We start from the raw sequence: 71,368 nt of genomic DNA, 5'->3' as shown, positions 1-71,368 counted from the left end.
GGTCAGGAAATTGAACAGAGGTGTGTAGCAGTGGGGGATGGGGGACTGGGAGTAGCCACCAGAAAGTCCCAGATACCAGGAAAGCAAGAGGCTCTAAACAAAGGAGAGCAAGAACCTGTAGAGACCTTATCCAGAAGTTAGGCATGGGCCTCAGTTAAAGGATGCCACCCATCTCAAAAATATTAACCCAGAATTTTCCTGTCTAAAGGAAATACAGGGACAAAGCGTGGAACAGAGACTGAAGGAAAGGTCATCCAGAGACTGTCCCACCTGGACATCCATCCCATATGCAGCCACCAAACCCAGACAGTATTGCTGTCACCAAGAAGTGTATGCTGACAGGAGCCTGACATGGATGTCTCCTGAGAGGCTCTGCCAGAGCCTGACCAATACAGATGTGGATGCTCATAGTCAACTATGGGACTGAACACTGGGATCCCAATGGAGGAGTTAGGGGAAGGACCGAAGGAGCTGAAGGGGTCTTCAACCCCATAGGAAGAACAACAAAATCAACCAACCAGAGCCCCCAGAGCTCCCAAGGACTAAACCACCATCCAAAGAATACACATGGAGGGACCCATGGCTCCTGTACATATGCAGCAGAGGATGGCCTTATCAATGGGAGGAAAGGCCCCTGGTCTTGTGAAGGCTCAAAGCCTCAGCATAGGGGAAGCTAGGGTGGTGAGGCAGGAGTGGGTGGGTGGGGGAGCACCCTCATAGAAGAAGGGGGGAAGAAGGATGGGATAGGCAGTTTGCAGAGGGGAAACCAGAAAGAAGTGTAACATTTGAAATGTAAATAAGTAAAATAACCAATTAAAAAAAAAAAAAACCCAGAGCAATAAGCCTTTACCTTGAGCACACAGACCCTACTAGGCTAGAGTGAAGACCCCTAACTCTCCAGACTCAGAACTGTAAGCCTCGGGATGTGCCAACCAAGTCTCTAGGTGCTGTAAGCCTCGGGATGTGCCAACCAAGTCGCTAGGTGCTGTAAGCCTCGGGATGTGCCAACCAAGTCTCTAGGTGCTGTAAGCCTCGGGATGTGCCAACCAAGTCTCTAGGTGCTGTAAGCCTCGGGATGTGCCAACCAAGTCGCTAGGTGCTAGGCACTGAGAACGGGAGCCGGCCGGCACCGCCGCGCATGCTTTACATTTAGGTGGAACTTGAGGACCTCACCTGGGTCGCTGGGAGTCTGAGCTGGAAGGCACAGCTGACTGAACTGTATAGACCTGGTGTTGATCTCCTTCATTTTGTGCACTCTCATTTTTTGTTTTGCAGGGACGAGGATTGAACCCAATACCTCTCATGTCTGTGCTTCTCCACTGAGCTGGAACCTAGTTCCAAGCACATACTCTTTTTTAGTGGAGATTATAGCGTGTTAAGGATGCTTGATTATGAGATTTCAAGCTCCTTCTCCAGCACCATGTCTGCCTGGATGCTGTCATGCTTCCCACCATGACCACAATGGACTAAACCTCTGAAACTGTAAGTCAGCCCCAATTAAGTGATGTCCTTTGTAAGAGTTACTGTGGTCATGGTGTCTTTTCACAGTGATGAAGCCCTAGCTAAGACATATCACATCACAGGTAAGGAAAAGAAGGCAGAGAAAAATCCAGGGACTTTCGTTCTACCATCCTGATGGTGGGAGGCATGATGGCAGGCAGGCAGACATAGTGCCGGAGAAGGAGCTGAGAGTTCTACATCTTCATCCGAAGGCAGCTTGAGCCTAAGAGACCTCAAAGCCCTCCCCAGCACTGGCACACTTCTTCCAACAAGGCCACAACTCTAATAGTGCCACTCCTGTGGGCCAGGCATTTAAATGCATGAGTCTATGGGGACCAGACTTATTCAAACCACCACAAGAGGTAATAACAGAGCCTGCTGTATGTGGTGGAGGCAAAGATCGTTCCTGGCATACAGTCCACATGACATTATAGTCAAATACCTTAAAGAGAGCTGTTCTGGTATGCTGTGTTTACATCTCTATCTGTGCTCAGTGATTATTTTTTAAAAATCCCTTTATTACGGAAAATATATATTCACACAGAACTGCAAATCTGTGTAATGAACCCAGTCTTCTTTCATTTCCTCCTCCCTCCTCCTTCTTTTTTCCCTGGAGGATGTTAAAACAAATTCCAGGTTAGAAACTATTTTCCACCCATCAGTATATTAATATTCACCTCTTTTTTTAACATTTGTGTATGCATGAGTATGTGTGTGAGTGTGTGTGTGTATATGAGTGTGTGTGTGTGTGTGTGAGTGCATGCGAGTCTGTGTGTGTTCGAGAGTGTGTGTATATGAGTGTGTATGTGTGTGTGTGACTGTGTGAGTGTGTGTGTGTGTGTGTGTGTGTGTGTGTGTGTGTGTATGTTAGGGTTTTATTGCTGTGAACAGACACCATGATCAAGGCAACTCTTATACAGGCAACATTTAACTGGCACTGACTCACAGGACCGAGGTTCTGCCCATTATTATCAAGGCGGGAGCATAGCAGCTTCCAGACAGACAGGGTACTGGAGAAGGAGCTGAGGGTTCTGCATCCTGATCCAACTGCAGCCAGGAGAGACTGTCTTAACAGGCAGCTAGGAAGAGGGTCTCAAAGCCCACCCCCACAGTGACACAATTCCTCCAACAAAGTCACACTTACTCCAACGAGGCCACACCTCCTAATAGTGCCACTTTCTAAGGCAAGCGTATCCAAACCATCACAGTGTGTGCTGCTCTCTGGCGGCATTCCAGCGATGCCACCCACACCCTGCCACCACTCCACTGTTCACCCTTCCCAGCAACTCCACATTCCCCTTGCAGTGCCATAGCTGTCTTCCTGTCCGTCACTGCTGTTGGCAGAGGAAGCACAGCAGAGCCACCGTCCGTGACGCCCTTTATCCCGTGTGTGGGCTTCCTGGGTTGTGCAGCCACCCAACACACAATGTTAAGTGACCAGTGGACTGAGCAGACATCAACACAAATACCAGGTCACCTTATTTGGCCCACATGCCTTCAACCACCCTGTGTTGTTCAGGGCCTGACAGCGTCACAGACCCTCTCTAGGACCTAAGCCTTTCCCTTCAGGGGGCTGACTGGAATGGGGTCACTTATTCAGATACCTCAGGAAGGCAGGCCACACACTGATTGATGTTGTCAGTGTGTGTCTCTTGAACTACTTCCGCAGAATTCTCATTGACCTTCCTACGTGAGCCTGGGTGTCTCTCTGCCCACTCCTGCCATCCCTGCTCGCAGCTCTCACACCAGAACTTTCTTGTAGCCTCATCCAGCAACATGTCTCATAAGGAAAAGGAGGCAGATGTGGCCCAGCAGGGTCTCCACCAGACTCAGTGTTCTGATGTTGAAGTCTCCATAACAGCTTGTGATCTTGTGGGTCTGGTCTCACAATCATTATAATTTGGTTGGAGCACTGAGCCCATCTATTTGGGGTTAAACACACCACAATGCTACCTCTCTGGTCTTCTTTTCAGTTCTGAACCCCTGGTGCAATACACCCTACTGATATCCTGGGACAGACTGTTCCGTCTCTAGGGTCTCCTGGGTCTGAGCTTGTGGTTTGCCAATGCCAATGTTGATAGCATGAGACCTGGTGTTCTCTGTGTGTGTTGTGCTGGTGACCATGTGTTCCTGGGGGGAAATTCCAGTAAAGCCTCCAGGAAGTCATTGTTCCTTACTCCAAAGTTCCTCTGGTGTTACCCTCCAGGGAACTTTAGAAAAAAATGCCTCCTCTCTCTCTCTCTCTCTCTCTCTCTCTCTCTCTCTCTCTCTCTCTCTCTCTCTTTCTCTCTCTCTCTTTCTCCCTCTTCCTTCCTTCCTTCCTCTCTTTCTTTCTTTATTCCTTCCTTCCCTCCTTTCTGTCTGTCTTTTTTTTTTAATTTCAAACAAGGTCTTATTCTAACCCCACTATGTAGCCCAGACTATCCTCAAACTCATGGCAGTCCTCCTGTCTCGCCTCATAAATGCTTAGAGAAAGCTTTTAAGCAAGGTTTCTCAAACCCTCCATGACAACCTCCAGACTGGTGACCCTGTGATCGTGGTTTGTGTCTGAAATTTTCCAATGACAGTAAGGTGCCTATGGTTGAAAGTGGGCCTGGCATCTGACTCTGGAACCATCTGGGGTAAAGGTCTCAGCCAGTCAGAAGAGAAGTCCACCAGGGTCCTCTTGAAGCAAGAACAAGTTCTTCACATCCGAGCTGATGGTACAGGGCTAGGAGGATATCCCCGGAATGCTGCCCAGCCTGGGGTAAGATGCTAGAGTGACTTCGGAATCTACTGGGGAGGAGGAGGTCTGGGCAGTCCTGACACATGAGCAAGGCCCTGGCAAATCAAAGTGAGCCCTCAAGGCTGTTGCAGTTTGCATCTGGAGTGTCTACAAAGCCCATGTATTGAGGCTGGTTCCCTGGAGTGGCTGTGAGAGAATGAAGCCTGTGAGAAACAGGGCCTCTCAGGAGTCCTTACATCATTGGGGAGCATCCATGAAGGGGTAAAAAGACCTCACTCCTTTCCTCTTTCATGTCAGCCATGAGGCAGGCGGCTTTGGTCTCTTGTGCCCTCCTTGCCGTGATATTCTGTCTCATCTTGGGCCCTAAACAGTAGGTCTGCAGGACCATGAACAGAAATGTTCAAAACAGAGACAAACAGACCTTTCCTCTCTATAAGTTGGCTGTCTCTGATGTTTTGTCACAAAGATAGAAAGCTGACGCTGGGTGGGAGGATATTTGAGGTTAGGGTCCCCAAGAGGAATTCACCCATTCATGGCCAGAAAAGCTGTTTCTCAATGGGCAAGAACAGAGCAAGAACCTCTGTAGCCATGACAGATTGGGTGCTGCTCTGAACAAACATCCATGTCTGCTGTCTTTGTGAGGCAGAGTCTGGAATGAGTGAGGACTGCTTTCATGCTGCTCTGCCTGTGGTACCTGAATCCTCAGCACAGTACCAGGAGTCTGCCTCCTCAGCACCTGCCCCCACTCTGCAGCCACAGCATTCCTGCAGGTTCCTGTGAATGTGCTGTGACATCACTGTGAATGTTGCATGACATCACTGTGAATATGTCATGACATCACTGTGAATGTTCCATGACATCATTGTAAATATGTCATGACATCACTGTGAATGATCCATGACATCACTGTGAATATGTCATGACATCACTGTAAATGTGCCATGACATCACTGTGAATATATTATGACATCACTGTGAATGTGTCATAACATCACTGTAAATGTGCCATGACATTGCTGCAGGTTCCTGTGAATATGTCATGATGTCACTGCAGGTATCTGTGAGTACCATGACATCACTGTGAATGCGCCATGACATCACTGTAAATGTGCCATGACATCACTGCAGGTTCCTGTGAATGTGTGATCCCTACTTATATATACCCACAGAGGCTCCACAGTGTCCACGGACAATTGGAGGACACCCTCTGACATTTTTCAGGAACACATCCTTTATTAGAATGCAAAGGGATCAGCAACACAAAAGCTCCGTGTTTCCGAAACTGCCCCTCTTCGTTTGCTCCTCTTGTCGTCACCCCCATGTGAGCACAAGAGTGGTGTGAAAGTTGACTCCTTGGCCTCCAGAAGCAAGTGCAGTGGCAGCAAGTCTGAGGTATCTGACAGCAGTGTGGTTGTGGGGCTCACAGGCTTAGAGCATCCTCTCATCTGTTCCTGGCATGCCTGCTCTCTGTATCAAAGGCAGCCTCCCTCCCACCTCAGCAATAAATTACAAGGGAATGTATATTGATCAAACCCACGAGCCTCAGGAATCACACAGTGGGAGAGGTGGTCTGTCTCACCTTCCCCTGAGGGCCTCTGTGTCAAGACCATCCGTCAGCCCAGAAATGACGGGAAACGGTACAAAGCCGACTCTCTCATCCCTGCCTGCATGGGTCCTCTGGAAACACTTTGCGGTCCAGATCTGAGTCCTGGGCTTGAGGGATCCTAAGGGATGACTACTGGAATCTGGGTTTAGACACAGTTGTCTGGGGCACACTCTGCCTCTTCTTCAAGCTCGGGACAGGGAGTCCCATTGTTAGCAGGCTGAACCCGGACATAGCGAGTTCTGCTCTTGGCTCCCAACTTTCCACATGGTCCTCCACACAGTCCCCAGGATGACCACAGGGAAACCTCGCAGTCCAGCGGTGTCTCTGGAACTAGACAAAGCATGGGGGAGACACAATGAGCGTAGTCTATAAGACACTTGGAAAAGGCGGAGCGGACCACCCCCACACGCACATTCATCCTAGGAACCAACTCTGCTCCAAAGTCTAAGAGAAACACTTGCTTTTCTCAGGAACACAGATCGTGACACACGATAGGTATCACCCGTACAGACTCAAATTACAGCCAAATGCCTGGCTGGAATTGTTTCTTTCTAGACATGAGCTTCGAGGGAACTTGTTAGCAGCATGAGCTCTGGAATCAGCTGTGGAGGAGGCGTTGCAGCCATGGGGACCTCTCTAAGGGGAAGTGGCTCTCTGGCCACTGTGACCTTCATAACTGACATTACTGAAATCTACAAATGCCAGGAAATGCTTTGGATTGTGGGACCTTACTTCCCAATGAGGTTCAAACCATTTTCAATAGCATTCCTTTGGATAATGTATCCTTTGCTTCCATAATATTCACAAATTTAAAGGCAATTGGTTTGGAGTTATAACCAAATGACATGATGATTTCCATTTTCTAGCTAAGAATGCAAATGATCCTATATTCAACACATGCTAAAACAACCAGCCAGCCAGCCAGCTAGGGGAGAGCAATCACATACGGGAGGCCAGCAGCCTGATCGCCACCACTGCAGTCATGGGACAGCGTAGCACTAGCAGCAGCCGGGCTAGCAGCTCCCTGGGAACGGGTCCATTTTTTATGAGTCCTGCACTATGCTGATATAATCAGTGCATGAGTCCTTCAGAAACAACTCAGATGTTGGAATTATTCAGAAAGAAATATAAAGAGGTTGGGGGTGCCAGATATAGTACCTGAAATATTCTAGTCGATGAGGTAGGTCACTACTGAAACACCCCTTTCCACAGGAGAAAGGGTGGGACAGGGCCCACAAAGACCCTTTAGAACAATGAACAGACCCACTCCTTGCCCAAGAGTGAGGGTTCCAGGCAGCCAGCCTAGATGAGACAGCTGAGTCCCCATCTGAAAGATGGGGCTAGTAGAGGCCTGAATCATTCCCATCTTCCTGACAATGAAGTAGCAACAGTGGCTGAGGCGTGTCTTGAGCTATAAATGTGTGGGTAGCCCTGGTCTGCAGGGAGAGAGTTCCAAATGGGGCTGATAGATTCTGCATATCCCTGTGAGGAGCAGATCTAGAATACTCCATGGATCGGAAGTGAGAGAGCTGCAGGCATGGGCCTGGTGGGTGCGTCCTAGGGACCATGGGCAAGGTCCCTAGCCTTTACTCTTGGGGACCAAGAGTAGCAAGAGAAGCTCATGGGGCCCTACCTGGTATTTTGCCCATACTCCACTAACAGTCTGGTAGTCGTGAGGACATGTGGGAACCAGGGAGAATACATCAGATGTGAGAAGCCCCAGCTATAGGCAATAGCTTTTCAGGACAGGGAACACCTTGGGACAAAGTATCATATTGTGTGCCTCAGATGTATTAGTGGCTCCTATGCCATCCAGTGACACTGTGGGTAGAATTCGTGAGAGTTCCCTGTCACTGGAGATGTGGTCCCCTGCATGTCTTGCATACTACCTTCCCAGACTGAATAGGTGGCTGGCTGCCCCAAGGGTGAGAGGCACACGGCACCTCTCCAGTGGCCTGTCAGCAAGTGGCTCTTCCCACAAGACTGTATGTGCCATGTCTGCCCAGGTGATTACAGGACTGTCCATCTAGAAAGTGGGTGGGAGAAGCACATATCAAATGCCCAGCGAGCTCATCTTCCTGCCTACTCCGACCTTGCCTATGAGTCAAGGCAGAGATCCTCCTAGGCAGTCAGGAAAATAAACTGACCGCTGAGCCCCCTTCAGTTCTTCCCAATGGGAGAAATGGCTCTGAAACTTGGCAGGTCTCAGCTGATTCTAGTTCCTTAAGAAAATGAGGTGTGGCTGATGGAAGGGGTTCTTGCCCATACTGAGTCCTGCCAACCAATGGGAGGCACACTCTACCCTTGCAGTAGTAAGGACTGGGAAAACAGCCTCAAATGGTCCATTTATTCTCTGCGCCCTCACGCAAGGGCTGCTGGGTATCTGACTGGCTGGAGACTGCAGTGAGGGAACGATGATTCCTATCCTCAGTGCTCAGCTCCCTCAGCTCCCTGAGGGACTAATGCCCATGGTACCCACTAACAGACTCTCAAATTGTTCATGGAAAGATAAGAACTCTGAACTGGCTATGGTGACTTGGGAACTTACACTGGGCACGGCCAGGCAGGACCCAAGGCCCCATGGGAGTGTAATGAGTGTGATGTTTCCATCCATAGCCTCTGCTCAGCCACTGGGGGCACAACTGGGACCTAACTCGGTGAATTTACACATCAGTCTCCATTGGCTGTGGCATGCATGTCACTGGTGCCTCTTACCTATACGTGGGGTCGTTTCCCCTGGTTCATGGTGCTTCAACAGCAGATATTGTCAAGGTTTTATCTAGAGTATTTGAACTCACCAAAACCCAAACCTTTAAAAAAAATTAGTACCATCTCCTAAGGAGTGATAAGAATTCCCCTTTGAAATTACTCAGGTTCAAGTTTCCTGTGATTTTAGAGGCCCAGGAAATTCTGTAGATTCTCAGGGACTACGGTTAGACAAGGGCTAGCACAGAAGGAACTCACATGCTGTCCCTTATACAGGCTGGGCTTGAGGACCTAGCATGTGGCCTTAGATGACATACACCCCACAGGATCCAGGGCACACACTCAGCTTAGCTTCTTTCCCGGTTCAGACAGTTGTCGACATGAAGCCATCGCACAGGGCTCCGGCACCTTTCCCCAGCCTGTGCTAGCATCCTGCTCCTCCTAGCCCGTCCACCCCGGGTTATGGATGGGAAACACGGGAATTACCTGAGACGCTGTCACCGATTTCATTGCCTCTGCTGGCCAGGTCCAGGGCAGGTGGGGCAAAGGCTCTGGGACTCTGCCGGAGCCGCACGAAAGTCACTTTGGCAATGGGAGGCAAGGACTTGAGGCGTGGGTAGTAGAAGGAGTTCGCAGGGTGGCTGGGTGATGAGGCTGTTATCTGGATGGAGGAGGGGGAGAGCTGGAGCCGGCACAGGGGATTGCCAGGAGTTGGGAGCTGGCACGGAGCTTTGGGAAGCCCACTTTCAAGTACATGTTTGGCCGTGTGACAACTTGGGTGTCCTCTGAGTGACCCTCAAGCCCAGCGGAGCTGGAGGTGCCCACATGGCCTTTCCCCAAGACTGAGGAATTCCTCCTGTCACTGCAGCTCAGCGGAGATACTTGTCTCTAGAACTCCTGCTTATACACAGGCAGGCCTACACATGCCTCCTCACTGGAAAGGAAGGGCCACGACAGGCCCCTGCGATTGCCAGATCCCAAGCAGGACAGCATTCCACCCTTAGCCTGAAGGCACCAGAAGCAGGACTATTCTCTGAAGAGCATCCATGGGCTGGAGTGTCCAGAGGTCCACCAAAGCCTTTGCCCTGTCCAGGCCAGCCACCTTCTCTGTCCCACCCACCTCAGAGACAAGAGCTCCCTGTGCAATGGGGAGTGGCTGCAGACCACTTACTTACCTCAGTCACTGTGTCTTGTGGGATGGTTGCAAAGTTGGGGGAGGAGAAGGTGAAACCACTGTCTGTTCCCGCATCGTGCGGGTAAAGATCGAGGACCACCTGCTCCTTCCAGCGGCCTCCCTCGCACAGGTCCAGACTGTCAATGCCCACAAACCAGTCGGGGCTGGGGACAATGCGTACCACGAAGGACACCTGCATGGGACCAGAAGACTTAGCAGCCGCAGCACGCAGGACATACCCTCTTCCCGGGCTAGCCACGGCTTACCAGCGAGTGCCTAGGGTGCACCTCCAACTCTGCAGAAGTCTGCCCGGTACCACTGGGGACGGCGGGGGCTGAGAATACCGCATGCACGCTCTGGAGCTTCTCTCCTGCTGCCTCAATCTCTTTCATCAGCGCCCAGGCCTCGCCGCGCTCAGCAAAGTCCCTCAGCCCATTGCTAACGTACTCATTCTTTCGCCACATGCTGTAGTCAGAGCTGTGCGCTGCCCCTGTACAAAGGCCTGACTGTGTGAGGAGCCAGCAGGATGGATAGCGCCCTGGCTATAGATTTTAATCCCACGTGGCTGTCCCCAGTGGACACATGTCCCTTTCCCCCCAAATATCAGCTCCCTGACTGAATGATAAAGAGCCACATCCACTCCTAACGCAGAGAGACTGTAACATCCTTTAGACTTATGTTGCTAAGACACCCGGTGGGGTGGCTGGTGCCCCATGTCACTCTGCCCTCCAACAGCCAATAGGTATTTAGCAAGTGTCGTGTGTGTTGAAAGTCTCTTAGATGAGAATGAGTTGTGTTGTGTGCTGTGAAGCCAACAGGTACTGTAGCCTCCTGGACGGGAAGAAGGAGGAAAGGTGCCCTTACCCAGCAGAGAGGACCACTGTGCAGGGGGTCGGAACAGAGGATACTGCTTGGGAAACGCTGTCTGGCTCCACTTGCCAACAAAAGTGATGCTGTATCTAGCCAGCGGCCGGGCTGTACAGACAGAGTCTCCCCCCAGCGGCTGACCTGTGATGGAACCTAGCATGGCCAGGAGGAAGACCCAAAGAGTTCTGCCCAGGGAAAAACTGGCGTTTTCCATCACCTATGGCAGAGGGAGAGAAGTGTTGGCACCTTTAGTCCCAGGGCCCCTGCCCACCAGCCCCAGAAGAGATGCCTACAAACATACCACTTGGTCCCCCAAAATGTCCTGCAAGAGTTTCCCAGATGCCATTCAGGGAAAAGAAGGTACCAGGTTACAGATTTACTGCCTGCCTTCAAGAATCTTAGTGTAACTTGCAGACTACAGCCCCCAGGGACCATAGCCCAAGGGACAAAATAACCTCATTGGCCGGGTGCAGCCCAAGAAGAACCACACACCTCCTAGCCGCTCTCACTGTGGCTCCACTACTGTGAAGTGTGCCTTGCTTGTACACTTCACGGACTAGCTGTACGTGTGGCTAGATTAGCAAAGCTGAGGTTGTACCCAGCGCCCAGGGTAGTCTCTAGAGTGTTACAGATTTCTGGTCCAGAAGCCCCAGGCCCTATTGGGAGGTGAACACCGCACTCACCTGGCAAGAGCGTCAGGGGCAGGCTGCTGGGCTGTCAGCTGCAGGACCCGTCCCAGAGCTCCGAGATCCTATTTATGCCTCTGGCCAGCAGATAGGTCCCAGTTGTTCCTGACTTCTGCCTCAGTGCCTGGTCCCAGAAAATGTCAGAAGGGGCCTGAGACAAGGAAGCAAGAGGCTTTTCTGCTGCAGGGGCTTCTCTCCTCAACCTCACAAGTTCTGACTGCTGTGACCTGCTCCAGGCTGAGCTCACTCTCCGCCCCCTCGGGCTAACTGCTGCCCTGCCGCACCCCTTTCTTTGTCTTTCCCTCTCCCTTCCCTCTTTCTCCGCCCTCCTCCCTCCTCTAACAAGCTGTCTCTGCTTGGTGCTGCAAGGGGCTCTCTGTTGAGAGATAGGAGTCTGGGGCCAGAGACCACATTGGTGCCCTGTCTAAAGTTTGCCACACATGTGGCCAGGACGTGGCCCACATTCTCCACTTGACAAGTGTGCATGTGTGTATGTTGGGGTGCTGAGGAGCCCCAGGTCTACCAGCTCATCTGTGATAATAGGCTTTGGGGCTCTGGGTTTCAGACAGCCAGACACCTCTCTCTCATAGGGGTTTGAGCTAAACAACTGTGAGGTCTCACTTGGCCAGCCAAAGGAAGTCAGCTCAGGGGGGTTCAAGCTGCTCTTGGTGCACTTCTCCCAGACTTCCAGGCCACTGTTCTTCCTTTGGACTGGGTACTAGATTCTGATGTTTACTGCAGCTTAGTGTCAGAGAAATACTTTCAAAAGTGCCGTGGAAGCCGAAGAACGGAGTAGAAAGAAGAGTGGGGACGTCACACGCAGCCCCTGCCAGGTCCCCACATACCAAAACATCCAGAGAGCTGCTCCAAGACACATTCTGGAAGAAGTTAATGTCTCCCTGTCAGACAGACAGTGAGAGAGAATAAATAGAATCCACGAGGCTCAAATGCAAACAAAGCAAATGACTTCACCCTCATTTCAAACAAATAAGGCAGCCACAGAGCAGCAACTGTGGACATAGCATTTAGGCACCAGGCCTAGAGGCCAAAGACAGACAGCCCCAGAACTTCTCAGGCTGCTGGTGAAAGTCACCAAGAAGCCTAAAGCTTCTAGCTGGGTGGGTTCTAGTTATCTGTGTGTAAGTCACTTAAAATAAGCAAGCTAGCATATGTTAACAGAGGCTGCTCGATGGCTTAAGCTGAGCCACTATAGGTCACACATTGAGTAGAGATATGACATGGTTCGTCAGCAGCACATATTCTCATCCCGTCTGGCCAGAGAGGCGATAGCTGGACCACTCTATCTAGGACAGCTCATCCAACTGATGCAGAATGAATCCATGGAGACAATTAAGCCTGAGTAGACATTAGAGGACTTTCTTCCCCTTTTCAGATAAAGGTGTCCTAAGGCAGCTTGGAAAATCCCACTGTCCCCCAACAGACAGCAAGCATAGACAGATGCTCTTATGAAATGGACTTGACCTTGTGGAGCCTGAAGGATCTTTGCCACTCCACACAAATGTCGGCCTCTTTCCCCCTAACTTGCCTTGTGCTCTGGGACTAGCATGCTTGTCACAGGATCCAAGTTTCTCACCGCTGACAGGAGTTCCAGAGCTTCAGGAATAGGATGCTCACAGTGTTGCTGGGGAGGAGATGCAGGGTCCAGTGCTGATTGTGCTGTGTGTGGGGTGGGGGGAGGTCCTTAGAGCAGTCACAGATCTGTACCTAGAGCTAGCCCGGCCAGTCTCCACCTACCAGAGCTTAGGATCCTAGGAAGAGAAACTAAATGACTCCTGCCCATCCAGGAGTCACTGTGAGCAACTTCAGTCCTGCTCCTGCCCCGTGCCCAACGAAGACCCTAAGGCTCACTCCATCCCACAGGACAAGGACAAGTCAACAGCCCCAGCCCAGGGCATAAGGAAGCTTCTCTCTCAGCCTCAAGCCCGTGAAGTCTTTGTGACTTGAGTATCCATTGCTTTGGCAATAAGAATAAACCAAAGCCAGCCACTTCCAAGCAGAGTTGCAGCTGCCAAGTCAGGGCTGCCCCAGGAGGGCTGGGCAGAAGGATAGCCAGGCAAGAAATTCCTTTGGTGGTGGCAGTGTCTCCTAAAAATGGAAATCCCTGAGAATTTCCATGGACATGATGGGACATGGGGAGGACTTTGCCATGGTGTAACAATGGTTCTTTCAGGACCTACACCCCTCCTTAGGTGTGGCACAGGCCCCAGGCCTGACCTGGGCAGAGACATGATCCCAAGCCTCATCTGCTGAGTCAACCTTGAGATCCCCACCCATAGAATGGCTGTTTCCTTAAGGGCACACAGGATTCAGGCATGCCTGGCTGCCAAGGGCCCGGCTGTGAATTAAAAACTCATCTTCAGATCCCATACATGCCAGGTCCCACAGATTCACACTCCACCGCTCACTGGCTCCAGCCTGGTTCTGTGATGCATGTTCTCTATACAAATGCTTTCTAGAGGCTGCATCCACCCTTGGGCAATATTCCCAGAATGGGACCATCAGACTGGCTCTCTCCTGAGCTCCCCCTTCCCCCTTCTACTGGGCACTGAACATTTCCAGCCCTGGGCCTTTGCGTGTAGTCCCACTACCTAAAGAGAGAGTTCTTCTAAGCTGGCTTTAGATCTCAGAAAAAGTTCTGTAGCCATCCCAACCCAGAAGAGCATCTGCTCACCCACACACTTTACTTTTCCCCTCCTGCAGAGAGGGGAATCCATCCCAGCCTTGTAAGCAGCCTGCATTTTGCTGCAGGATGTTACATGCTCACAGAGGCATTGCAGGAGGCGTGAGTAGGCTGAAGACAGACTCTGGACTGAGCTTCTGGGCACAACTTCTAGAGCTATGCAGTTAGCTGGGCTGCAAAGTTGGCCGCTGGCCCAACCAGCTCGGGTATTTGTCCCACAGGGCATTGCTGCCTTCCTCCCTCCTCTTCTCCCTCCCTCTTTTTCAGTCTCCCATGTCACTATTTGGGGTCAGATTTCAAATAGCACCTCTGACTCAGGGCCTGAGCTCTACCCAGCGAGCAAAGTCTTGGGTTCAGCTTCCTGACTTTTGCTTCCTTAGAAAACACCTAGGAAGAAAGTGAGAGCATCCAAGCATGCAGCCCTATTCACAGCCCTTAGTTTCGGAGCTCGTGCAAATGCAGCTGCTCTCCATGCATGAGTGTGAACAATGCAGCTATGCAGGCCATGCCTGGCATGTGACAGATCAGAAGACCTGCCAATGCTGTGTGGCTCTAAGGCAGACTGTCCCTTTCAACGACACAACACCTGGCCTCCTTTAAATGTGAATCTGGGCAGTGAAATGGCTGCAAAGCCTACTGACCCACGCTTAATCCCTAAACCCATGCAAAGGTGAAAAGAGAGGACCATTCCACAAAATTCTTCTCATGAGATTCCCCCCAACAGGAGAAACTCAAAGTGGATCTGGCCTTCTCTAGTAGTAACACTTGCCATAGTGTCTCTTCACATCTGACGTAAGATGCCAGGACCTCAGCAAACATGGAGGAGTAAGAACTCCTGAGAACTCTCTCCATCAAAGCAACAAGGAAGCAGACAAAGATGATTGGACAGGACCGGAACGTGGTGCATAAAGTGATGACATGGTGACATGACCATGCAACGGTGTGATTAAGGGGACGTGGAGGGGGGGCACAGCGAGGAATAGCAGGGTTATAAGTAAGATGAGTAGCTGGGGGTAGGGAAGCCTATGAGCTGGAGAACATTTAGGTAAAGGAGAAGGCAGGCTGCTCGTGGACTTTGAAATGTGTGCCTCGTACTTGTGATACCGAAGGAGCTTGGAAGACAGCATGTGCTTTGGAGCCACAAGTAGCCCTATGTCCTTTCTGCCAAAGGTAAGGAAAATTATTCCTTTGGGTAGATGGGAATCAGTTTCACAAGCTCCTGAGGAATGCTGGCTTTTATCTAACTGCCAAGTCATGTTGAACTCATTTCTGGATATTTGGACTGCCTTTTTGGAGTTTGGGGAATCGGTGTTTACTTTGGACTTGACATTTAGTAGACCAAGGCAGGTGGATCTCTGTGAGTTCTGGGTCAGCCCGTTCCATATATCTAGCTCCAGGCTAGCCAAGACTACATAGTGAGACTGTTTTACAAAAAAAAAAAAAAAAAAAAAAAAAAAAAAAATTTTAAAGAAAGAAATGTCTGGACAAGACTTTGGGTACTCTGGAAATTAACCAAAGGCTTGCAACAGTAAATGGGACATTATTTTGTCAAAAAAAATTAGGGAAGATAGTAAACTTTTAACTACCTCAGATCCAAAGTTTCCCTCCAGTGAGAATGAAACTAGTCTGAGGCCTGGGAGAGCATGGGGCTGGAGCCTTCTCAAAGTGTCCTTTCCAGAAAGTGTCTTTATGTCTACTGTCTGGTAGCTCCCTGGGAAACCCCACTTGAGAAGCTATCTTTACATGACTTGAGTTTGAGCCTGTCCCCAGAGATTTTTTGTTGAAACAATTACAGGTAATGTTTAAGGTAATGATTAAGGCTGTTGACCAAGGGATGGCTAAAGTTCAAGGCCAAAATACCTAGAATGCAAAGCTCAGAGGCAGGAATTACACAGGGACATTGAGAACTCCTGGCTTATTCCTAAGAACCTAGAAGGCCAAGAGCTCAGCAAACTCCAATGCTAAGGGAAGGCCTGACAAAGCCCCTGATTCTCACCTCTGACTGACCTTGAGGCTCTTTGCAAGCAGGAAGTAAGGGCTAATGCCCTTATGAAGTGCCTGGCTGAGCGTTCCTAGTTCCTATCATGTCCCAACAGACAGAGAATCCCACAGCTGGAAGATTAGCTGATTCCAGCCATCTTCAGTCCAATAATTCACTGACCACTGAATTAACCAGGAAAAGACTTTATAGCCATGCATGGCAAAGAATACAAATATTTCAAACTTAAGCCGGGAAAAGTCACTGGAGAAACCTCAACAAACAATAACCCCTGAAGAGGGGAAGGATCTAATTTCCAGAGCTGTCAAATTATACTCTCTGAACTATTCAGGTTCCAACAAAAATGTACAAACCATGCTAAGCAGAAGGAAGCACAGCCCATGCACAGAGAGTAAGAAAGCAGCTATAGAGACTTAATGAGGAAGCACAGGCCTTGGAGACACTAGTTAAAGACTTTAACAGTCATAAGCATGCTCCGAGATCTAAGAGCCAGGCATGGTAGCTCACACATTCAATTCTAGCACTCGGGGGCAGAAGCAGGGTTAGCACAAAACTCCAAGCCAGGTCCTTCTCCACAACAAGCTACAGGTCCTCCTGGATTACGTAACATCATTCTGCCACAAACTGACTGCATCCCACAGAGGAAGCCATGTCTGATAAAGTGTGAGAGTGGTACCTCACCGAGGAGTGATACCAGGGAATGGTAGAAATGAAAGTTGAAAGGTGTGATGACCGAATCATACTTTTCATTACAGGAGCTCAACAGGAGAGCTGGGAAGACGGGGGACATGCTGCAGCATTTTCTAATCATCTCTTTCTAACCCTCGCTCCAGCGCTGGAGAACCCCATTGACTGACTGAGCTGTATCGGTCAGGTGGCTCTAGTAAGGTGGATACAGTGAAGGACACCACAGGAAAGGAAGCGCGAGAAGAGGAAAGTTTGGGCCAGTGCTTAGTAAACCCCATAAGAATGGGGCTTGGGAACGGCAGAATGTCATTTGTATATATGCTTTCAAATATGCTAAAGGCTAGAGGAGCAAGAATAAGTCAGAAACAAATTACCCAGTTTCTGATTTTTATAGAAGAAATCTGTCCTTGGTTCCCTGAGGAAGGTACAATAAGTTTACAGATATGGGAGAAAGTGAGAGAAGGAATAAAAGGGAACTATACAATGCATGGTCCTGAAAAAATTCCCATAGGGGCTTTTAGCCTTTGGACCCTAGTTAGAAATACTTTAGACTCTAGACATGAGAGAGAATGGGTTTGAGAAAAGCGGTCCTCCCCAACTATCTGGGGATGCTTGGGAGAAAGAAAAGAAAAATGAATGTATGCTGTTTCAGAGCTCTTCTAGGGACAGAAGGAGGTCAGGAGATGTCCTGCCTCTTTTCTGGCTCCTATTAGAGGAATAATGAATGATTAGTTCTGGTTCTGGGTTCCTTAGGTATGATATCTGGGTCCCTTTAGTGGGACATCATCTAGTTCTCTTCCCTGTCTATCTATTGGTGCACTAATCTGTTCATGTCTGTCAGTTTATGTCTGTGTTTTTTTGTTTTGTTGCTTGAATGTTGTTCTGTGTTTCATGTTCAAAAGAAAAATGATTAAAACTTTATCTGCTGGTTGTTTGCCCCTTGATTTAGTTTTAACTCATTTCTAAATCAATAAATATTAATTTCAATTGGCATTTGGAACCTTGCCCGTAGCTAGGAGTCTGACACAGCTGGAGAAGCCCTGCTAGGGGTTCACAGGAACCCCAGTGAAGGAGGTGGAGAAAGGTCTGAAGGAGCTGAAATGGTTTGCACCCTCATTGGGAAGAATGACATTATCAACCAACTAAAGCCTCCAGCTCTCCAAGGGACTAAAACACCAACCATTGAGCACATGGAGAGACCCATGGCTCCAGTTGCATGTGTAGCAGAGGATGGCAGTGTCTGCTGTCAATGGGAGAAGAGGCCTTTGGTTCAGTGAAGGTGTGTTTACCCAGAGTAGGGGAAGGCCAAGGTGATGAGGTGGAGAGGGAGCACCTTCATGGAAGCACAGGGAGGAGGAAGGGGAGATAGGAGTAGGGGAAAGGGGATAACATTTGAAATGTAAATACAGAGAATATCCAATATTTTAAAAGCCCATAAAAGGAACAGGTCAATTGAGATTATCCGGTCTGGAAAAGAAAACAGGATAACAGAAACTAAACAAACACTAGAGACTTGCAGGGAACCGTCAAACACAAACAATTGCACAACTGAAGTCCCAAGCAGAGAAGAGGAGATGCAGAGTCTGTGTAGAAACCACAGCTCTTGTCTTAAGGGAACAGTTAATTTTGGAGCCATTTTGAATGACCATAGCCCCAGAAACACAGATTTAGGTTACCTCAAATTCCATGTTCCAGTGTGGGAATGGTTTCACTGGGTTTGTATGTGTGTGTGTGTGTGTGTGTGTGTGTGTGTGTGTGTGTGTGTGTGTGTGTGTATGTGTATGTATGTATGTATGTATGTATGTATGTATGTATGTATGTATGTATATACCTTTACAGAACAAAAATAGTCACAAATCAAGGCAACTTTAAAAGACACTGGCGGGTACACCAGAGAAGTAGGTATGACAAGACGGGCAACTGTATCATATACAGACCCAAGACCGCATCTGAGGGCATTGTTGGGTTCTCAGTGGAAGCTAGTGTCCTGCTAAGTTAAAGTTCTAGGAGATTTTTATTAATTATCACAAGATGTTAGTTCTAAGTCATGGGATGTTAGTTCAGAAACAGAATGTGGCAAGGCATGGCTGTTCCAGAAGGCTAAAACTGGCCCAAGATAAAGTAATTAACTTCTGAGCCTACCAAATCCCAACCTCTCCACAGCACTGAGATTTTAGTTGGCCCATCAGTCCCTGCAGACACAGGCTACTTCCAGAGCTTTCTTGTTCAGAGCCAGACACGGTTCCTTTTCAGGAATTTTCATTCACAAGAGAAAAGTTATGTGAAAAAGGAACAGCTGAAACTTTCCAAAACAGATGATGAAAAGTCATGTATACATCCACAAAACTCAACTGATTCTAAGTATGGAACACAAAAAGACTGTCACAGTCATAGCTAAGCATTCACGAGCCAAAGAGTCCCCAGTGGGCAAGAGAAAATCAATGAATGCATCAGAGGCAGGGTTACTTCGTTAGATTTAATACTTCACCCTCACCAGAAAACAAGTAAGGCGGTAGGGGTGGGAATCTGAACAAAGGAACAACATCAACAATCCTCCAGAAAAGGCTACCATTCCACAATAACCCAAGCCAGAATTTCTTGTTAGCAGAGTTACCCCAAGAGAAAGACTGAAGGGAATTGTTTAGACTAAAACAAAGGGAGAGTCAGTCAAAGCCTCATGAACAAAGAAATGGCACCAAAAAGAGGCAAGACAGGAGGAGGCCCTGGAGGGGGGGCGGTGCAGAGAGTGGGCAGGAAGCTGAGAGTCTGGCTGGTGTAACTGTGTTGGAACAGTGAAATCTATTGAAGGCATGCAACTTCCAGGAGAGGCTTAAACATGAATTACAGTTGCTTTCCATATGAGCAGCTGCCCATTCCCCGCCACCGGGCAAGTATGGGTGCATTCCTGATGTAGTTTGCACACAGCCTGCAAATGCTAAGTGACCACAAGGACTTTGTCTTCCGAATACTATAATCTGTACTCAGATGTCTAACCAGGGCCTGTGATCGTAGACGTTTGTAGAGATAAATGGCTGCTCATTACTCTGCTTTAATTGTTACGAGCCTGTTAGGTTTTGAGTGTAAAATTCCTTCCAGAGGCTCTATGTTAGAACACTTGAGGTTGTGGGACATTTAGGGTTTCAAAGGACAGGCCTTGAAGGTTATGATAGGGGGCTCTCCTGTCCACTGGATAACGTGTTTCCACTGCATGCTCCTACTCCCGTGAAGCATTTCTGCCATGCCTTCCCCACCATGACCAACTGCTCTGCCTTGAAAGCAGGAGCCAAAATAAACTTTCCTTGTCTGTGTCAGGCAATCTAGTCACAGCAGCCTGAATTAGCTAATCTACCCTGCCATTCCAACTGCTAACTTCCAGGAGTTTTAAAGGACTGGGGCCTTCTTCTCCCGATTCCCATTCATCATTCTCTCTTTCCTCTTTTGGAAGTTCAGACATGAACTATTAAGTCATTCATGGGGAGCAGGAAAGTTTAAGAAATGAATCTGGGGCTGGAGAGATGGCTCAGCGGTTAAAAACACTAATGGTTCTTCCAGAGGTCCTGAGTTCAATTCCCAGCAACCACATGGTGGCTCACAACCATATGTAATGGGATCTGATGCCCTCTTCTGGGGTGTCTGAAGACAGCTACACTGTATTCACATACATTAGATAAATAAATAAATCTTAAAAAGAAAAAAGTTTGGCCTCACTTTAAAAAAAAAAAAGAATCTGTAAGCATGACAGCCCTGAGGACAATGGTATCCTGGCGGCCAGGAGTGAAGGAGTACCACACAGACACACTGCACAACAAACCTCACACACGAGATCTATTGGGGAGAACACAGAAGGGTGGCTGCCTCTGCTTGGGCAAGAAGCAGCAGCAAAAAACTGATCAAGAGGCAGGTTTTTATACAGGGTTTCTTGTAGGTGGAGTTTTCCAGGGTGGGGATTGTGGGATTTCAAGACCCGGAAGTGAGCTCAGACTTTACCCTTTCAAGACCCGGAAGTGAGCTCAGACTTCACCCTTTCAAGACCCGGAAGTGAGCTCAGACTTCACCCTTTCAAGACCCGGAAGTGAGCTCAGACTTCACCCTATAGATACCATGCAGACTGGGAAAGATGCTAGCTCTGAAAAGGCCTGAGCAGACAAGTTTGCATGTCAAGCTGGTCCCTTGGCCCAGAAACAACCTATGACAAATGAGCTGGAACAGATCAATGACAAAAAGGGCCGAACTTGGGGAGTCCTGGCAGTATTAGACTCAAATTTCCAATTTTAACAAAAACAACAACAACAAAAAAAAATCACAATGCTTACCAAAACCAGGAAAGTGTTGTACACTTCAGGGGGAAAGTAAATAGAAACTGTCAATTAAAAAAAAAAAAAACTTGCAGATGAACTGGCTATACAAAAACTCTACAACAACTGCCCTAAGGTGTTCAGGAGAACTAAAACTAGATGAGGAGAGAGTCACCAACATGATGGTAAAATGAAATGGAAGGACCAGACCAAGTAACAGAATATACATTTATTCACAAAACATATGTGAAAACACAATACAGATGAAAAAATATTAAGCGTAACCTAGGGGCAGGCAATCATCCCCTCAGAGTATATGATATAAAATACTCTAGTGGTGGAGACTGATGGCCCCGCCTAGGATCTTTGCAGAACCCCTTATGTCGCCAATAGAAAGATCCAATCCACACAATGCTGCCCCAGAGCCTATGAGAACTGGGTTTTCAACTGCAGCAGCAGAAACGACTGGCTGACCCAGGGTCATTGACCAAGCTAGCAACTCAAGCAGCCTTCCCAAGGTCATCAGGGTAGGAAAATGTATATCCGACCCTCAGCAACTGTGCTTGAGGATGAGGAGGCTGGATGTCTTGTGTAAAATGTCTGTGGATTATGGAGGGACAGATAGTGTCCCCCACCCACACCTCCTTACCCAATATTGCTCCTTTAAAACAAAAAGACGTGATAGAAGTGGTATCTTCCCATGTTGTACTGATGTTATTAAGAGTTCCCTTTCAGCCCCTCTTGGCTGATGGAGACAAAATGATACCTATTTGGAATAGACAGCCCTCAGAGACCCTGCCCCGCTCTGTAAAATGGTCTTTTATATCATGGCCACCCTTGAGCATCTTACAGATTTGTAAGAACATCTGGAAGAACAGTATAGATAGCAATGGAGGAGGATAAACAAAAGCATCTTGCATGACTAGAAAGGGCAAGCATAGGAGCCATAAGGGTAGAAAAATCTCAGTAATAGACATCAGTTGCTTCTCTCTGAATTGTTGGTTGGGGGCCCCACAAACCTTAAAGACTATTGCCATTGGTCCTGGCTGCATACCAGGACCAGATGATAAGCCCCTATTGCTGGAGACACCAGCCAATTTGATCGCAGGACACGAAATAAATCTGAGACTAAACTGAAAGCTCCCTCCTTCCTGCCCTGCTTTCATAGTGTCAGCTGTGCTAGGAGGCTGCTGGGGGTGAATCCTCGCCAACTGTCCTGATCAGCCATACTCCCTGTGTAGTACAATATCAACATGTCAGGTGAGACACTCCCACAGGCGCAGCTGTGGCATTACTGTTGTGACTATAACCTACTTTCCCGTCTGACTTAAGGTCAGCTCCGAATGGGAGAACTCACCAATTAAGCTGTAAACCAGGGCAAAAGCCTGAAACTGGGAGGTTCGTAGGCCACGGGAGGAAGTAGTTGTTATTGCTTTGTTGAACAGATGTGATTTGTACTACACAAAACCCTACAAAATATTAGAACTGGAGAGTTCAGCAAGGCCGTAAATACAAGGTCAATATCAAAAAGTCAGTTGCATCTCTCTATACCAGCAATGGACAGCATGAAAATAAACTTATGAAAACCTATTTACATCAAAAAAAATATGCTTAAGTGAATTTAGCCCAAAAAAGTGCAAACTTTTATACTAAAATAAAAACCTACAAACTATCTTTAGAAGAAATTTAAAAAGACCTAAAAAATAGAAAGACATCTCTTTTCACCAAATTATTATTAAAATGGCAATACTCTCCACAGTGATCCAGAGATTAGATACCATTTACAAGAAAATGTCAACTACTTGCCGAAGTCAAGGATCACAAGTTCAAAGCTAGCCTGAGTTACATACAAAACCGTATGTGCAGGAGGTGGGGGCAGCCTTTTCTTTTTCTACCTTCCATTTTTCTTTTTCAGAGAATGTAAAAACTGTTGCTAACATTCTCCATCCTTCCAGAGAGGCATGTGGGTATAAAAGTGTCAGAAGAGCTAAAGTCTTTCAACCCATAAATGAAGCAAGGTCTCTGTAGACCCTGCTCTGTGACCTTGAGATCAGGGGCATCTCCTCAGTCCTCAGTGTTAGGGCCACACTGGGGTAAGGGAGCCTGCCCCTAAGTCCCAGGGGAAGAAGCAGGGACACTCAGTAGGGAAGAGTGGAAGACCCCCACAGTTCTGTCCCTGAGACCTACCTGTCAAGGCCCTAAAATGCAGCGTGGGGGGCACATAGAGAATCACAATACATGCCCTCTCCAACCTCTCAGGATTGGCTCTGCCCAGCCCCAGAGAAGCCTGGAGGCCCAGGAAAGGCACTCCCTGCCTAAGGAACCCCTTCCCAGCCTGGAAACTCTGAGCAGCTGCATCTGGCCTCCCACCTCCGGCTGACTCCCACCACCCTGGCTCCAGCCACACTGGTGTCCTACTTTCCACCCTGCGCAGTGGAAATATGGGTCAGCATAATGCTCACCAGGCCTGGGGCCAGGGACCATGGAAGGAAAAACACCAGGCCAACCGCCTGGCAAAGCCCCAGCTCTACAGCAGGCTCCTACCCACACTCAGGGCTGTGGGGAGGATGCACCCAACTCCTGCTTAGCTGGCAGTCGGAGTCTGAATGCAGTACAGCTTATGGGCCATCTCCTACCTAAGCTTTCGGTCTTACATTCATTTTCTGGCTGCTTACTCCTGACTCAGCCCAGGAACAGGGCTGCTGATAATGTGCGAATCACACTAATGCACTTCTCCATCCATGCCTTTCTCTCCCCAGAGGCAACTGGACCAGCTGCTATCCCCTTGCAAACTCCTAACAGCACAGCCCAAGATGATCAGGTTGTTTCTTGTACCAAGATATTGGAAAGACCCATGTCTGACCTCAGGCTTTCAGCTTGGGAGTAGTCTTCACCACTCTCCAGGGTCCTCTGCCCTTCAGGGCTGCCCATGGGTGCTTCGCATCCAAGCTCCAGGCTAAGTTCACTTCCTTAGTGGAGAGGGACTGTATCCTGGTCCTGGGTCAGCCCTAAAGCAGTGCCAGAGACAGCACCTTCGACAGGGCCTTCATTTATCCAGAATGGAAAGATGGACAGAGCTGTCCAGACAGATGCCTGAGGCAAAGGGGACAAAGCCTTGACCTGGGTCAAACCCAGGGTGTTCCCTGCAGCTGCTAAGTCAGTGTTTTCTGTAGCATCTGGCTTCCCTTCCTTCTAGGAATTCTCAAAAGATGCTTGCTGGACTTTATTTTTATTGACATGGGGTCTCACTACGTAACTTCCTCTGGCCCAGAACTCACAGAGATCAACCACCTGCCTCTTCCTCTCAGGTGTGTCAGGGTTAAAGGTGCGCGCCACCATACCCGGAAAAAAAAAGTTTTAAAGAGTGTAAACAATACATTTTACTCCTAATGACTCAGAGAAAGGAAGGGCTGCTCACCATCCAATACCACCTAATAGAGAATGTATGGCATGGTACCCGACCAACACTGCCTCCTCTGCTGCAGCTGATGCCTGCAGAGCCTGGTGGAAGCTGGAAGGGCAGCTCCACTGTTGAGCTGCTTACACTCTATTTGCCAGTCTCAAAGGGCAGCTACGGAAAGGGTGAGCTTCCCTTTGCCCCCACTCTGGCTAGCATTCCAACCCTGGCCCCTTAAGAATCACAGCCATTGGAGGCTTTCTCTCAGCTCCACCCACCTCCTTCTCCAGGTTTCTTTCTGTGAACCATTAAGCACACCCATCAGGGTATTCAGCACATGTTGGGAAAGGGGCAGTTTCATTTTGATTCTAAGTCCTTCCTCAATGCACTTTCTCAGAGGTCAGAGAAATGAGACGATTTCAGCTTCTTTACACATGGCTGTGTGTCCCCAAGAAGGTGACTTTGCCTCTCTGGGCTTTAGCTTTTCCCATCTGGGACCACAGAGCACTATATATTTCTAATGCTTCACCAAGACTTTCTGCCTCCTCCATTACATGGTGAAGGCTCCCACTGGGAAAATGTACGGAGGTTGTATAGCCATTTCTCCAACGAGAAACCCAGGGAATCCATGAAAAAAATGAGAGATGGAGAGAGAAGGGACCCTGGGGAGCCTGGACCATTACTAAGAATACTATACTCCCCGTCCCGGGCCTTCCAGAGTACAGGGGGAATGCTCACACTTGCCAACAGAGTGAGCTGCAACTTCACAAGTCCCTTGCAGACAGTGGCATGTCATCTAGGGATCAGGCATCCCATACCAGCCCAGAGATGTCACCGGTGAGCACAGAGAAGACTCTCCAGCACATGTTACCCACATGCCTGATCCAGCAAAAACAGAGGAGCAGCCATCCCAGTGGCCACAAGCCAGAGCGGGCAAGCAGAGCAAGACTCTAAGCATGGCTGCCAGTGAGCTGTGCTGACGTGAGCATTGACCCTAACAGGAGTCGCCATGACACCAAGCAGGGTCAGCAGGAGCTGGGATGCCAAGGGCAGGGTGGAAACAGAGACAGACAGATGGACGGACGGACGGACTGTGCATAACACATTAGAGCTCACATCCTCACAGAGGAGACAAGTCTACATGTCCAGGGTTAATGAACTGAAAGTGGTTGGATTTAAATGATCTTATGATCCAGCAAAATTTAAAATAACTTAAACTATCCCCAACCTTAACCACTCAGAAATGATGTGCCCCGCTTCTAGTAACCGTTTGTTTAAAGCAGGAGTTCCAGTCCAGACAGGTGCAGCCAGTAGAAAGCCACGGAAATAGACAAGCAGAGCCTCAGCACTGGGTGTTCTTCAGTGGATGCAGAGATCGGATGCTATATGCATCTTAGGAGAATAAATGGAGCTGGGTGTGGAGGTGGTTGGCTTCATCTCAGCACTGAAGAGACAGAGACAGGTGGGTCTCTACATAATGAGCTCCATCTCGAAAATTAGAGGATTGTGAAGGCAAAAGGAAAGCAATGGGGTGGAGAACAAGAAGCCATGTGATTCTTCCTAAAATCGCTTGTCCATACCAGAAAGCCCAGTGCGGGATGACTCCAGAGGGGAGAGGGGTCACGATATCAGAACTTGAAACCATGGAGCTTTGAGGAAGCCTGCGGCACACAGGTGATGCTCGGTGGGTGGATTCAAATGACCACAGTGGCTGAATGAAAAAAACACAATCAGAGGAATACCAGAAGCTGGAAAGGCACTTAGAAGTAATCAGCCCTGGGAAGCACAGGAGAAGCTCACGCTGGCCCGGATCTGACTCGGAGTTGGAAGGAGTCGGCCTGGAATCACTCCAGCCCTTCCAATGCATGAAAAGATGGAAAATCTGCAACTCAACTCATAAATCCAATGCCACTTAATACAGAAACCCTCCGAGGAGGAAAACAGAAAACCAGACGGGCATCATCACTTCTAAATGAAGATGCAAAACAGCCAAACTTAAACAAGTCACTGTGTAGCTTCTCACAGGAGACCTTGTCAACCAGGACAGGGTCTGCGACCAACTCCGATCGACTCACTAAAGATGATTTCAGAGACAAGACAAGGTTAAGTTTGACTATGTTATTATTAACAACAAAATTAACAATGTCCACAACAAACTCTAGAGGTTCCTGTCATGGTTTATGTATGAAATGTCCCTCACAGGGGCATGTGTTAAAGGGCTGGTCTGCAGCTCATGGTCTAGAATTTTAGGAAGCTGGGTCCTGCTGGAGGAAGCGGGTCACCAGGGATGTGCCTTGCCCAGGACCATTCCCTTTTTCCTGGCGGCCGTGAGATGCAAGGTCCAGACAAATCTAAACTTAAACCCCTTCGGGTGTGAGTCAAAATAAATCTTTGCTCCTTTTTCACTTTCTTTTCGGGGTGTGACATGACAAAAACTCTGAGGCAACTGTGCACTCCAGTGGCCAAGACAGTGGCATCTACCACTGCCGCTGATGTCCAGTGCTTTCTTAGACATTATGGCAAGTGCAGTAAGGTAAGAAAACCAGTGACAGAAACAGAAAAGAGCATATAGAATAATTTCTGGTGATGATACGATTACTTTATATAAAAATTCAAACTCAAAGGCCCCAGACATGGATCATTATGCAAAAAACACTTGCTACCAAGCCTGAAGACATGATCTTTAATCCCTGAGATCCACATGGTGAAAGAGGAGAATGCTTCACCCCCATTAATTAAATGTAATAAAAATTTTTTAATAAAACAGTGGCTAGCCCACCTTTAGCCCCAGCACCCGGGTATGTCAAATCTCTGAGTTCAAGTTTAGCCTGGTCAACATAGTGAGTTCTAGGCCGGCCGGTGCTGTATCATAAGACCACATCTCAAGAAAAAATTAAAATCAATATGAAAAATATAAGATACTTTTTAAAATGTGTGTTCCTTCTACCAATAAGCACTGTCCTGTATTGTTTTCTGTTGTGATAAATACCATAGCAAAAAGCAACTTGGGGAGCAAAGAGTTTATTTCATCTTAGAGTTCACAGTCCATCAACAAGAAAAGTCAGGGAACAAGCAGGAAGCTGGAGGCAGGAACTGGAGAAGAACCATAGAGTACACAACCCAGGACTACTTGCCCACCCACAGTGGACTGGCCCCTCCCCGAATCAGTCACTAATGAAGAAAATGCCACACAAACTTGACCACAGGTCAACCCAATGGAGGCATTTATTTCCCTCCCAGACCATTCCAGTTTGTGACAAGTGTCTAGCAATGAAATCTGCTGCAATGTTCCACTGACCACTTGGCTGGTGTAAAGAGCAACAGAAAGCTAGGATGCTGGTACAAGCAGCTCAAACAGGCCAGGCCCAAAAGACAAGACTTAACTTCTCCCCATCATGGCTGCTCTGGTCCACAGTTACTCAGCTTTCTTTCTCCAGACCCTAGGGTGTGGTTCTCAGGCAGGATGATTAGCAAAGCTGGGAAAATGCCTATGAGCAGCTCTTGGTGGTGATGGGCACTAGAGAGAGGAAGGAGATCACAGAAGTACCCCCGACCTCTGTGTTAACCTTGTGGTCTTGACATCACCTGACTACTGGGAACAGCAATGTTTCCCTATGTGTGAGGCAGCCACTATCTCAGGACAGTTAAATGTGATCTTCTCTAGAGAAGAAAGACAAGGAAGATGTAGATTCAGCATGAGAAGAACCATAAACCCAGTGCAGTTCACACAGACAGGTAAACAAAAGAAGGTCCAGCATGTCCTTAGGAGAATGTGATGCCCTCCTAGAGAAGGACGGTGGCTTCTGGACAAAGTGTCATGGATGAGCAGGTGTTGGCAAGCAAGAGGAGCATCAGCGAGTGTCTCTTCCTTTTCCCATGTTTGCCCCTCACCGTGGCCCATGAGCATGTACCACTGCTGTCCACTGTCACTGATAACTGTGTTCAAGAGGTGACAAGTGACAGGGCTGGAGAAACGTTCTTCCAGAAGACCCAGCACTTCTTGTGTGGTTCACAACTTCCTATGACTCCAGCTTTAGGAAATCCAACAGTCTTTGGTTTCCATGGGCACATATGTGTATACATAAATAAAAACTAAATTGATTCTTTTCAGAAAGTATTTGTGCCGGGGCGATGCCTCTGTGGTTAAGAACACTTGCTGCTCTTGGGACAGACTGGATTTTGAGTCCCAGAGCCCATGTTGGATAGTTTACAGCTGCCCGTAACTCCAGCTGTCAGATGTCCTTTGCTGTCTGTGTCCTCCATGAGAATCCGATGTACACATACCCACATGCTGATCACACATAAATGCACAATTTTGAAATCTTTAAAATGAAAGAAAAAGCACCAAGTAAACCCCAGTGGCTGGCTTGTGCCGAGTTCTTTGAAGGGACCCGGTTACTCTGGAAACCACTGTGGTTGGGGCTCTGCTATCAACACTCAGACTGTGCAGGCCTCAGCAACGCCTGAGCCTTGACAGCTCAGGAGTGGCAAAAATGGAGTTAAAAGACAGTTAACAATTTTTGCGTGGGAGGGTGGTGACAGGCAGGTAGAGACGGGGGCAGAAAGTTCACTAGATATCCTGCAGTGTGGCTGCAGCCAGCAAGACAGTGGAGAGAAACTGTTGGGCTTTGTGAAGAGCTGCTGTCATGGAGGGCAGACAGGCAGAGAGTCAGTATCTCAACGTGATGGGACAAGTCACAGTTGGGACTTACTGTGGTTAGCAACAGCCTAACCTTGAGGCAACCATAGTTTTGTCCTGAGGAAAAAAAAATAATTCAGCATCCTAAATCAGTATCCACAAAGTGCTGTTTGGCTGTCACACGTAAATACTTCTTAGGAGGATGGAGTAAGTGAAAAGCCCTAGGTGGATTTCCAGAGGGTGGTCTGGGGCTAGGCTGCCAGAGCTGGACAACCCCAAAGGCCCCCAGAGTTCTGGCATGGGCAGGCCTTGGCTCATCAGCCCTGTGATGCTTCCAGCTCTGAGCTTCTCTCCTTTCGTGACCTTATCAGCCTGCTGGGATGTGTAAACCATGAGCTAACTGTGTGGGAATGCACTTTCCTCTGGCTGCCCCTTCAGAGTCTGCTGGTCCTCATCAGCACGATGCTGACCTCCACCTCTGTCCACTCCCAGTTTTCCAGGGAGGAACCCAGGACTACAGTGCTGTAGGCCAGGTATGACTAGCCTCTAATACAGCCTTCCATGGGTGAGGTACAATGGGACACCTCTGCTCAGAAGGGCCTTAGTCCCAGCTTCATGTCTGCTGTTGTGATGAGTTATCAGGAACCCTCAGACCCCCAGCACTGAATGAAGCCTGTGCCCATCTAAGTGTCCATAGCTCAGCCAGAGATGCCCTCTCTCTTAAACTGAGACCACAGGGTCACTGTCCTCAACTGGGATGTCTGAATTGGGTCTGGGTGTCTGGGGTGCTAGGCTTTGCTCTGCTGCTCATAACGGAAATCAGGCATCTCCTGCAAAGAGTGTCCCTTCCAAGACCAGGGAAGATCCAGCTCCTCCTCCCTGAGCTCACTCTTTGAACAGGATAGTCTGGGCCCTGCAATGACAGACGGGCTGTATCCGCCTCTCTTGTGTGTCTTCCACAGTGGCATCAAATTTGAGGGGCAGCAATGTGTCTTTTTTCTTAAGCCAGTTGTATTGGCATGCGCTTCAACAGCATAAAAGGCACCCCTTCACAGGGAGCAATCAGCATCACGTCATATAAACACAGCCACCTCAAGGAGAAGAGACTCCATCCCCATGAGCAGCTGCTCCTGCTGTGGCATGAGCATGCGTCTCAGTCTGTGCTGTCATGCACGGTGGCTATTTTCTAAGGATGGACCATCCCTTCTGTGAAGCTCTGATCACCTGCACTGGGATCATGAGGTCCAGCCTGCTATCATTCCGTTGTAGGAGGAGGATGTGCTGGCTAATTATGTCAACTTGACACAAGCCACAGTCATTTGAGAAGAGGGAACCTCAACTGAGGAAATACCCCCACCAGATTGGTCTGTGGTGCGTTTTATTACTAATTGATGCGGGCAGACCCAGCCTAGGATGGATGGCGCCACCTCTGGGCTGGTGGTCCTGGGAGCTATAATAAACCAGGCTGAGCAAGCCAGTAAACAGTAAGCCTCCGCTTCAGTTCCTGCCTCCAGGCTTCTGCCCTGATGTCCTGAGATGTGGAAGTATGTAAATAAACCTTTCCCTTCCCACGTTGCTTTTGGCCATGATGTTTTATCATAGCAATAGAAACCCCAGTGAAGACAGAGATGGGGAGGCTCATGAAACCACAGGGCTATGTGACCTTCACAAAGCCCTCTCCCTCCCAATTGCTAATTTCTACTGTAATCAATTGCTAGATAACTGTAGACACTTGGAAGTTACTCAAGCCATTGTGTGTAACCCCTAATGAACTCACTGACTCACTAAGCTGGATCTGGATAGAATGCTTTCTTTAGTCTGTCCAGCCCTCCTTGTGTAAAGTGAATAGATATCTCTTTACATGCATATCTCTAACTGAATACCAGAGAATTCGTTGTTTTTCAGTGTTAGAAGTCCTGAGCCAAGGCATCCACATGCCCCACCTCTTTCTTAGGACAGTGGCCCGTACTATGTGTCCTTACTTGGAAGGAGAATCAGCCTGCTCAGTGCTAGGGATCCAGCTCATGCCTTATGTATGCCAGACACCGCTCTACCACCGAGCAACCCTCCAGCCCCACAGCCCCTACTGTACGACGTTAAGCCTTCCAGAATGGAAGCCCGTACCTAATCACCTCTTATTTTCCCATAGGAACCGTGCAATGAATCTACCTAGTTATAGAGAAAACTGTAGTTGTCAGAACAATGCAATTGCTCTGAATGAAGGTGTGTTGCTGTGTATCTTTATAAGCACTGTGTCATTACAACAGATAAGCAAGTTTCCTTTTTATTGCTGGGACCTGTGTCCCAAAGCAGCCCTGTAAGGGTTTTCCCTATAGCTCTGGCATGCTCCCTTTGACCCCAGTATATATTTTCCATCACTGTTACCAATGTTACCTTTCCTCGTGGCCTCTCTTAATGGAAGTACCTAAATCTGGAAGGAGTTTCATTCTGAAGATTAGCTCTGTGCACAGCTAGCTGCCTTACTGAACTTTCAGGTCTTCTTATAGCTTTCCTGGGGCCTACCGAAGTCTTAATGGGGTGTTCATGTGGATTGGGCTTGTTTCCAGGTGTGTGTGTGTGTGTGTGTGTGTGTGTGTGTGTGTGTGTGTGTGTTTTGACCTTCTCTGGAATTTGGTCAGGGGAGGCCTGGCTGATCACTGGCTGAGGCAAGACACTTGCCCACCCAGCACTGGATTTCTCGCTCAATCCCACCCAAGCTGGGCTCTGGGTGTGGTCTCTGGGGGCCTATGGGTGGACAAGGCACTCCTGACTGAGATCCCAGGGAAGAAGCCATACTATATACACTGGAATGCAGAATGTCTATGAGGTGAGATCTGAGCACACTGAACTGTGTGGTGGCACTTCAGCTGGGCCTGAGTAGCTGTGCCCAGGTCATTCCTGTGAGTCTGTTTCTCATTTGACAGGTGGCAGCTGTTGTCATTCTAGGGCTGGGTCTTGCAGCATGGTGCCTGGTTCTGGGGTTACACAGTGTGTACTGAAACTAGAGATCACAAGCAGGGAGCCCAGTCCCTGGGACCCATCATCCTGAGGCTGGATCAGAGCAATCCAGTGTCCTCCCACAGGCTGCCCATGTGGTGCTGCTCAGACTGTGGCCTCTGACAGCAGGAGGTAGCTGGGGGTGGAGATACAAGCCATCTGGTGTTGGTTGACCCATCTTTGCCAGCACCAGGCCTTTCTCGAATGACTATCCTTACTCACCCTGATGCTCCACCCACAGGCGCCTGCCAGGGGCCCTAACAGTGCCCCTCCCAACAGCCCTACATGGGCATCTCCCACAACACATCTTAGTTAGGTCCTTAGAGACAGGGACAACTAGGGATCCTAAGCTTTGATGAGGTAGAAGGCTGAGGGTCTGGTGGCCATCAGGAAGCCACGTTTGTGTCTTGAGCTCTCCTGTTCATGTCCTCTGGTTTTGGGCTCCCCGTACCCTGCACCCTAGAGGAGTGGCTGAGGAGCAAGGGAGAGGAAGCAGGAGCTGTGGGCCTGTGGCTTGAGGGAGAGCCAGGCCCAGCATGTGGTTTTCATTTTGGGTGTGACTGGCTCCTCCGGCCTCGGTTCCTCCCCCACACTGGGCTGGGGGCTGCCAGGGTGACCTTGCCTTGCCTGGGGCCAGCATAGACAGAAGATATCCTGTGCAAGATACCCAAGAGAACCAGTGGGCAGTGGTTGGACCTCGGTCATCTCTCAAAGCTGTCTTTAGGACAAGTTGGGGTTTACTCATCATGCCCAGACCCTCTTTCCTGGACTGACCCTGGGTCTGCAGCGCTAATAGAATGGGGGGGGGGGTCCCAGAACTTGTGGCCTTGTACTACCCACCTACCTGGTAAGTTAGTACACAGAACACCCTGACTCTGCCCTTCCTGTGTGTTCATCACTCTTCCCACCTGAAACAGCCTCAAGCAGGGCATATCTGTAATCACACAGACCAGCATCCTCTGTGGGGACCATGTCTTGGGGAGAGACTCCTACAAATAAGAAGGCACATAGAAGGATGAGGGAAGTTGGTCCACTCAACCAACACCAAGCACTCCTAGGAGTGAGGCAACATTCTAGCACCACAGAGGCTGTAGGGTCCCAGGCTGTGGTTTGGTAGCAGTTGGGGAGTCTGCACACTAATCTCCATCCAGAGCCCTGCATAGAGAGAAAACAGAAGATCTGGGCTCCCAGAGAGTAAGCAAGCTCTGCCTGAGACTAGCCAAGCCAGGTAGTCAGTGCCCCAGGAGAGCTGTGGTTTAAACACAGACTCAAGTCTAGGCAGGGACCTAGCATGGAGGTAGTCTTGCTGGCTTCAGTCATAAGAGGACATGTAGGAGGCAAGCTGGGGAAAAGAATAAGACACACTAATGGAAAGAAAGGGCTCAGCTGTCACAGAGCAAAGTCAGCTGAGGCTGGACCACCCCTAGGGTGTGGCTGAGGAGGGGATCAAATGTGAAGTCATCACATAGCTCCCCTGAAGAGGCCTAGCAGGGCCCTACCCTGCATCTACCTTGGCCCAGCAGCCACAGTCATTCACACATGTCCACCAGCCAGGAGCTCCCCTGTCATTAGCCAAGCTGGCCAGGCCTAAGGATGGGTTTTTTTCCTAAGCAATTTCCAGGATTCTACATTTGGTAAAACATTCACCACTTTTTATTGGAAAGCTGACTTCTGGCCCTGCATCTTGGTTTCCCTGGCTCTGGCTCCCTCTCTGACACCAGGCCCCAGGGCTGGTGTTCCGGCCTGCTCTCCTTGATGGTAGCCAAGCCCTGGAGGAGTCTCCTCCTCACTCCACATACATTCACAGATCAGGAGGTAGGGGGCTTTCTTTATTTGTGATGGATGGGGGAGGGCCCAACCCATTGTGGGTGGGGCCATCTCTGGACTGGTGGTCCTAAGTTATGTAAGAAAGCAGGCTAAGCAAGCCTCAAGGAACTAATCAGTAAATAATACTCCTCCATGACCTCTGATTCAGTTCAGGTCTGCCCTGCTTGAATTCCTGTCCTGATTTCTCTCAATGATGAACAGTGATATAGAAATATAAGCCAAATAAATAAATCCTTTCCTCTCCAAGTTGCTTTGGGCATGGTGTTTCATAAAGACAGAGATGAGTACCAGGAATGGGTATCGCTGTGACAGACCTAACCAATGATGTTTTGGGGAGGACTCTGGAAGGACTAGAAGAGCCACTGAGTGCTGAGAGCTCTGTGTCCTGTGAGGCTGTTCTGTGAGGTTGAAAGACTGTAGAGAGCGCTGCCAAGAATGGCGGCCGGCATGTTCCAGAGGGAAGCAAGTACCCTATCAAACCCTTTGAGTGAAGAAGTTTCGGGGGCTGGTCAGGTGGAACTGAAAAATGAGCAGTGGTTAATGAGAGACCAGAACCACTAAAGTAAAAGCTCTGCTTTGTTAGGATGCTGGTCTCTTCTTAATCACATGAACTGTGATTAAGAAGAGACCAGAAGCCGGGAAGCAGTGGCAAATCCCTTTAATTCTAGTTTGAGGCCACCCTGACCTACAGAGTGAGTTCCAGAACAGTCAGGGCTACACAGAGAAACCCTAGTTAAAAAAAAAAAAAAAGACCAGCATCACTCAGGTGAAATCTGCTGGGAAGTATTTCCTCAGAGTTAGCACACAGAAGCTATACTCCAGAGGTGGCAGCCAAGATTGTACCTTGTGCTGGCAGCCAAACTTGGTCATGTTTAAGAGTCTCCAAGATGGTACCGGTACTGAAGGCATGAAAAAGTCAGCTGAGGTTGGGCACTTTGAGAGGCCAGGAGAGGTCATTGATGAAGCCCCAGGGTAGAAGGGGTAATAGAGAAAAGCTGCTGCTTAGCACTATGAAGAGTGAAGCCCAGTTGCACCAGGAGATCCCAGGATTTTGGATACGCCAGTACCATGAGATGACCACCAAGAACAGCAGAAGCCATGGAATGAAGTTGGCCTGAGCCTAGAAAACAATCTGAATATGTACCAGAGGGCAGAGCCAGAAAAATGACCTGTCCCTTTGGAGGAGCCCAGGAGTTGTAAGTGGATCCCAGACATGAGTAGTGATTGTACTGTTTCCACCTCAGACCTGCTTTGTCTGCACCCTTGTTCTTCACTCTTAAGTATTTAACTTAGTTTTTACTTTATAAGAGTCCACTGTTTAGACTCTGGATTTTAAAAGAGACCTTTAACTCTTTTTAAAAACACTGAACTTTTAAAGTGTTTGACTTTGTAAAACTGTGGGACTTTTAAAGTGTATAAAATATCTTAGGTTGTCCATAAAAATGTGTGATCTTGGGGATGGACAGGAATGAAAAAGTGTGGCTTAACAGTGCCATGTTTGTGTATCAAGTTGACAAGAGGTCAGTAATGCTGGATGGTTTTACGACAACTTGACACAAGCTGAGGTCATCTGAGAGAAAGGAACCTCAATTGAGAAAATGCCTCCATAAGCTCAGGCTATATACAGACCTGTAGGGTATTCTCTTAATTAGTGATTGATTGGGGAGGGCCCAGCCCATTGTGGGTGGTGCTATCCCTAGGCTGGTGATCCTGGGTTCTTTTTTTTTTTTTTTTTTTTTTAAGCAGGCACAACAGGCCATGAAGAGAAAAACCAGTAAACAATTCTTCATGGCCTCTGCATCAGCTCCTGCCTCAGGTTCCTGCCATGCTTGAGTTCCTGTCCTGACTTTCTTCAGTGATGAACTGTGATATAGAAGCATAACCAAGTAAAATCTTTCCTCCCCAAGCTGCTTTGATCATGGTGTTTTATCATAGCAAGAAAAACCTTTAGAAGGACACCACAGGTTGACCCAATAGTCAACTATGGCTTTGATCTGACCTGCTGTAGTTGACCCACCTGCCCACATGGTGGTGACCACTTTGGGGTCTCCTAAGATGTTTTGCATGCTACCCATAGGACACACTATCTTTTCCTTATGGGCTGCACCCCTCCTCCACCTCAGCAGACTCGGGGTCCTCAAGGGTAGATGGCCTGGGTTCTGAATAGGTAGTTCCTCTCAGGTGAAAACATGTGGTTCAGTTTAACACAAGAGCAGAGCACTGCTGTGAGTGAGGAGAAGCCATTTCTAATCTTGGCCACAGAACAGCCAGAAACATGTGAGCCAGAAGGAACAGAAGAGGAAATGATTTACAATGAGTGCTGCAGGTAAAAGTATAATTTCCCAAACTATGCAAAAAACTCTTGTAAATCAATAAGAAAAAAACACCAGGAAGAACTCCCTAAGTAAGAAATCAATAGGGTGTGTGTGTGTGTGTGTGTGTGTGTGTGAGAGAGAGAGAGAGAGAGAGAGAGAGAGAGAGAGAGAGAGAGAGAGAAAGGGTGAACACAAAGGTTCATACATGCATGAAAAAGTCACACAAAGCCATTATTTACAATGGATTTATTTACACAATAAAAATGATTGAAGGGCCTGGGCAGACAACTCAGTGGGTTAATGACTTGCTGTGCAAGAATAAAGAACCGACATTCAGGCTGGAGAGATGGCTCAGCAATTGGGAGCACTGCCAGAGGTCCTGAGTCCAAATCCCAGCAACCACATGGTGGCTCACAACCATCTGTAACAGGATCGGATGCTCTCTTCTGGTGTGTCTGAAGACAGCAACGGTGTATATTCATATAAATAAAATAAAAATAAAATTTAAAAAAGATCTGACATTCAAATCCCCAACACTCACATGGCAGATGGGCATGGTATAATCCCGAGACATGAAAGGCAGAGACAGGGAAATCCTGGAGTAAGCTGACTAGTTAGACTAGCCAAATCAATGGGCTCTGGGTTCAATTGAGAGACCTTGATGAAGTATACAATGTGGAGTGGTCAAGTAACCAGCACCAACCTCAGGTTTCCACAATCATGTGCACATATTTACATGCATCCTATACACGTGTACCACATACTTAAGAACTTACATATACACAGACGCATAGTCATGCAAATGTACCTACACATGGAAACACACATATGTACAATACACGCACAAATATATATGTACAATAAATACATGTGTACCACAATTATGTACAATACATGTGCACACACATATATGTACAACACACACACACAGAGCAGGCAATATGAAGGCTTCACAAGTGATAGAAAAGTCTCCGCATGACTGATTGTGGAATTTGAGGCTGTGAGAAACAGGTACCGTCATGCAGTGAAGATGTTGCATGGGACTGTCTCCTCAGATTGCTCACAGCTGTATGTTTGAACTCCACCCCTGAGAATCAAGCCACACATCTGCTCACCCATGACAGCTTGCTGACCCAAGACCAGTCACACTCCGGAGCTGAATGGAGGTTGTGAGTAAGCGGTGCTTCCCCGCCATACACTGCAGAGCCCCATGCAGGCAACCAGTGCTGCTGCTACAAGACAACTACTTAAATGAGAAACAGACACTGCCTGTGGGAGGGGCAAACCAGCATGCGTTTATGTTGTTTGTTTATAAACTTTCCTGATGAGACACAAACCAGCCCAGGCCTGGGAAAGCCTGAGACTTTCCACCCTTCTTGGATACTGCTCAAGGTGATCCATGGGCAATCTATTAGAGATTTCTAAATCTTTATTCATTGTCCTGGTTGGGTTTTGTTAACGTGGCACAAGTCTGGGAAGAGGGAATCTTAATTGAGAAAAACGCCTCCATAGCATTGGCCTGTAGAGCATTTTGACTAATGGTGAATGTGGGAGGGCCCAATCCACTATTGGTGGTGCCACCCCTGGGTAGGTGGTCCTGCGTTGTTCAAGGCAGACTGAAAGCCACGAGGAGCAAGCCAGTAAGAAGCACTCCTCTGTGGCCTCTGCTTCAGTTCCTTCCTCTAAGGTCCTGCCTTGAGTTCCTACCCTGACTTACCTTAGTGATGGAATGTGAACAGTTGTAAGATAAGACCCATTCTTCCCAAGCTACTTCTAATTATGGTGTTATACCACAACAAAAGAAACTACGAATCCTCTCTGGCCACTGGCAGAGGTAGATTCTGGGGAGCAGGCCATCATGACCATCTGGAGAAGTAGACAGGGCTCAGGTCTGTGTGCTGTGTGGGAGTAAGGGAGCAGATAGGGACTCAGCTCAGTGTTGGTACGGGAAAGACTTGAGTTCCTAGAATGGTCAGCACATGATGACCTAGGCCGCCCCTGCCTGGGCACCTTGTAGCGGCCTCCAGGGCTTGGGTCCAAGGTGGGAACAGACCAGGCAGGAAGGGGGCCACATGGCCAGCTGGGGAGTGAATGGTACTGCTCAGAGGGACTAGAGGTCCTCCTCTGGGCCCTGGGCTTAGGCCCAGCAGACCAGATGGTTTTCTTTACTCAGAGAGAGCCAGAAGCCAGGAGGGGCTGGCAACTGGCCTTCCTCCATTCTTCCGTTTTAATAGCTGTTGTTTGCTGGAAAATCCATTTCCAGAGTCACTCTGGGCTCTAAAGCAGAGTATCAGAGAGAAGAGGGTGTTTCCTGGCCTCCTTGGGCTCATTCTGGGATCAGTGTGAGGCCAGATTAGGGTTGTCACAAGAAGAGTCTGGCTACTGCTGTGTCCCTATCCAGGCTGCCCTAGAACGTTCCCCCTCTCAGCTACTTACCCAGAGGGGTTGAGAGAAGCCATGGAAGAGGATGTAGACAAGCCTTAGGTCCCTCTTGTCTTCCCATCCTCAGGTCCTGCTTTGCTCCTTGTCCAGCTACCCAAATGGTCCTCTGGGGCTGAAGAACAGCCTCTCACCCCTGCTTCAGAGACTCGAGCCTTCCTGCTGCCATAATACTCCTGCAGGCCCTACCACTCAGGTACCTCGGCTCCCAGTCTTTCTAAAATAAGGTGTTACCAAGGAGTCTAAGTACAAATCAGTCCCAGCTTGTGCCCCCATGATTTGTGCTTTTTGATCCTATTTGAGCAAACTACCCCTCTCTGACAAATCATTCTACAGTTCTGCCCACTAAAGGGTAAAGCTCCTTCATTTGTTTCCCTTGCTTAAGTCCTAAGTTCTCACACACTTTTGCATGCGGACACAGACACAGAGCATACACATCTATCCCCCCATCTATTCTCCTTTGGTTCCCTATTTTGTTTTGTTTTTAAGATTTATTTATTTTATATATGTGAGTACACTGTTGCTGTCTTCAGACACACAAGAAGAGGGCATTGGATTTCACTACAGATGGTTGTGAGCGACCATGCAGTTGCTGGGAATTGAGCTCAGGAACTCTGGAAGAAGAGCAGTCAGGGCTCTTAACCGTGGAGCCATCTCTCCAACCCGGTTCCCTGTTCTTTTTAGCCCACTAATCTGTTTCAGAATCGGTCTATTGATACCTGCTTTGAGGGGCTGGGGTGCATGCAAGGGTATGGGTATAGATGCAGAGGCCAGAGCAGAGTGTCAGGTGTCATATTCCATCACTCTCTACCTTGTGACAGGACCTCTTACTGAACTGGAAGCTCCCTGTTTGGCTCAGCAAGCTCCCAGACCCAGTCTGTCTCTCAGTGCCAGGGTAACAGGTACATGCCTGGCTTTTTACATGGGTGCTGGGGATTCAAACATAAGCCGTTGTGTCTGCAGAACAAATATACTTACCCACTGAGCCATCGCCCCAGCCACCACCCGCTTTCTACTATGCTGTAGTCTTATAACCCCAGATGGCAAACATTCATTATTCCACATAAATTTGACCCATTAAAAACAAACAGCTGAGCTCTGGGATCGATTCCACCTGTTCATTGAAGCTCTACAGGTCTACTCACAAGGCCTGTTTCTAGTTTCAACTAATTCAGCAGCCACAGAGGCAGTGCCTCTTTGGTTGATTCCCAGACTGGACCAATGGTGCCAGGCTCAGATCATGTTGGAAATCACCATCAAATCAGTTCAGTGGATTAAAGTGGATCTAAAGACAATGCAGTGGAGGAAACAGGAAACAGAATCATACCCAGCTGGCACTGTCCTTACATGCTACTTGTGTGTAGTAGTAATTTTCTGTTGGGATTTCCTTCAGTGGATTTGTCCAAAATGTCAGTCCAAGAACTGCTGGTCTAGGGGCTATTGTCTGGACAAAAGGGGTAGTCCCACACACAGCCCTCCCTCCCTCCCTCTATGTGAGTACGGTCTTCCCAACCCAGGGCCCTCTGTCCCCTGCAGATGTAGTGGTGACTACAGGCCTACCTGCTGCTGCCCTCTTCTGGGTCTCCCCAGGACTGCCTGCTCCACAGAAGCTGAGTCAGGCCCTGGAGGTCATGGGAGCTAGGGCCAGAAGGGACACGGTGCTCCCACCTCATGAAGCCATTAAAACTGATGCCAGGCGTGCCGGCTCTTTCTGGGATTTTTATTTCTTTAAAATAATTCATACAAATGGTTACAGTCACAAACATGATTTTAACCAAAATATTGCTAGCCTACCACATCAGCAGGACGGCACCACGTAGGCAAGGGTCTGCCAACCCCTACCTCCCCCAGGACAGACCCCGATGGTTCTGAGCACACTGGGCACTGCAGACACGCCTCTGAGTCATTCGCGATGCCGTCTTCATTTGGAACAAGGGGTTCATGCCAAAATTAGGAAAAACAGCCTTTGTTGTTTTTCTAAATTATTCTAAAAATAAGACAAGCAGGTAAAAAAAAAAAAAAACAACAAAAAAAAAAAAAAAAACAACAACAACAAAAAAAAAAAAAATCAATGCACTGTGTGGCATAAAAAGAAAAACAGGAAGGATTCATTGTCCTGAGAAGTGTGCCGACGGCCACGTTCCGGGGCACGTTCCAACGTAGAAAAGAAAAAATAATCTCAAACTGACTTGCTGAATGCTCCCTCAGGTTTTCTTTTTGTTGACAGCTAAGCAAACAAATCCTTTGTAATGTTCTAAAAACTGTACACAGAACAAGAACATTCGTGATAGAATTAGCTACTAACTTCTTTTGCTTAAACGAGGAACGCAAAGGACACAGGACAGTGAGCCAGCCCACAGGACGGGACAACTACAATCAACTTAGGGACGTGCTTCCTCTTGCCCCGCCTAGTGCACGCCCGGGCCAGTCTCTGGAGCACTAGGGCCCACACTGGATGCCACCTCTGCACACTTGGGTCCAAGGGCGTGTGCACCCTCCACTAGGTGCCAAGGCTGGAGAGCTCCTCACAGGCTACAACTGGTCACTCGTATGGTCTCTATCCGCCTCAGGCTTGACAGTCTGGCCAGGAGAAGGAGCGTGGGGTGGGTGGGCCACAGGGGGCAGGCCGTGGGACAGGGACATGGCGCTGGGAACAATACCTTCCACAGCAGCTGGGATGCCAGTGGGGGCCACACTTACCACACCTGGAGGGTACCTGCTGAGAGAGGAGGGCAGACGTGTGAGATCTATGGAGACCCACCAGCTGTACACAGATTCATGGTTATCAATGACCCCCGAAGTCCAGAAAAGTTGGAATCAGCATCGCAGCCTGGTTTCTCACTTGGGGTCTTCCCCATACCCCATTCCCTGACTCCTTACTACTCTCTGGCCCAACAATAGTTCTGCCCAGCATTACTGTCTAGGATACTCCAAAGGCCAAACCTCTTGCCCAAAGTAAGTAGACTATCCCTTCCAACTCAATCCACTAAAATCCAAAGGAGCCTTCCATAAGGGTGTATCCCCAGTCATATGACCTACTGCATTATCTACCAGCCAAGGTCCAAGTTTAAGTCTCATCGTCTTGGAGACTGTCCCCTCCCCTGCCTGCTCACCTGTAGGCAGCCCCATTGAGCTCAGGATGCACCACAGCAGGGTCCATGCTGGCCCAGTGGGTGGCGGCTGTCAAGTGGTCCTTGTTGACACAGTTTTTCAAGCTATCTGGGATCCGGCCTAGGATGTTGGAAGGTACACCAGAGAAAGACAGCAATGTGAGTTAAAACTGCTGCCTCTGTAGGGGCCAGGAGTCAGACCCAGAGCCACCCTTCTTCCCTCAGTCCTGGCTTACTCCCCATGAACACCACAGGGCTTTTCCAACTGAAAAGTCAGCTCCCAACTTGGAGACTAGCCTTATACATGTACCCTTAGCTCACAAGCAGCTAATAGCACCCAACATGGCAGGTCTTCATGTATGAAAACTATACATATGTTACTCAACTTCACTCTAAGGGACCCTCCCCCATAAAGGAACAACCAAGTGTCACCTCCCCTGAACAGGCATAACTTGTCAGTCTGATAGCATGGCTACCCACCTGTGATGGCTCGCCGGATTTCCCGGGCTGCCTCCTCTCGCATTTCAATGGATGCCTGCTCACTGTACCATGCAGCATGGGGGGTGCAGATGAGGTTGGGTGCATCCTTTAAGGGTCCCTGGCTAAAGCTGAGGACAGTACATACCCAGTCAGAGTGATCTGAGCACCCAAGTCTGGGGAGGTGTTGAAGGCAACCAGTCCTGGGATCTAAGGGCCCCTGACATTTCCCAAGGCATCTGTAAAAGTGGAACTGCAGGACCATCAAACCTACCCTGAGGTCTTAACAGTAAGGAGTGGAAGGCCTTCTGAGCCTTAGAGGAGCCCTGATGGGGTGCTGGCGAAGCCCTGCCCAGCAGAACAAACACTAGGAATGAGGGCTCTCAGATAGACTTCACTATCTGTTCTTCAGTGACAATCACTTAACTGCTTAACTGGTCTGCCATCCCATGATGGGCTTTGTCAGCTGCTGGAGCCCCAAGAAGGAAGTCAGCCCAGACAGTGTACTAGAGGCTGCATGCGAAGCCAAGCTAGCGTGTGCCTTGACCCTGCTAAGCCTCGGGACCATAGGACTACCATGGACATCAAGAGACAAACTGGAAACAAGGCAAACCTAACTCAGCCCATTACTGTGGCCAAGGCTAGAGACAGATTCTTGAGGCTCTTATCCCCTGAGAGCAGACAGCAAACCCTCCCCTAACCCAGTCAGCAAGAAGGCAGTGCTGAAAGACATGGTCTCCCAAGTCATAGTCATCAGCTGGTGGGCATAGTCCATCTTAGGGCACAGGGGCACCTGAAGGGCTCTGATTCGTGCACGTCCAGCGCTGCGCCACGGATCCGCCCTTCCTTCAGGGCCTGGGCCAGTGCCTTCTCATCCACCAGGCCACCACGGGCTGTGTTCACCAGGAAGGCTCCTTGTCTCATCTGAGAAGACAGGATGACCATGTGAGTGACTGACAATGGGGCTTCTCATTGTAATGCCACACCCACAAGCAAATCTCACTTCCCACCCACCAGGGCATGGCCTGATACAGACTAGTTCTGGGAGGGACCCTGGGTCAGGGTGGGCAGTGGCACCAGCAAGTACACCCTGGTCTATCAATGTAATGAGACAGGCCAAGGAATTTAACTACTGTTGCTGTCTAGGCCAGAGATCCACTGTCTCCTGGGGGAAGGGAGAAGGGCAAACCCTGAGGGAAGAGTAGAGGGCTACACTGTGAAGAGGGGACAGCACTGCCCTGTAGGAGAGGGAGGAGGGTGGTAGGGCAGCTGCAGCGCACCTGCTTGACAGTAAAGTCATTGATGAGGTGGTGGTTGTGCTCATTGAGGCCGCAATGCAGGGTAACGCAGTCACTGTGGAAGAGCAGGTCCTGCAGTGTGCTCACACGCTGCAGCCCCAGGGCCCGCTCGATTCCATCAGATAGGTATGGGTCATAGAAGAGGACGTTGAAGCCAAAAGCCTTTGCCCGAAGTGCCACCGCCTGGCCCACACGACCTGGCAGAGTCAAGATGAAATGAGATATGTATCCTCAAGAGCTTGAGGCTGGCCTCACAGCCATAATTCAAGGGGCCTCGCATATAACTTTGCCTGTCTGCCAAAGTTATACCAGCGGCCTGCCACTGATCAGCTATTCTCACTAATAGACAGAGTCAATACACAATCAACTTGCCCCCTTCTCTGGCCACTTATCAGTGGGTCCACTTCAGACATCCTTGAAATCTCAAAATTTTGGCCATAAACAGTACAGATTGGGACCACTCTGAACATTAGAATTCAGCAGCAAGAGTTTGAAGAGTTGGCTCAGAGGATAGGAGTGCTTGCTGCTCTTGTAGAGGAACTAAGTTCCATCCCCAACATTCATGTCAAGCAGCTTAGAACCACATTTAATTCCAATTTCAGGGGAATCTGACACCTCTAGCATCTGTGAGCACCTGCACTCATATGAACATGCTCCGCCCCCTCCACACACACACAATAAGAAATAAATACTGAAAGAGAAGAGAAATCTAGCAGCAGAGAGGGTACATTGCATGCAATGCATCTGCCACCTTCCTGGTCCAACTGCGTGAATCCACATTCTGTGTCATCTGAGGCAACCCTGGCCCTGGCATGGGAGCCACAGGCTGAAGGGCAAAGTATGGAGGCAGTTCCACATATCCACACATCAGCAGCACGTGGGATACAGATGGAACAGACATCACAGGCTGCTGGTAAGAGAATGCTGGGGACATAAGCCTTTCCTGCAGCATCCATCAAGAGAGAAAGTTAATACCCACCAGGAAAGGAACAAAGAAAAGAATCAGGCATGTTGGTAGGACATAGACACAGTTTTAAAGAGGGTCAAGCCAGGACAGCCTCCCAGGAAACTCAAGTTTGTGGGAGACACAAAGGTGATGAAAGTGTGAAGATTCCACTAGAGCATCAGGACCAGAATGGAGGACAAGGCCCACCAAAGTCCTACATCCCTCCCAGTGAGTGAGGAAGGCCTGACATAACTGAAGTCTACAAAGAAATGCCGAGCCCGGGAACACACCAGTCACAGGCTAGGAGGGAGGACTCTGTAGAGCAGCCAATCAGTTGATCTCTGCAGAATCTAAGTAGATGACAGAGGGTCACAGAAAAGCTTCTAGTACAGGACAGCTGCCGCTGAGAATAGGAGCAGTGGAGACTTGGAGAAAACCTCCCTAATGTGAAAGCTGGGGGCTACCCTGAAAATGGGTAGAGGGTACTCAAAGAGAGCAGTTTCCTGAGGTACCAAAAGCTGTCAGCCAACACCTTCCCAGCACAGACATTCCTAATAGAACAACCATTTTAGGAATAAATGTCATTTACTTTGGTCTTACTATTTTCTTTCTAGATGAGACTTAGTGTACCACAAAAGTTCCAACAGATAAAAGTAAAAACAAGCAGATCCACAGCTGAGAGAACTTCTGATACCTGCTGGGAATATGTGACAGCATCATAGGTACTGTGAAAAACTGGAGGACAGTCAACTGTAGCAGAGAAACGGTCCCCACAAAAGACCCAGTTACATGTTCTAGAGCTGGAAAAGTTATGAAGAATTCTGCAGTGAACAATTTAATAGAAGGTCTAATACCAAAGACAGAATAGTGGCCAATAGAAATGGCCCAAACTAAAGCAGAGAGAAGAATGAAGAACAAAGAATGGGGGCAAGTGAAATAAGCTGGCAGAGAGCACAGTGCGCAGCAGGGGGTGGAAAAATGCCTGACAAACCTACCAACCAGAATTTAGCGAAACTGCAGGACAGGTCGATATGCAAGGCCAACTGTGTTTCTAAACACTACAGGAAACTCCAACAGTAGTTGTACCAAACACCTGACTGGGCTGGTATAGGTAGACCTTATCACCAGCATGTTAACACATGTGAAACACACTAACAAGTTTTACAAGCTCTGTATACATGTTCTGTATTGATCACTACAGAACTCTACTTAGAGAAATCAAAACCTGAAATTATAGGGTTATGTAATATCTTGAGGATATGGTGAATTTTAAAGAACAGTACTCCCACAGCACCATAAGGACTAAACAAAACACACACTGATAAGCTGATTCTAAAGTGAAACTATCAGAAATGAGTAACATGGACAGGTGTCATGGTGGTGCACATCTTTAAAGCCTTTACTTTTAGCACTTGGGAGGCAAAGGCAAGCACCTTTGTGAATTCAAGGCCAGCCTGGTCTACAGAACAAGTTTCTGAAAAGCTACCATACAGAGAAAACAGTTTTGAACAATCCCTCAAACTAATAGAAAGAAAAGGATTGAATGATATGGTGGTCTGAATAAAAATGGACCCCATAAGGCTATAGGAGTGGCATGATTAGTGGCCTTGTTGGAGGAAGTGTGATTTAGTCTCTTTCTGCTGCCTTCTGATCAAGATGTGGAACTCTCAGCTCCCTCTCCAGCCCCATTATCTGCCTACATAAACCTTTGAACTGTAAGCCAGCCCCAATTAGATGGTTTCCTTTAAAAGAGTTGCCATGGTCATGGTGTCTCTTCACAGCAATAGACAGATGTTGTAGTAGGGACTGGGATATTCCTGTGATAGGCTGGTCCGTAGTTTTGTTTGAAGGAATGTGGACATTGAATTAGAAAAAGAGTGGAATGCTTTAAGCATTGCTTAATGGGTCATACTAGTACAAACAAGGAAAGCAGTGGTGCTGAGGGTGATTTTCACTATAGAGTCCTGGTCTAAGAAGTTTCAAAAAAGAAGAATTTTAGTATGTGGCCTAAAGATTGTTCTTGTGATATTTTGGCAAAGAATGTGGCTACCTTTTGCCCTTGCCCAAAATGTGTGTCTGAAACTAAATTGAAGAGTTATGGATTAATTAAGTTGGCAGGGGAAATCTTAAAACAGCCTAGTATTGACTCTATCCTGGAGTTTTTACTGCTCTTATGCAAATCTGTAATGAAAAGGAACAAGCTGAGCAAGGAAAAAATACAAATGTACAATATGAGGAGGAAAGAAACACCAAAAAATAGAATGGAGCTAAATACTCTGAAGTGGAAATTTCTCTGGAGACTCAGTTGTGTCTCATGATGTTTTTCTGGAAGCTATCATGAATGAATGTTTTGCTGAAGCAGACACGTGGGAAGATGTTTTGCTGAGAACAGACATGTGGTGTTTTTCTGGAAGCAGCCTACAAAAAGGCATGTGATGTTTTGCTGGAGCAGACACTTAAGAGGACACATGGTATTTGGAAAGGATATAAGGATAACCCAACATAGGTAACACTGTGGCATTGGTTTGCCTTGCCAATCTTTGCTGGTCTTCATCGGGCTTTGCTGAGGCTAATCTTCACTGATGGTGCTGTGGCATTTGTTCACCTTGCCTTCTTTGCTAATCATCATTTGTTGTGACTTTATAGAGAAAATGCACCAAAGAACTTCTCGTGATATTCTGGCAGCTTCTTGCTGCTTCCATTGACTCAGGCCGATTGGTAGAGTCATGTGGTTTCTTCTGGATCAAACTGCTGACTCATAAATGGTGTTTGCAAATGAATCAAGCTACCACTGCTGATTCATATGAACTGCACTGCTGATATCCTGACAAGGAAGACTGGAATCACCCCCAAAGAACTATTTCTAAACAGGTCCACATCCCCTTTTGCCTTAGTAACCTTTTTTTCCATTCCTTCTGGTGGGTAGTAGGTTAGAAGGGAGGTTAAAGCATTTAAGAACCCTTATTAAAGTATGTTTTGAAAAATCTAAGCCTACAATTCTGTGTTCAAGAAGATATACAGATTAAAGAAAAGCCTTGTATTAAATAGAATAAAGAAAGGCAAAACCCCACCCAGCTAAGCTTCCAATTTGTGAAAAGGAACTAATGAAAAGCTTATGTCCAAGCATGATGGTGCTCACATTTAACCCCAGCACTGAGGAGACTGAGGAGCAGATTTCAGAGTTCAGGGACAGCCTGGTCTACAAAGCACCATCCAAGCAAGTTCCAAGACAGCCAAGTTTAAGTAATGAAGGAAACCATCAAAACCAGAAAGCTAATGAAGATGTAATTGAATAAAGGGGCCATGTTTCAGCCCCAGCAAGCAGTGGAACTTGGCAGCTTTCAGACACATGGTTCTGAGTTCAAAGTCAAAGATAGAGAAAAGGAATTATGGAATCTCCCTCCAAGACTAAGAAAGCTACTTAGGCCAGGAATGTGTCAGGGATGTCCCTGTACAGGGACCTAGAGAGGACATTGTGTGAAGCCGTGAAAATGAAGCCTAGATTGCCTTCCCTTCCCTTAACCCTAAGAAGTTAGAGATGCCACAACCTCAGGATACCTGCCAAGGATAGCTGCTAAAAGAGAGTGGACCCAGTCCAAGAGAAAGAAGTGTGTTGTAGTCAACAAAACTGAAAAGAGTTGGAGATCTGAAGAGTGCTTGGACATCAGACAAGGAGATGCAGAGTTTGGAGTTTATCCAGCTGGTTTTTGGTCTTGCTTTGATCCTATATTTCCTTACTATGCTTCCTTCTGGAATGGGTCATGTACATCCTATGTCATTATATGATGAATGTATGTGATAGGATTTTTTTACTTTGATTTCATGGGGGATTAAAGTTAAGAGACCGAGTCTCAGGAAAGACTTTGAACTTCAAACATTGTTGCAATAGATTATGGGGACTTTTGAAGTTGGACTAAATACATTTGGTATGATAAGCCTATGGGAGCCAGGGAATGGAATGTGGTGGTTTGAATAAAAATGGCCCTCATATGTCCATAGGGAGTGGCACTTAGGAAGTGTGGGGAGGAAGTGTGATTTGTTTCTTTCTGCTGCCTTCAGATCAAGATGTAGTACTCTTAGCTTCTTCTCCAGCACTATGTCTGCTGCACTCTGCCATGCTTCCTGATACAATAATGGACTAACCTCGAACTATAAGACAATCCCAAATTTAGTTTAAAATTAAATTTATAAGAGTTGCCATTGTCATGGTATCTTTTCACAGTAATAAAAACCCTAAGACAAATGACAAGGTTTTCCCATGAAGTAAGATATCTTGACTTACAGCATAATTTGACTGCTATTGTATAAGGTGCATTATTGTTATAGATCAAAGAGAACTGTAGAGAAGAAACACTAGTTTGTTTGAGAATACACTGTGGGTGCCAATCAGAGTGATCTCAACTTGGTTATTTTTTGGGGAGGGGGAATGGGAGAGGGAGAGAGATTGAGAGAGATTAATTTCTGGACTGACAGATACTACTGTACACTGGGAGTTGGGATCCAAATGAGCGAGCAAAATCCAAATGCTTTTCAATCTCTCTAAAGAAAGTGATGTTTGTTGTGGTGGTCTGAATGAGAGTGACTCCCATTCTGTCTCTGTCTGTCTGTCTGTCTTTGTTTCTCTCTCCTCCCCCCTTTGGTTGTGGATCAGATGTAAGCTCTCAGCTACTTCTCCAGCACTATGCCTGCTGTCATGTTCCTCACCAGGATGGTTATAAACTCTACCTTTCTGGAACCATGAGGCCTCAAATTAAATACTTTGTTGAATTGCCTTGGTCATGATGAAAATAGAAAAGCAATAGAAAAGTAACTAAAGGCATTTGCCAATATATTTTCAGGAAGCCCTTACACAAAGAAGGTAAGAAGCCCAGGACCAAAGCACCCAAGATTCAGCATCTTATTACTCTATGTGACCTGCAACAGAACACCAACACACTGCTCTAAAGAAACAATGAACTAAGAATAACAAGGAGGCTGCAGAATGTGCTAAACTTTTGGCCAAAAAAATGAAGGAAGCCAAAGAAAACACCTGGAACAGATCCCCAATAGAAGTAGGTTGTCCTCACTAAGAGCTTCTACTTCTAACTTCTAAGTTTGAGTGCAATTAAAAATAAGTCTTTAAGGTAACAAATAAACCAAACTTCAAATATCCAAGAAGGAAAAGACTGAAACAGAACACTGGGTGTGGTAGCACACTCCTTTAATGCCAGAGCTAGTCATTATCAGGTTGTAGGTACACAGGACTACATAATGATACCCTGTCCTAAAAATAAAAGATCCTGCATTCACCTTGGCCAGACTACCGGGGAGGGAGGATTATCTAGCACCAAAACCACTGTGAATTTACTGTTATTCAACAAATTTAGATGATATGAAAAGACACAAACATGTCTGTCTATATTTCCTCTCAAAATACACTCACAACACTGGGCAAGGTATGTGATTTCAGATAGTCTGAGGCCTGTAAAACCAAAACCGTGAAACTGTGAGAAGAAAGAGCTATTCATAGTACTTGAGCAAACAGACGACTTGGAACACGAGGTAGCTGGACTCCTTCAGAACCAGAATCTGCTCTCATCACAGATACTGAGCAGGTGCCATGGTGTCAATATACTTGTCTGATAAGGCCCTGAGGCAAAACATAGATGGAATCTTGCAGATCCACATCACAAAGAACCAAACAAAACTCGGACAAGCACCTTACCTCAAGCACAGGTACAAGGCTCTCAAATGGCCAGGCGTTCCAGCAAGAAAGGTATTCAGACTCTCTAGGGCTCAGACTAAAACACAGCAGAGGCAGCACAGATGCTGACATTAGTGAGGATCTGCAAAGTCTACATCCAGGGCAGCTACCCAGCTAAGAAATGCCAAAGCCACACACCTGCTTGAAGAAAGCCTTGGTGGTCTCCTACCTGCTCATCAAGTCACTACACTTCTGGTTAAATCAGGAAAACAGTGTCGGCACATGCACAAAAAGACATGTCCAAAGTTGTTCACAGCAGCTTCATCTGTCCAATGACTAAATAGATCAACAGAATCCTGTTCAACAGGAAGAGCTTTTGAGCAAGACAGACATGGAGACAACACCTAGAACCTCATGTCTGTTGGAAGAATATAAACTCGGGGAGCCTGTCATGAATCCATGGAGCTCATGAACCTAGCAAGCTATACCAGATGGAGTACAGAGAACAAAGCAAGGGAGGACTTGCTGGAAAAGGTACAGGGCTGTCCCAGGCAGAAATACAATGTATACTCCATGAAAGAACAGAGTATCTTTCAGTTATAACAGAGAATTTTGCAAAAAACTGATAGAGAACAAGGAAGGGGATGGCAGAAGACTGTGTGTGAAGGCCAACAGACATGGGAAAGAAACTGGCACATCCAACATTACAGAAGTAAAACTTACAGCCCACACTGCCTATGCGCCCTCTCTTATGAACAAGAACTAATCACCAAGTTCTACACTGAAGTCAGCCTCAACAGGTTATAGAAAGGAAGAGCAGGAGTCAGCAGGGATACCTGGGGGATAAGTGGTCATCTCCCTTCCAGAGGGAGGCCACAGTGTGTGGATGCCAGCCTCAGAACTGTTCTGTAGTTGGTAGACAGTAATTACATATGACTAGGGGTCCCTAAGATAGAGGGTGCAGCAACTCCCTTCAGAGCCCTTACTATGCCCTGAGGAGGCACAATCTACCATCCTCACTTGTATATACTGTACACTCACACACAAGTATGTTCACATGTATCACCATGTCTGTGTCATCTACATCATCCACATGGAATACATGTCACCATCCATGGATCCTAAACCTGAGGCGTTCTCGCTACAGTGGACAGCTTGACACAGCAGAGAAGACAGCAGTGTAGGCCAAAAGGTAGTTAGTTGCAGCCATGTGGCACACTGGACAAAGTATCAAGTATCATTGCAAGGCAAGGTACCAAAAGGACACATGGCTCAGCCCCCAAACACTAGTGATGGGAGCAGAGGCTAAGCCACTAATAGAGTAAGACCAAGCAGACTGGAGGGCAAGACCTGAGGGCAGGGCTGCCTTGACCACTAAAACCTGCCCAGTGACACCCCTGACCCCTCACTCTACCTGTACTTGTCTTTCGTCACCCTTCAACAAGTCTCAGGGCTACAACCTTGAGGTAGGAGGTACTATCTTATCCTGTATACTAGACAGGGAGGGTACATTCAGTGCCATGGGATAGCAAACAGCCCTGCCGTGAGTGTCCGCTGGGACAACAACTATATCCCAGGGCTATCTCTTCCAGTAACTCAGGTGACCCACACACATTTCCCATCTACTGATGCTGGCAGCAGTGCTGAAGCAGGAGTACACTGCAGGGTCAGCCAAGGGCAGGCTGCCTGGTAACAAGGGAGCCCTCAATGCTGGAGCACTGGCACAACTTACTGTGCCATTTCTATGGGACACATAACAAATGGGTACCAACAAAAAGCAAACAGCAGAGGGTGGGCACCAAGTACCACCTTAGCAGTACAGAAGCAGGCCCTGAGGCCATGCCCACTCAAGTCTTCCAGAGCTATGGGATTCACATATACCAGGCCCACAGCCTCATATCATCAATAGTCAAAGGTGCTGCTGTCAGAGCACACCCTCAAGGTGGTGCTTCAGCAGTAACATGTCAGTTACATGAGTATGTATGAAACTGTACATATCTAAGTATGTCCATATGCATACCATGTCTGTTTCATATCATATAAACATGTGCCCATACATGAATGACCTCCATGGATGGCACCTGTGAAAGACACAGCCTGGTATCTTTAACCCTGCCCCTGGACTATTCTATGACCTATCCTGAGCTGAGTATAGCAACACAACCAGCAAGTCCAGGGCCTTAACTTTATGAAGTGCAAGTGTGGTAGATGGGCAAAGGCTATTATTCGTGCTGAGTCACAGTGGCCAACGCACCTAGTCCAATAATGCCCAAGGTCTCTCCACGGATCCTGGCAGCTCCTGAAGCCACCTCTCGGATCTGCTCTACACTCTGGACCCGAGTGCCTTCCCGAAGTGCCTGGTGTAGCCAAGTGGTTCGTCGGTACAGGTTCAGGATGTGGCACAGGGTGGAGTCTGCCGTTTCTTCCACAGATGCTGCCGGTACATTGCACACTGCGATGCCTACAAGACACATGGAGACACATGTACCAGACCCACAGCCTCCTGTCATCCACAATCAGAGGTGCTACAGCCAGAGCACAACCTCAGGGTGGTGCTTCAGCAGTAAAATTTCAGAAGACACATCCCACAACCACCAAGGAGAGACTACGTGTCTCTACAATTGGGCATACTTAAGCCTGTACTCACAACCTTGTACAACACAGATGTGATAACCAACAAGCAAACAGACAGAGCAAGGGACAGCTAACTGCTTCTCTGACCATCCCTACCCTGAATGGCCAATCTCATCAATACTCAATTCTTCCCGTGTGGATCACTGGCCACTCAAGATTCCTAAAGAGCCATGGCTACTCTGGCAAAGGGCCAGAGCCAAGGCACATCTTGGGGCTAGATGGCCCCCATCTGCCGACATTACATGAATCACAACTTTCAGATCCCCAGCACTTCCCAGGCCAGGAATGTCCTGACTTCAGAGCTCAGCAACCCCCACTTTCCTGGGAACGAGTCAGATGGAGCTTCTCTTCTCTAACCACAGTGCCCCAATTTTCCCAGGGGCCCGTGCTCAAGCACCGTAAGTTGACAGTCTATGATGCCTTGGGCTGCCCATAGCCCTTGTCCTGAGGAAGATCCATCCTACCATGAGCCCATCCTCCACAGCGGCCTTGGCCCCAGCTCTACTTCCTACCTAGGCTGGATGCTTCTGCCTGTGCTTCCCACTGAGGTGCTAGGACAGGAATGTTCTTTTAGAAGCTATCTTAAAAATTAAAGGTACCTGGCACAAGGAGGAACCAAGACCCACACATCCTCTAGAAAGAACTCCCTTGAAATAAGCAAGGGAACCTGAAGTAGTAGCAGGTAGCCCTGAGGCTCAGAAACAAAACTGACCTGAGAAGACTATGGCAAGCAAGACACACCCCTCCCCACATCTGGGCTGCAGGGCACCAAACTTGGTCCAGCCTAGGGCCATCCCCAGCTGAAGAATGGAGCCTGTTAATTCTAGGTACTACAGAGACAAATAGGGCCTTGCCCAAGGAAAGGCAGGCCAGCCACCAAGGTTCTGGCCCCTGTGGCTTGCCAGGCCAGCATGAACCAACACAAGACTGACTTTCCCACCAAGCCACTCAAGTTCTCAGTTGCCCTGTGGTTCCCCCAGACAGGTCAGCTCCAGCCTCCCTCTAGCCTAAGGAGTAACAGGGCAGGATGATGTCAATAACAGACACTGTAGAGTGCAGCCTTGCTCTGTCAGCTGGCCACTAACACAGAAATAGACTAAAATGGAGAAGTATGGCCATACTGTTTCAATAAAAATATATACACAGATGCAGAATCATGCACATGTGTACAATTTGAACACACATAGCTTCATGTGTATACAAGTATGACTATGGCACATATTCCATTCGGAGAAGAGGACAATGATCTCTCTGACTGATCCCTTGTTTCAACCTAAACCCTAGGCCTGGTAGGTTGCTAACAACATAGTGAATAAAATTATACCCACACCCTGTGCAGCCCACCACAATCTGTCCTGCTCATAGCCCCAAATCACCTCCAACCCAAGGAGCAGTCCCAGCAGGCTTCTCCTGATTGTCCAACAGAGCCTGAAGGCTAAGTGAGACACCTGGGTAAATGGAAACGGGCTTCAGAGCTCCTACCTAGATCCCCAGCTGACTTGATGTCGATGTTGTCAAACCCACTGCCAATTCGGACGATGATTCTGAGAGCTTTAAACTTCTCCAGATCTTCTCTGGTCAGTGTGATGGTGTGGTACATCAGGGCGCCCACTGCCTCATTCAGTACCTGCATTGAGGGAAAACAGGCTGCTTACTAAGCTGTCCAGGATCCACCAAAGATACCCAAAAGCTGAGTGGCCAGTCAAAGCAGAGGAGCATGGGAGGCAGAGGGACACAAGGGAAGACACTGGGAACACAATGCAGGGACAGCTGTGTTCTCTCAAGAACAGCTTTCTCAGAAGAGCAGCATGCTACCATTGGAGACTAAGCACAGAGGCTGTGGATGGTGTCCAAAGGCAAAGACTAGCAGCACCACCTGCTAACAACTAGACTCCATGCCCAAACAATGGGGCCCAGTCCTCACCAGTCTCCTTGAAGAGGTGTGAAGAGCATCCACAATAACAAACATATCCAGAGGCACATTATATTGGGAGTGGCAGGGCCAGCCTCTAAGAAGTAAGCCAACTCTGTAGTAAGCCAACTCTGGCACCTGTCCTCCTCCACACAGGTCCTTCTGGCTAGTCTAGTTAGCTGTGAAGCTAAGATAATGGAGTGAGAATGTTGGTTTCTTAAAAAAACCAGTTATGTGGCTATATCTTGGTTTTAATCCCAGGCGTGGGATATGGAGCTGCTTCAGTTTGTCCACAGCTATTAATTATGCTCTAGGAGAGGTATGATTTTTGCCAGCTGCAGAATTAATTCTGGGGACTCTGGAGAAGGAATAAATACCAGAGCCCTGAGAGAAGCCAGAGGTACTCCAAAGAAGGCCACTGCTGCTTCCCTCTGTTGCTCCTGCAGTTTGACAAGAAGCTGAAGATATCCTGATGACAAAGACTGGACTGGCACCAAGAAACACAACATCCTTAATCAGCAGAAAGCAGTCTAAAGAGGTCTACACTCCCTTACCTCTTTAATCTTCTTTCTCTGCTACCTAGTATTTTGGGTTGGAAAGAATTAGGGTGGACTAAGGGTTGAAAGAGAGGTATAAGAACATAATAAAACAGCTAAAAAAAATTAGTGCCAACAACGCGTGCTTCTGGGGCAGGTGGCTGCTCCATGGGAAAAGGCTGATGCAGCCTCCTTTTCTACAGCTACACAATCTCAATAGCCCTAGTGTACTTGGTCCTCAACACCAGAATGGAAGGACATGGGTCCCAGACGTTCAAAGCAGACAGAACATATGAGGAACGACTAGTGCAGGTCAGCTACCTTTGTCTGGAAATGGGTCTTGAGTGCACCCAGTGGCAGCAAGTTCTGAACGCAACTCAAACCCCAAACCAGTGTGGTTTCACAGTCAGGGCAACCTGCTGCTGAGAGAACACTGAAGCTCCAAACCAGATACAAACTGAACACAGATACAAACTGGATGGTTGTATCACCTGGTGTGAACAGCAACAGCTATCATAAAACTAAAAACTGCAGCTCTTCCCACCTCACCATCATGCCAGATATTTTCCTGCTAACATAGTCAAATACAGGCAGAGCAAACACTAGCTGAAGCCTCTGCATACTCTGCAACTTCACAGACACCTGGGGACCTTGCAGCAGTTCTCCTCCACAGAAGGAAGTGGCATCCAGGTTTCCTACTGTGTCCATGATTACCTGGCCACCTGCTGGTGAATTTTGAGTTTTCATGGGGCCAGAGAAGAACTTGCTCAGAGGTTAATATAAGCAGTACTTCTCTGGCCAGCTTTCTACAGGGACTTCCTTTCCCTGCTGACTGGGAGGGCCTGAAGATCTTACATATGGCCCTTGGGCCAGGGCACAAAGGGATCACTTGACCTCACTGAATTTTATCACTGCTTACTTTCCTCTATGTGTCATTTAGAATAGCTATGGATTCCTTTCTGAAGTTGCCATCCAACCAGAACACCATCCCAGCCCTGGAACTTCACCAGCACTTTGCTCAAATACCTGAAGGCCACACACGTTCCTCAGTCCCCAACTTTGTCCCATCAAAGCATAAACAATGGGTCTCAGAGTCTCAGGCCCTGCTGACCCATGACAATGGACTCCTGCACACAGTGAAACCTTCTTTTCTCAACCTTTGCCCTAGTCTCAGATGTGTCTACAGCTTGAGCCCAAGGTAGCCTGCTGGTCACATAAGACACTTCTGTCCACTCATTTCTTGAACATCTTAAGTGCAAGACTTCCTCTGGCCTGGAGTGTTCTTTAGCCATGGGTCATAGAATGTCATTCTCCCGTCTCTACAGGATCCCTTTGCAGACTTTCTGTTCCTCTAAGTCCTCACTTAGCACACGCTGGGAGCAGTGTCCCTCTGTTCATCCTGGGCCCGATGCAGCCCTGGGCTGAAGATCATTTGACCAAGAAGTTGTACAGCACCCAGCCCAGGGATGCTCTCAGATTCCTGCCACAAGGTAACTTTCCCACATCCATAGCCCCTCTAATAGACCTCCTGGATCCATGTCAGAAGAGCCAAGGTCTCTGCAAAGTTGTAAGTTGGTATCAAGGCAATACATGATTGGACAGTAGAGAGGGAGGTGGGAAGAAGTCTAAAAAAGCAGAAGAGGAGGGGAGAGGCAAGAGACTCATGATTGCACTCCGGCTCCACAACGGAGTGGCTACTGGCACAGATCTAGAGGTGTGGCCGGTAACAATAGAATCATTTTTATATTTACCGAAACAGGTGGCAAACCAACATGTTAGGCAAGAGTCAAATAGGAAATTAAGGCTATCAGGCTGAGAGTTAGAAAGTTTTATTTTCTAAGTAAGAGGAGTTCAGCGCCATGTTGAGTCATATGTTGAGTGATGTCTCAAGCACAGGAACCTTAAACAAAAGAAACACAGAGGCAGCCTCTTCTGGCAGGCTGTAGGGGTCCTACTGTGAAAAGGCAGGCTACCCTAAACATAGAGAGGATAGAAGCTGCTTGATTCTTTGACAGAATTCTTTAGAAAATGTATAAAAAGCTGATTTGTTTTGAAGATAGTATAAAGATTTAATGCTCAAGTCAAGTTTGGTGTTTTAGTTAGAAGAAGAGAGTACAGAGTTCACCTTGTGAACTTGTGGGGATTTTCTGATTAATTAATTTCAGAATTAAAATAGGGTAAATTAGTCACTGACTCCAAGTAGAGAGTGGTGATATTTGCAAGTTAATAAGGTTATTAATAAATGAAGATCTTGTACACCAGGCAGAGTGAATACAGACATGTATTAGGGAAGTTATTAATAAATGAAGATCTTGTACACCAGGCAGAGTGAATACAGACATATATTAGGGAAGTTATTAATAAATGAAGATCTTGTACACCAGGCAGAGTGAATACAGACATATATTAGGGAAGTTATTAATAAATGAAGATCTGACGCTCCAGATTGAGAGCTGGACAGATAGAAATATTTTGGGCTAAAGTCCTGGGTTTTTTTTTACAAGTTTCTTACTTACTGATATTGAAATTGATAAAAGGTGTTAATTTGTTTTATAAATTACCCCACTAAGGCCATGTGGCTCGTCAGATACCAGCTAGTAAGGGTTTGTGGTTATTTTAAAATTACAACAGGAGGCTCATATTCTCTTAACGTGGGATCCACGGGAATTTGAGTTGAATTTGACATGACGGATTAGAAGCCTAAGAACAAGATCATACAATTTTTTAGTTTATTCATTTGTTTTATATTGTTTTAAATTTCAAAATGGGTGTGATGCTGAGTTTTGTGGTTTTATTATTTCCCTGGGAGAAAATATAAGATATAAGATATTCTGGTTGACAACTAAGGGACATGCTACTTTGGGAGAAAGGTTTTATCTTTGTGTTTTTAAAAGGTATGATTCGGTTTGACATGCCTTCCAGAGTTATATAAATCATATTTGATAGAGGGAGACAGCCTGAAAAACTAAATTCAAGAGGATCAAACAAAAATATATCTTGATACTAAAATGTTTTCTTTTGAAATTTATTATTACAGAATGTGCAGCTATGGTGAAACGTGTCATCAAAATGCTGAACTGGCCTGCTCAGAGACTACAATAAGTTGGTGTGGCCTTCCTTCTTGAGGCCTGGCTGGCTTCCTCACCTCCTCCCTGCTTCTAGATTCTCAACGCCCACATATTCAGCTTGAAGAAGCTATGAAGAATCGTTGCCCTGATTCCCTGGACTTTGGTGAGTGAAGGTAGTTATTCTAAAGTTGCTTTTATGAGAAGTTTAGAAATGGTCATAATTTAACAGGGAGGAATTAGCCAGATTGATTTGTACAGCCATAATCTCCTTTGGTAACTAAAGTCATATCTTACACTGGTAGAAATCTTTCTAATTGATACAAAGTTGAAATTATAATCTTTACAGTGATGTAGAATTTATTTGATACAGATTTAAGGTTTTCATTGGTATAATTTCTTATTGATTTAAAATTGAGATTAGTACTGTTGCTTTCATGTATTGTACCTATACAATACATTTGGGAATGCAAGGCTTAGACCCAGTCTTAAACCCAGTCCTATAACTGCTATTATATATTGTTTTTAGTTGATTTAAACAATACGAGTTAAAGGTCAAATAGCAAATTCATGGTTATGAGTCAATTAAAAGGGTGGTTTTGAGATATTTAAATTAGAAATGGCCAAGAGTAGTCAAGGCTAAACAGTTCAGAAATGCTTTTTGTAGATAGTTTTCAAAAACATTAGAAATCCATAAATTAGGACATTTAATATAATTTATCTATTATTGAGACATATCTGCTCTTTACAGTTCTCCTTTGGTGGATTTAATGAAGATATTGATCATCTCTACCTCCAGATGAGGCTATACCTTGTGCAAAGACAGCCACTGGGCAGAAACTGCCTATTTCACTTACAGACTACTACTGTCCAGAAAGAAACACAATGCAGAATAGTTGACTGATAATCTTTGCCAAGCCAAAATGATCAGCCCTTCAAGAATTCTGCATTTCAAAGGTCTGTTAGTTGATCCTGAGCCTAAAGACTTGCTCTCACATGTTGTTAACAGGGGACTACTAATGGAGATTTGTTTCTACAACCTATCTCAGTTCTAGAAACCCTGCTAGGCTTCCTATGTTTTTAGATATTTGGCCATTCTCATATTTCTAAAGGAGTTGAAGACTAATTTAGTTAATTAACTTTGAGGAAACAGTCATTTAGAGTATTTTCAAATGGTAATAGCTGTACACAGCTTACATTTGAGAGAAAAGTTGTTTTTTTTTTTTTAAAGTAAACAGAAAGGGTGATGTGTAGGTTGATGTCAAAGAGATACGTGATTGGACAGTAGATAGGGAGGAGGGAAGAAGTGTAAAAAAGCAGAAGAGGAGGGGGGGAGAAACAAAGAGATTCACGATGGAGGCAGCAGAGGAAGATGGTTCAGATCAAGGTGAATCGGATCAGTTTTATCTTGTTTAGGTGGGTGGCTTATATCTTTATTAATTGGTAGTGAATTTATTGTTTAGATGTATTGTGAATTGAGAATTTAATATATAAACCTGTTTGATAAGTTAATGACTGTGGAGTCGTGTTTTTACTGAGCCCCATGGAACAAGTTGTGTGAGTACCAGGCTTGGGAACTAACCACTTAGGAGATTGTGCTCCAGCTCCACACTGGAGCAGTTACTGGTATGGCTCTAGCCACCCCTGATGCGGCCTCAAGGAATGAGACCATGGGAACCAGGTAACAATAGAACCATTTATATATTTACTGCAAGAGAAAGTTTTCTTTATCATGTTCTTCACTGACAATATACAATGCTCATCTACATTTTAGACAGTAATACTCAGCCAGTAGTGAGGATTTTTTTGCTCTAAATAGGTGGAAATTACCATATAACAAGAATATATAAGACAGTTATTTCCTTTCCACACCTAGAGACAGGTATTCCACATGCTCTATTGCATTTTCATAGTTATTTGGATACCAGACTCTCATCTTATGGCTGTGCTATTCCCTGTATATGGCTTTCCTCTTGTAGTACATGGTTTCTACCCAGGCTTTGGCCATTACAATTTCCAGCCAACAGTTAGAGGAAAGGTGATTTCCCTCAGTGACAGGTACCCAAGGTGCTGTGTGCCTGTGGGTCATGCCTTGCCTGTGCCAGGATCTGTGGCAGAATACAATCTGCCCAGCATACCACCAAAGGGCACTGAGCGGTTGTCCAGTTTGGGCTAGTGTGAATCAAGCTGCCATACCTTCAGGTATGACTGTGAGAATGCTAGAACAATGGCCCCCAAGTATGGCTGCTAGCATGCTATAAGGGTATGTGACCACATTATAGAGTACCACTGTTCATGCTATGCCACAGGCTCAAGCTCCTTAATTAACACAGTTTCCTACTGTTTGCGAAATTCACCTACCACTATATTCTCAGTTTTTGCATCTAGCTCCTCCCCTCTGAGTTCTGGGATTCATTAACTTGCCTACTCCTTGCTCCTACTCTCCTCCTATTCTGAATTCTTTTCTACAAAACCTAAGAATCAAGACTTTTGATCTCTTCCTGCTTGCTTTCTACTATGCCCTAAGTGATAGTTTTTACTTTTAGCTTTAATGTCTTAAAGCCCTGTGTTTTCAACTTTGCTCCTTCGTATCTGCCATATGACCTTCAACACAACAATCTCAGTTTTTCTCCTGGCTGAAGGCAGCCCATCTTGCAGTCAGACTGGGTCTCCCTTGGGTCAGAAGCTCTATTCTACTTACAAAGTCTTAACTCTTGTAACTGTCTATACAGAAGTGACAAGTACCCAAGGACTACAGACACACACTGGGCTCAGGCTGGAAAGACTGTCCCAGATGACGCTGCAGCCACTGGGGAGCTGGACTGTAGGTTCACTACATGCTAAATCCCATACCTAGCAGACTTAGAAGGCTGAGTAGTAGCTACAGGAAGGTAAGTTCAGATATGGGTTTCACTGCCTTCTAGGTTTGAGGCAACATCTGCAATGGACCAAAGTCCCACCCTTAGAGGCCATAGTACCACCAAGAACAAAGCTCACTATTCTTAACAATCCAGACCATCCATAAGAGCAGATGCCAGGTCCCTTGTGGTTTCAATCCCTGACTAGTTCTACCCTGTCAGCTCCTGAAGCTCTTTAGATTTTTTTAAAAGAACATTTTCAAGCTATCTTCAATGTAGAGTCTGAATTAACTTTGATATAAGCAGAAATCTGATGAACACACTCCAGGTAACAGAGAAACACAATATATCTGAGCAAACATGAATCATAGAAGCTTCTCAGAGCTGCTAACCACCGGACCACAAGCTCTAGGCAGGTACTGTGAGTGAGGATATCTTGCCCTTTTTTTCTGTATGCGTGGTAGCATCAATCATAATCACTGCCAGGTGCCCACAGTTCCATTTCCAATGAACTGGCTGTGATATAAGTCAGTAAGATACAGAGTAAGCCATCTCTACACTTCCTGACCTGACCAGGCACTGTGACAGGCCACACAAGACCAGGTGGTATTTAGACCCACTGTGGCCAGAGGCCAAGAAACGCACTGTGTGCTGACTCAGACTGCAGCTTGAGGTTGCATGGCCCAAACTTAGGAGCCCCCTACTCCCCCATAAAGCTTAGCCAACTATTAACAGGGACACATGACACTACCTTCTCATGGATCTCCTGTGTGGATTGCGCATCACAGAAGGCTACTGTAGCCACATCCTTCAGGATAGGCATCTCCACTGTGCAGTCCCGGCCATCCAGCAGCGCCACCAGGGGCCTGGGGTGCATGGGCCCGTTCATGATGGGAGGTCGGACGCCTGCAAAAGAGGAGCAGACTACTTAATGCCCTCAGCAGCTCCAGTCTGTGACCTGAGGACTGTACTACCCACTTGAGTTAGAGAGATCAGCCCTGAGAACTCAGCATCTGGTTACATGGGGCTTTGTAAAAAGCAAATTAATAACTGTAAAGAAGAAAATAGTTTTCCCTAGCTTATTGATGACTGAGTAGACTTGAGCCATCAATTCCTCAAGGGCATAGGAGCTGAAATCCCTGGAGACCCTAGGGAGGCTATAGTAAGCAAGAGGAGGACAGAGGAGGTAGGAGGTACCTCAGTCTTGGCTTTCTACAGCCATAGGCTATCTTGTCAACACAGGAATGTGCAGATCACAAAATGATGGGATTCAGGAAAGTGCCTGGTGTCTCTGATACTTAAAACCACCATGTGACTGCCCAGAACCTCACAGAGTGACCACAGAGTAATTTTAGCATGCGACTTTAACTGATATCATTCCTGGTAGTAAATGTCAAAAGCCAAAAACAGTGTGAAAATAAAGAAAAAAGGGGGGAGGGGTGGCGAGGGTATACTCTCAGAACCCACCTCCCAGATCAAGGTGAGAAAGAATCCTAGGCCTGGAGTGCAACTCAGAAGAAGAGCACCTGCCTAGTGGGTGTGAGGCCCTGGGTCTGAGTCCTAGCTCCACCAAAGCCTTTATGGATAAAAAATCAGTTTGTTCCCAACATGACACACTAAACTAGACCCCACTTTGGGCCAAATCAGGAAGAAGGATTTCCCAGGTACTATCTAGCCATGTTCAGCTGGGCAGCAGACACTTTAAAAAAGCTAAAGGTAGGTCCATTGTAGCAGGCAGCACTGCATGAGGCAGGACTTTAGCCCTTCCAAAAGCTAAGTAAAGAATGGACCAAGGCACAGTGGGAAGTAGAGGACAAGAAACAAGTCACCACACAGTCTTGCACTGAGCAGGCCAGAGGTAGCCCTGCAATAGTTGCTGGCTAGCAGCAGCCTGTGCAGTCCACACTTGTTTTTCTTGCATTCAGGTACAGAGGCTACCCCAAACTTCCAGTGGCAAGAATTGCCTCAGAGAATCCATGTCAAAGAAAGACAATGCTCTAGGGACTGTCACACCCACGTACAGCAAGGCTCTCAGTGTTCCCAGGCCTGGAACTGGGTACCTGGGTTGTGATATAGGTCCCACTGACCACCCACAGATAATGGAGCTACTTTCTAAGCCCAAGATCTCCAGCTGCGAGACAGAGGTGTCGCTGTGCAGAGTCCTTCCCCAGGGTCAACATGCCTGAGAAGACACAGCTATACCAATCTATGCCTTTATAAAGAGTAAAAGTAAAGGTGCTGAGATTAGATGGACCCAGCCTTCAAGATGGAATCTACAAGGCCACAGGCTTAGCATTTGCATACTCCCTTCCTTGATCTCTATGGACCACATCCCTAGCTATCCCTATCACCAAGCAACAAAGATGGACAAACAGCAGCAATCTAATTGTTCTTCAGCTTGAACTTGCAAAGTGACTTTTCTCACACAAAAGTATTACTTCTTACTGCTATTTTAAAGGTGTTGGTAAACATCTACTTTTCTCATTTCCTGGCTTGAATACCATATTTTTTAAGAATCACCACTGTGGCGAGCAATGTCAACAGATCCTCTAAAATTACAAAGCAAGCCCTCAAAGCACAGTCTGAGCCTATTACCTAGGAAGTGGCCTAAACTTCATCAAGGACCTGACCAGCCTGACAGTCTGATAGAAACTCCATTCTCTCATCCTGCAGACAACTCCTCACGGAGGACCTATGGATGCAGATGTGGTTAGGCTGGAGTCTAAGCCTGTATCTTCATCTAAAAATAAGTATGATACCCAAAGATTCACATGGAAGAACAAAAGACCTAGCCTGTAGAACACAGTGGACATATAGTGCCTCTTAATTCACCAAGCTGCTGCAGTGCTACAGTCCTCTCAAACAAGCCATCTAGGAGAAAGACAGATCTACTAACTAGACCCATGCTATACAGGAACACTAACCCAGGGCTGAACTTTACTTAAGAGCCTTTCCCAGTCTGAAGACATAAAAGACAAGAAAGCCCTACTGAGCTGTGCTCAGTATCTCTGGTCTGAACTGGGGCTTGCACAGCCTCAAAACTGACTCTCAAGCTTCTTCAGGTAAGACCTGCCCTCAACACCCACCTCCACACCCTCAGGATACTTTTCTTACAGAATCCAACCGCTAACACAGTAGCTGGATGACTGCTGACCAAGGCAGCCTGAAAACACCAAGCAATTCCTCAGGCATCCCACAGTTATAGCCATAGGTCAGCCTAACTTATGCAGCCCATGTCCCTCTTGTAGTTCCTTTGCAGAGATGACTTCACTTGGCAGCCCCTACCAACCTGACATTGCTTAATTGGGGCGGGGTTTCCACGACCATGAATTCGCCTGTCCAAAGCTTTTTGTCTTCAGAATCCCCAGGCCGAACCGCGTTCTGTCACGGAGCCTCATCCCACGTCTTATTGTCTCCAACCAAAGCTCTCAGGCTTCTGCTCCACAGCAGCCACTGAAGCCTGCGTCGGGTTCAAAGTCTTACTAAAAATCAAACACAAGAGACAAGTTAAAATGCCATCAAAGGCCAGCTAAATCTCAGACTCCAGGAAGCTTCATGAAAGTGATACTTAGCCCTGTCCAGCTGCAGCAGCCGGAAGACCAACCTGAACAGCAAGGTACTCGCTCACTCTGAGTTTGTGATTCTAGGTTAGGGTAAGCCCCCAGTCATCTATGTGGCACCTAGAAACAGTTCTGTATTTGGTTACCCACAGACTTCTGGCTCAGCCCTGTGTTCTCAAATTGAGAGGTAAAGACAGCTTACATTGAATACCGGAAGATGCACTTGCAGAATGTGGCCTACCAGCCTGTGGCCCTGGGAGTTTTTCCTTTATACTTACATTTCCTGACATCTAAGGCTGCCCCAATCATCTTCCAGCAAGGATCTTTTAATGAGACTTTCAGAAAAGCTTGCTAGATGCTGGTTTTCCAACATTCTACCCAACTTCCTTCCCAATTCCTGCTCAAAGCATCCCAGCACGGCTAACAGTCACCTGGTTCTCCTCAAAGTGCTGCCTAGTTGTGTTGAAAGTGTGGGCCTTGACACATACACACATTTTGGTAGGGCCTGTAGCCCAGAACCTAGAACATTACAGGGGAGCACAAAGGCCTAATCCCCAAAGTATGTTATTGAGCAACCAAAGCCCTGGTCTCTGTTCCTAGCATTTGGACCCCACACAAGGACCAACCCCTAAGTTGAGCTGGACATCAGAATGCTAGGATGCTAAGATGGAGCCTGGTCTTACCATCCTTCAGCATCACCAAGAGACAAGACTACCTGTCAGTCAATGCTCTGAAAGCTCATCCAGAAAGGCCACACATGGCCACCAATCCAAGGTAGGCTGGGGCCTCAGAACCTAGCATTTAAGGAATATTTCTTTCCAGAATACTCACAAACTTTTTCACAAGCTCTCTCTGTGAATTCCCATCACACATGCCCAGTGCTAGCCTCCAGGATATGCCCAGTCTTGAGGAACACTACAGACAATGCAGAGCCAGTCAATAAACAGCAACAAAGCCCTGGAGTCACAGCCTGCCTGTGCCAGGCACCTGCCACAGGCCCAACCCTCCCTTTAATAGGTGCCATGCTGAACTTTTCCAGCAGAGGGCAATAAAGAGCCACTGCAGAAAAACAGACCTAAAGTCAGAATGTTGAAAGCTCTGACAAGACTTGTGCCAAAGAGTGTTTGTCCCTTGCATGGGCTGCTGTCATCTGCATTATCAGAACAACAGCTACCTGAGCCATGGGGGCTCTGGGACCCTGTCTCAACCAACCAACCAACCAACCAACCAACCAACCAACCAACCAAAAACTTCCTTCTGGGAATGGCCAGTACTTCTTAACCAAGACCTGATCCTTCCTACTCTTCAGCCACTCCCATCCTCCTTAAAGATCCCACTGGGAAAGAATTCCCCAGCAATAGAGGGGGTGTCCTCCTACCTCTAAGCACAGATCCCTCTGGAGTACAAGGTCAGGTCTAATCCCAAGAAGCCCTCTCTGGTTACAAAGCTGTGCTATGGGCTGGTTCCTACCCAGGTCTGGAGACCAGAGGACAGAACCTGGCCACTCAGATCAGGTGGAGGGCAAAGCTGGAAGTGAGCTGAAACATAAGGGCAACAGGAATAAGCTAGGCAAAGCGCTGCTACATGAACCTGCAGGGCAGGCACTGCCAAAGGCATGTGTAAAGCACAGCAGAAAAACGAGGTGGCACTGAAGGAAGGTGTCTGTGAGAAACAAAAGTGTTCCACAGCCAGCTGTGACTTATACCACACATCAGGGAAGGTGCAGAATAGAAAACATGATAAAGGGCATGGATTTGCCACCAAGTCTCATCTCCAGTCATGTTGGCTATTTTGTGTCCATGGGTATCAGTTTGCCTGTGTATGTTACAACAAATACTGTCCATCATGACACCCGAAAACACCTACCCCCTTTCAAAGCCAGTTGAGAAAACTATTCTCTTGTATCTGCATGTACACCTGCATGCCAGAAGAGGGCATCAGACCACATTTATAGATGGCTGTGAGCCACCATGTGGTTGCTAGGACTGAACTCATGACCTCTAGAAGAGTAACCAGTAAGCCACCACTCTCCAGTCCCTGAGAACACTATTCTCATTGGAAGAATACAAGCTGTGTGAGATTTTCCAGCTTATTAGGGGCTGCCACCCTGCCTTTCTTAATAGAACATCTTTCCAATGTTGAAGAGAGCCCTGGCCTTGTAAAGGACACAGAGGTCATTGGAGTTACAGAAAGCTTCACTGGAGACAAATATCCAGACGAAGCAGCCCTATGTATTTCTACTGCAGACAGTGGCAGGAAGAGCACCACAGCCACATAAAGCAAGGGATAGCAATGTCTGGGGAGGGGTGCAGATCTTTCTGGGCCTCCCTGTGAGGTACAAACCCAACACCCCTGGCCCACACAACAACATCCCAAACCTACTAAAATTTTTCTTTGACCACCCAAGCCAATGAAGCCCTGTCCCCAAAGTCTTCAAGCTGCTGCACTGCCTTTATAACACAGGTCTGATGCTGACTGGGGGACACACAAAGACCTAGGACCTCACAGAAGCTAAGTCAGGCAAATCTGACCAGAGGCCACACAAAGAGTTTCAACTTTATAGAAGTCTAGGCTCTGGGAAAGATGGTACATGTTTAGGATCATGGCCCTCAGCACCTGAGGGACAAGGGTGCTGTAGCTGCTGCAGGACTGCTGAAGGACTAAGGAGGCTGAACATGTCTACAGAACTCAGAGTCACTGTTGGCAGTGATATGAGGATGCAGGATGCATCACTTTCAGGTGACAGGCCTGAACGGCAAAACCAATTCTACATAAGCTGCTACTTTTCTTGTGTGGCAGCTTACATCTCAGGGCTTGGAGGCAGGCCACCCTACCCAGCACCATGCAAGCCAAATCCTTTTTCTAACAGTAGCAGAATGAAAGCTAGTGTAAAGGTGTTGCCATGCAGCAAAGATCTCAGACATGTCTGCTTCACACACCATGCCAGGGAACCACAGGGCCAGGAGGTCACATGGACAGGGTTCTACACAAGGGGGTCCTCAGCAGTACCCAGGTCTGAGGATGGATGTTCACACAAGTGTCTTGCCAGTGGGCTCTCCCCAGTGAAGTTCAAAAGGCAGGTAGGAAACTGCTGTTGGAAAGCCGGAGGCCAGGGATCTGATCCCACCTGGAACCCTGAAGGGGATACCAGACCTCTCTGAGCATGAGGCTCATCTGGAGAAAGGTGAAGCACACAGCTGAAACCTGCTACAGGCCCACAGGTAACAGAAGAGGGATCAGAGGCCAGAGCAAGAGCAGTGTATCACTGAGGTCCCAGCAAATCTACAGGCCCCAGTCCACATTATGGACATGGCGCAGTACGCTCCGACATCTGTGAAGCTAAGCTGACACACACAGCAGGACCAGGCCTGACCAAGCTCCAGAGCAGAGAAAGGGCAGCTTCAAACCACAGCTGCCACCCTAAAAAGTTACAAGGCAAGGAAACACATACAATTCCAGGAACAATATTACCCCACACTACCCACAATGCTGTCCCTCAACTTGGCACATCCCACAGCTGTCATCCCATGTTGAAGATGAAACAGAGAGATCACACATGGGCCGGGGGCCCATACCCAGCCATCATTCTTCCAGAGACCATGCTCCCCCAGGACTCAATGTCCTGAATGCCACCCACACTGGGGTAAGCATCCTGTTCATTCCTGTTTATAATGGACATGTGCTCTCTGATTCTGAAGGTGACAAAGCAGAACAAAGTAAGGGAACATACTACCTGGGGAATAAAACCACCAGGTATCATCTTGCTGACACCCTGACTCACAGGTTCACCTTCCTGAATACTGGACGACTAAACTCCTTTCCTTTTCTTTCCTAGAAGGCAAATTTGTCCTAACGAATCGAAAGCTCATCAAGATAAGGGACGTGGCCCTGGGACAGGAAACGTTTGACAGATAAGGCTGGGACGAAAGCTGTCCAGTAGATTTCTGTGGGAAATTCTGGCCTATGACCAGGCTAGTTTGAGTGCAGGGCCTCTTCCCACAAACACACACACAAACATATGTATATGTGTGTATATATAATACATATGCTATATACGGGTGGAATATATCCAGGGAGTTACAGCTCTAGAGAGGTGCAGTGTGGGGGAGGAGTACCCACCACCAGTCCAGGACGGAGGCAGGCCTGGAGGGCCTTACCCCGCCACACCCTGAAACAGACAGAATCTGCAAAATGGCCATGTCTGATAAGAGGTGCAGCAGGCCAAGACAGAGCGCCTCCCTTTTCCCCTCCTGCTCACAGTTCCTTATTTCCTGCTGGCAGCACACGCTGCAAGGATTCTTTCTCTGCCATCTTTCAGGCTAGGAGGAAGAAGGCAGTGCCCTTGTGAGGGCAGAGTTGGGGTCAAGCCCTGTCATCATTAAGTGGAAACGCCAGAGAGGGACACCGCGGAGCGCTTAGACGGTGGGCAAAAGCTCCTCAGGGCTCCAAAACCTCTGGGCTGCCCCGCCCGAAGGTGGGGTCGTCTTCACTGCGCGTGCGCCAGGCTGCGCGCGGTCAGGGAACGCTGCCAAGGAAGGACTGCCCTCCACAAGCAAGGACCCCTGCGGTTTAAGGACTTTCATAAATGAATAGGAAACTTAAGTGGTCCAAATCCAGGGGCCAAGCTGAGCATCACTAAGTCGTCTAGAGGGGTGATAGGCATGTAGGCCACCCATGTCCCCTCAGTGCCACCTCTAGAGACTACCCGCTCCCGGACCTGTCGACCCGAGGCCCATGCGGAATCCGCAGGCTCGTCACTCCGGGAACACCTAGGTCCCCCCTGGGTGTCCACGAGAAGGATCCTCGCGGGGCCGCGGGCCAGGAAGATAGGCCTGGCTCGGTCACAGCCTGGGTCGTAGTACCAAAGACCCCCTTTGTCACCTGCACGGGTCGCGAGCGGGCAGGGGAAAATAGGGACGCGCACACGAACGCGCACGCCTGTGCAGCAGTTCGCGCATGCGCACCTCCCGTTCGCCGCACGGGCCCCCAGCGCGCGCGAGCGCGCACGCGCACTCGTACACAAAGCCAGCGCCGCGCGCGCCCGGCCGCCCCGCCCCCGCCCCCCCGCCCGCAGCCGGAAATGCGCGCGCGCGGCCTTACCCAGCGGCAGGCCCTTGTTGAGCAAGTGCGAGCTTCCCATTGAAAGGCGCGGGTGGCCGCGGGCCCCGAAGAATCCGGCGCTCTCCGCCGCCGCGGGCCCTGCGCCTGGGGCGGCTTCGGCGCAGTCTTCTACTCCGCCCGGCCGCCTGCGCCCGGCCACCGCCGTGCCGAGCCGCCACCGCGCCGCCAGCCGCGCTCCGACCGACGAGCGGGCGGGGACACGCGGCCCGCGCGCGCGCGCGGGCGTGGCCTCGGTTGGTCTGCTGTTTGCCGGCAAGGCGGCACGCTGGACGTACGCGGGCGGCTCAGGGGCCCAGCTGCCCGCCGGCCCGGCGCTCGGCCCCCACCCCCAGCCCCTCCCAGGCTAGATTCCCTTCCTGGACACGCCCCCAGTTGTACCCGCCCCCGGCCTCCCCTCCCCTGCGCGTACCCGGGATTGCGCCCCTGCCACTCCTTGGCGCGGTGACCTGGGCTGGAGCCCGAGTGGTGAAGCAGCCCATCCGCGTGGGGCGCTACCCGGCTAGTCGCCGCGGACTCAAGAGGACAGCGAGAGGGATGCACTCGGCCCCGGTGCGCTGGAGCTGGGGCCTCGGACCCAGGACCCAGGAGCTGGACAGCGCCCAGCCAGGGAAAGTAATCGGTGCGCAGGGCCAGATGCCTGCGGGGCACCCAGAGTGAGAGACTAGCTGTAGGTGGGACTGTCAGGCAGGCGTAGCGAGTGATAGACCCCTTTGCTGTTTAAAAAAAAAAAAAATTAAAATCACAAAAACAGCCCAATCTGAAGGATGCTAAAGGCCATCTGGTTACCTACGTATTTGGAAGATCAAATCTTTGAGAAAGGTGGGCAGATTCAGTGAGAGATGACAAGGGTCTGGGCATCTGTTTACAGGATCAATGCTTTGAAAATACCTTCCAGTTCGATCCATTAGCAGACACGGATGGAGAAAAAGATCTAACAGGTGGAGGCTGGGGGGGGAAGCCAACAGATGTACACCTTCCCTAAATCCCCACCCCTATTTCGGACTGTCTCCTGCTCAGCTCCAGTTTTGTTGAGCTTCAGGTAACTAACTCCCTACAGATCTTAGAAAGGGCTCCTCCCAGTTCTTCTGTCCTAGCATAGCAACTCCATGGCAGCGTGACACCTCCCATTCCTTTTCAGCCTACCCAAATTCTCATTTATCTTGCACAGGACTAGGACTACCACATCACTCCATCCCTGTGAGGGATTGTGTATCAGGGCTTATTTCAAAACCCTTACAGCCTCTCAATGTGCTGGATGGAAACCCAAGCTTCTTGTCACTATCACACTGACTTGGATTCCTACTCCAGAGATGGTCCCTGCAGACAGGAGTCTGCTCCTGAGAATGGGAGGTGGAAAGCCGCTAGGTAGAGATATGGAAAAGGGCAGGTAGTTCTGAACATGCCAAAAGAGACCCATATTAGGAAAGTTTAGGAGTGTTGTCTCAGTCAGTGAGGCCTGGTGCTTGGGAACATGTGGAGCCCTGGAGGATTAGGGTGCAGCTCTGCAGAGACTTGGAAAGACAACACTCCAGAGCATGAGCAGAAGATTCAAAGCCCAGATACAGTGCAGGAAACAGAAGGCTGTGGCTGGAAGCCAGGAAGAGCTGG

The 71,368-nt window shown here is 47.9% G+C and overlaps 2 protein-coding genes across 5 annotated transcripts; both read right to left on the bottom strand.

Annotated features, from left to right (window-relative positions):
* Positions 1-5,976: 5,976 nt before the first annotated feature.
* On the bottom strand, positions 5,977-11,453 carry SPON2 (spondin 2; the record flags this gene model as incomplete). Its single annotated transcript, XM_080919707.1, has 6 exons — positions 11,262-11,453; positions 10,576-10,795; positions 9,978-10,201; positions 9,713-9,904; positions 9,024-9,198; positions 5,977-6,161 (listed from the first exon to the last, which is right to left on the bottom strand). The coding sequence occupies exons 2-6, from the start codon at positions 10,790-10,792 to the stop codon at positions 5,977-5,979; spliced, it is 993 nt and encodes a 330-aa protein (XP_080775833.1). The 5' UTR covers positions 10,793-10,795; positions 11,262-11,453.
* A 28,778-nt stretch (positions 11,454-40,231) lies between these two features.
* On the bottom strand, positions 40,232-69,942 carry CTBP1 (C-terminal binding protein 1). Of its 4 annotated transcripts, none has more exons than XM_080916998.1 (10): positions 69,740-69,942; positions 64,369-64,561; positions 61,831-61,985; positions 54,191-54,335; positions 52,329-52,535; positions 43,428-43,642; positions 42,941-43,071; positions 42,151-42,278; positions 41,674-41,791; positions 40,233-41,279 (listed from the first exon to the last, which is right to left on the bottom strand). In XM_080916998.1, the coding sequence occupies exons 2-10, from the start codon at positions 64,373-64,375 to the stop codon at positions 41,093-41,095; spliced, it is 1,293 nt and encodes a 430-aa protein (XP_080773124.1). In that variant the 5' UTR covers positions 64,376-64,561; positions 69,740-69,942; the 3' UTR covers positions 40,233-41,092. The 4 variants fall into 4 exon arrangements, with proteins under 4 accessions (XP_080773122.1, XP_080773123.1, XP_080773124.1 ...); XM_080916999.1 differs by lacking the exon at positions 69,740-69,942 and adding an exon at positions 69,357-69,557; XM_080916996.1 differs by lacking the exon at positions 64,369-64,561 and having other exon boundaries at positions 40,232-41,279.
* Between the last annotated feature and the right edge of the window lie 1,426 nt (positions 69,943-71,368).

This window comes from Micromys minutus (genome assembly GCF_963924665.1).
Source record: "Micromys minutus genome assembly, chromosome: 1".
Lineage (NCBI taxonomy): Eukaryota > Metazoa > Chordata > Mammalia > Rodentia > Muridae > Micromys > Micromys minutus.
Note: the sequence above shows the minus strand (reverse complement) of the source record. Positions and strands in the feature narration are given on the sequence as shown.

What these genes read in the sequence shown, in the direction of transcription:
- CTBP1 (XM_080916996.1), bottom strand. Translation starts at nt 69,779, where the DNA reads ATGGGAAGCTCGCACTTGCTCAACAAGGGCCTGCCGCTGG. An exon ending in CACAGGAGATCCATGAGAAG is followed by an intron (nt 54,336 to 61,830) that starts GTAGTGTCATGT and finishes CCCTCAATGCAG; the next exon opens with GTACTGAATGAGGCAGTGGG. An exon ending in CTCAATGGGGCTGCCTACAG is followed by an intron (nt 41,280 to 41,673) that starts GTGAGCAGGCAG and finishes CTCCTCTCTCAG; the next exon opens with CAGGTACCCTCCAGGTGTGG.